This window comes from Leptidea sinapis, chromosome 42 (assembly GCF_905404315.1).
Source record: "Leptidea sinapis chromosome 42, ilLepSina1.1, whole genome shotgun sequence".
Classification (NCBI taxonomy): domain Eukaryota; kingdom Metazoa; phylum Arthropoda; class Insecta; order Lepidoptera; family Pieridae; genus Leptidea; species Leptidea sinapis.
In genome coordinates, this window is record NC_066306.1 from 2,767,613 (window position 1) to 2,839,701 (window position 72,089).

Below are 72,089 nucleotides of genomic sequence, written 5' to 3' on the forward strand. Positions count from 1 at the left end.
TGGAGTAAATGACGAAGATTGTGACATAGCACACGGTATTCAATCTGGTAGTGAACGTGCTTACGATGATGCAGAAGATGTTGAAGATAATGATGCCGATGCCTTTAGCAGATATAGAGCATGAAGGTAAAATGACACTGCGCAATCGTGACAATCTTAGACCTCCCAAATCGATACACAGATTTTGTGTGTAATATCTGTTATGCACAGTCCAAATCAGATCGGCCTATAATAGAACCGACCACATACAACCAAGCGATTGAAAGTGCTGATGCTGACAAATGGCGTAAAGCAATGGAAAGCGAAATCACACGTGGGATATTGTAGACTTACTCCAAGATAGGAAAGCGATCCCTTGTACTTACAAGGGTTTATTAGATCAAGACCAATCCTGATGGCTAGTTTGATAAATATAACGCACGTTTGGTAATAAAAGGTTACTCACAGAAGAAAGGACTGGATTATTATGAGACATTTAGTCGTGTAGCGAAGACGAGTACAATAAGAGCAGTTTTGAGTGTCGCTGCACAAGAAAATCTAGTTTTGTCACAATTCGACGTTTCGACCGCGTTTCTCTATGGAAAATTAAATGAAGAGATTTACATGAAGCCTCCTGAAGGCTATAATGATAAATCAGGTAAGGTATGCAAACTCAAAAGGAGTCTTTATGCTTTGAAGCAGGCTCCTCGGTGTTGGAACCATTGCATTACCGAATACATACTAAAGATAGGATTTAAAAAATGTGAGCGTGAACCATGCCTCTTCGTAAGAAACAAGGACAGCAAGGATAAGAAATTGATCCTGGCGTTGTACATAAACGATGGGTTGATCGCCTCAGCGAACCAGAAAGAGGCTGAGAGCTTTTTATATCAATTGAAGCAGCGAATTAAGATAACGACAAAATCTGGCTCATACTTTTTGGGGATAGAAATTGAAAGAAAACATGATGGATCAATTAAAATTGATGAAAAGAGTTATGCGAAGCGTCTCCTGGAGAGGTTTAACATGCAGAACTGTAAAGCTGCTGTGACACCGATAGTCAAAGACGCTACTTTACAAAAGAATGAGAAAGAAACAGCTCCATTCCCTTATAGAGAAGCAGTTGGGGCACTTTCTTATTTCGCTGTTGGGACAAGACATAGCTTACGCTGTTAGTGTTGTCTCAAGAAAATTAGACAAGCGGTTTTCAAGGAGCTTTCTTCCGCGTACTACAACGCTGTGGAATGAGCTTCCTTGTGCGGTGTTTCCGGGACGATACGACATGGGTACCTTCAAAAAAAGCGCGTACACCTTCCTTAAAGGCCGGCAACGCTCTTGTGATTCCTCTGGTGTTGCAAGAGAATGTGGGCGGCGGTGATCACTTAACACCAGGTGAACCGTATGCTCGTTTGTCCTCCTATTCCATAAAAAAAAGACAATCCTAATCCCGAAGATGTGGTGAGAGTGAAGAGGATCTTTCGCTACATAAAAGGGACCATTGATTATGGTATAACATACCAATATTCCACTGCAACAAATAGATGCATCAAAAGCTATAGTGATGCAGACCATGAAGGAGATCTTACCGCAGGGAAATCAACTTCTGGAATGGTCTGTATACATTCAAAAGGAGCAATCGCCTGGCAAAGCAAGCGGCAAACTATAGTTGCGATTTCCTCCACAGAGGCGGAGATAGTGGCAGCCAGCGAAACGGCCAGAGAGATCATATGGCTAAAGAGAATTCTGAAGTTTATGGTGACTGGGGATGTCTATGCAGAACTTCATCTAGACAGTGCGTCTGCGATATGTTTAGCCCATGACCCACCTTATGAAAGGCACCAGAGGACGAAGCACATTCAGATACGACATTTCTTTGTACGCGAGTGTGTGACTACAGGAAGTCTTAAGGTCCTTAAAGTAGATGCAGTGAAACAGCTCGCCGACTTCCTAACCAAGCCGCTATTCAAGACCCGGATAAAACAGCTAGGCACTCTTATAGCCTAGCCAAAAACACGATGGGATGTTAAGAAGGTAGTAAGCCTACGCACCTTCTAGTTAAACGAACGATATAATTGTCAAATGTTTTTATGTGTTGACATCTGTCTGAAAGAATTATGTTTCGATTCTGTATTTGTTTCATATTATAATTATATTATAAATATATTATACTCGTGTTTACTTCCACTCAGTTCTTTATTCGTTAATAGTGCCACCCTAATTTAAAGCATTTCGACGGACACTTCTTCATATACACAGATGTTTTCCTTACCTCTACCCTCCATAAGCGGCTGATATTCAGAGAGACGCTACCAAAACCACAGTTTAAAACATTGTACAGATTCGCGATCATCGACTCGCATGTTTGATCATCCTCCCTCTGGTGATACAACGGTTCCGACACCTGAGTTGAGATAAACGGCCAAGAAATGACCTCAAAAATCAAAGGGAAGACAAAACACTAACTAAGCGCCACACAACGGTTTTCAGTTATGATTTTTTATAGAATTACTATTAGATTTTTAGAATTTTTTTTATGTAATATAAATTGTAATTTTTGTGTACGATAGCGCAATAAATGTATATTGTATTTAACCTCATAAATGCCAGTACTTTTATACTGATAAATAAAGCAATCTGTGCTAAATTATTCCATTACCGCTCGAAAATATTCAAAAATGTAGGTACAACGTTAATGTTCAAGTTTTCACTTTTGCTGGCACACCCGGAGTGCAACCCGTATTTTATTATTCTTACAAAAGTAGATATCCTAAAGGTATCTACTTATATAATATATAGTTGACGCAGATTTTCTAAATTATATATAAGATCGATAGTAAATACTTCGTGTAGTTGTAGGACAAGGCCTGTAGGATACAGGAAACGACACCAAAATAAACTAAGTCGTTAGCTCATGAACTACTTCTATTTTTGATATAAACGTCTTTAATGTAACCGCGTGTGGGGTTGAAACTTAAAATAAAATCTCCTTGCTTTGAATGTGGATACCTCAAAGTCGAAACTTTAAATATTTGTATACGAGTGTAGGAAATGAAGTTGGGCACACTAAACCATATTTTAAATTCTAAGTTTAAATTTTATTTTCAGCAGTTTACATACTCAGCAGTATACCTATTTACAATTTGTGAGTTCTACGGATTATTTTAAAATCTAAATAGGTAAGTAAGTTACATGATGTTTGGTTAAAATTGTTATTACCACTATTTACAGATAGTATCAATTACTTAAAAATTACATTCAAAGGTTTATATGATTTTGTTTATCGTTTTTTTTATATGAGGCCAATATGCTATACTGATTCGGAAATATTGTAATGAAGATTTTTTCAGTGTGGACTGCTTGCAGTGATTTTGCATAGATATTTTTTTTTGGTAGTTTAGTTCGTCCATCTGGACAGGCAAAGGGGTCAAAAGCCCATACAGCCAAATTTGCATAGATAATTATCTATGCAAAAAAGTAATCTGCAAACTTTTCGCACTGACATTGACGTTTCTAAATAACTATTTGAGTTTGACATTTGAATTCAAAACAAATCAAATGTAAATTTTGTGTTTCTAACGAAATTAGAATACAAAGTTAAATTATTAATAATTAAGTTATTGGTTAAGGAATTGAAACAATAGTTGTTTGTTAAATTAAAAAACCTGTCATTACTTGTGTAAAAAATCCTACTATCGTTATAGATATTCATCGTTATGAAATAATGCCTGTTGGAAGAAAACGGTGGAATCTACATGGTAAGTTATTAAATCGATAATATGTTTTATTGAAGCAATCTAAGGAACTAAAGTGATATTTCGATATGTAATTATTACTAGTAAAAAACATCTTCCATTCATTCGCCATTTAAAAAAGAAATTGTTATCCACCCACACAAATAATTTTACATTAAGTATTTATTTAATCTGTATAGTGGTACCACTATTTATTAATTTTGCCTTCTACCGTGTTCAATCAAATAATAACTAAATTATATACTTTAGCCACGATACTACAATCTTAGAATTAGTACATATTTAGATAATTAACAATCTTTACCATCAAGAAATTGAACTTTTTTGAATTTACATAGGTTTTTCTAATGTCCTTAACATGATGTTAATACTTATTAATTAAGAAAGAGATGATTTCAAACATAATAATGATTATGATGATGATGAAATTGTAAGTACAGATTTGCTTTTAGAATTGGTACTTTATAAGAAGTGTTCATGGTGCAATTGTTAGAACCATTAACTCTTCACCATAGTGTCTGGTACTTAGAAGCTTGGTATGAAAAGATTTGTACCTTGTAATGTCACATCTGCCACTGTTATAGCACAGGCATTGAGATCATAGTTAGGAAAACAAACCCCAACCCAAAGATAGGTTGCTAGTATCTTTGATATCCCCAAGATCTTAGAACATAGAGTTATTAATTTATTGTAATATAAGTAAGCCCATTGTCCCTCAGAGGGCAATGGAGAGAGCTATGCTTGGAGTTTCCCTGCGAGATCAAATCAGAAATGAGGAGAAGGAGAATCAACATCACATAGCCCAGATAGTTTCAAAACTGTAGTGGCATTGGGCAGTGCACATAGCTCAACGGATAGATGGATCTTGGGGCAGTAAAGTCCTCAAATGGTGATCACATAATCAAATCCAATTAAAAATCAGTTTATTCAAGTAGGTTACGGAAATAACACTTATGAATGTCAAAAAATAATAAAATATTTTTCTTATTAAATCTACCACTACTTCGCAAAGGGTTGAGAGTTAATGAGAAGAAGTAGCAAGAAACTCATTGCCACTCTTTTATATCAAGAATACTGAAAGATGTAGTGTTGGTAGGCCGCCCACAGATGTACCGACAATCTGGTCAAGAGAGATACCCCAGAGTAGGTAGACTGATTGTAATAGCGACCTTGGAGGAGGCCTTTGTCCAGCAGTGGACATATTCCGGTTGAAATGATGATGATGATACACACTGTTTGTCATCAGAAATATTAAATGCACAGCAGGAAAACATGCTTGACAATAACACAATTATACAACTAGAAAACTATGAAAACCCCAGAAACTTCCACTGTTCTAGCTGTGGAGTTGACTTGACTGGATGATGATGGCTAATATTTTACACACAATAAACCATTTATTGTATCCAATTGCTAAAAATAAAACTCGTTAGCAATAATCTAACCTATTATCATAGCTTAAAATTGCATACTTTTTGCATTAACAATTAATTCAGATGGACCACAAGGATCACTGAAAAGGCTACGCAACCAACTGGCTGAAGATGGATGTGCCGAATCTCAGGTGGTTCTTGCTAAGCAGCTTTTAGAGGAAAAATGTGGTATGTTTTTCGCTTTATAACTTTGTAGTGTATAGTTTGAAATTGAAATTTCTTTATTGCTTGTATAGAAAAACAAACAACATCAGTGTTGAGGTCTCTTTTATAGGAGCTCTAGTCTTCAGAGCAAAAAAAAGACACATAATAAGTAAACTACTAGCCTCACAATCACACTCAAAATTTGTCTGAAGCAAAACTCTGCCTACGCGTCTCTTAGGCAGAGTTTTCGTTCAGTTGTGTTTCGACCGCGCTTTGAATACAATGCCACGCAATGGCAAAGTGTTCAGTGAAAAACTGCATTAAAACAGCATATCCTAAGTGTGGCATTTCAGGCAAGTGCCCTTTTAAATTAACAAAATTGTGTAATTAACTTGACATTTTCAATCCTTTTGCTAAATAATTTCATTTCAATTGCTAAAACAAAATGTTCTTCAATTGCTAAAACAAAATGTTCTTGTCTCGTGTTCGTGTCAGAATAGCGCGTGATTTAGGGTTTGGTATTTGTATTGGTAAAGGGCTCCTGTTTCCACAATTAGAACACTTAGTTGGGTCAATTTTGCGTGCAGTGTTAGCCAGTCATTCAAACCAGCCCAGCTCCTTCTTTAGAACACTCCTGGGGTGTTCGCAGTCTTCCTGAAGCGACCTTATATTTACTAAGGTTTTTGCCTGTTGGTTGGCCACCCCAGCACATTCCAGGATTACATGAGTGACCGTTTCATATACGTACGTATAACCGTGATTTAGGGTTACTATAATACTTCTAATGAAAAAAGACTTAGAACATTACTGACACGAAATAAGGTGTTAATTGGAATGAATGTTTTAATGTTATCTGTATAAGTTACATATACAACGCCACTAGGACATTTATTGACGAGCTTTTAATACGTGATTGGGAGTCTGGTTGTATCTAGTACATCAGTGAATCTAGATCATTTTGTGGCCATGCAAGTCCCATCATTAGGGAGAAATTGAAAAATTACTTTAAAAAGTGGATGCTACAACAAATTATTGCCAAACCAACCAATAATAGATGTATTTTTACAACTTTTTAGAATTGGAGGCAGACAAAATTTCTAATTTCAAACAAGCTTTAGAATGGTTGATCTGCGCTACTGAACAGGCACATCCAGAGGCGAGAAGGATGTTACGAAGGTAACTTCTTTAATTTTTTTAATAAATTGCATATTAATTCTGTTTATAACACACACACAGACAACTCGGCTTCACTCATTATGTTTATGGGAGTTGGCAAATGAAGATTTCCTTTTTTATCAGCAGTTGGATTGAAATATCTGCTACAACTAAAATTTTGCGCACCTTTAAGTTTTAAAGATAAGGTCTGTGTAGACAAAAGTTGTAAATTACTTTCTTACGGTCTTATTCGTTTCGGAGGTTTAAAACATCGTTAATAGACGCTTGTTTAAAAATGGTATTCATATAGAGATAAGATAATTCAGTTCAGTTCGTTCAGCGAACCCACCACACTTACCCTGATACAGGACCTCCGAATGGTCCGAAACTAATCGGTACCAAACCGATCAAACATGAATAAAGCCGTAATAATAAAAAATGCATATTAAGATATCTAATGCGAACGAGTAACCCCCGACATGCTCCATTTAAAAGACATTTTTTCTGAAATTCACCCCCGAGGTAACACTAGAGGAATCACAGGAACGTTGCCGTCCTTTTGGAAAACCTTAAAATTTTGACCAAAAAAAGAAGGTTGCCAGATCGAAAAACAAAAAAGTATGTTAGACCTCTGTTGTTCACAACAACTTTTCATTCTTCCGCCGCTGTCAGTTGCGTAAATCATGACAGCGTAATATTTTTTTTAAATATTTACATTTTAACACGAATCTATATTTAACAATTCCCAGTAATTTCGCCGCAGAGATGATATTATGAGGTTTGTAATATTGTTCATTGTAAAAATATTATCATTCCATTATTTGTAAACAGTAAACAGTACATTGTGAAAAGTGTGCTGTTTCGCAATGAATTTAGTAGAGTCGGTTGCTCATAATGTATGAGAGTTTTCAAGATTTTGTGCTTTGGCAGAAGAAGTGGGGTAGAGTTCAGTCGGAACTTCGGAGTAATATGTAAGTTTTGGGGAGTTGTAGTCAAATTTAAAGTCAAATAAACTTTATTCAATTAGGCTTAAACTAAGCGCTTTACAACGTCACTAAAAATATTTGTTTCTTCACCGATTTCGAAAAGGAGGAGGTTCTCAATTCGATTTGATTTTTTTTATGTATGTACACTGATTACGTTGATATTTATGACCCGATTTACATTATTCTTCTTTAGTTTGATGCGGAATGTTTGCCATTTGGTCACATAAGAGTTTGACATAGTTTGGCCCAGTAGTTTCATTTTATGAACATTTTTTATGAATATTTTTCTTTACGTGGATGATGTTACTATAGTTTGTGTTCTGCTTTTTTAGGAGTTTTCATTTAGTTTGATTATATATTATTATTATAAACCCGTTTGCCGATTCATAGCTAACAAACGTTCTTCACGATATTTCAGTGTCTCACAAGAACATGAAACATGGGATCTATATTGTTTAAGGCACGCGGAACCTTTCGTAGGCCTACCCATAGCTACTTAAGATACTATTTAATATATGACAATAAAAAGCAACAAAATCTTATTGTTTACTTGATTAATGACAGTAAAAAGTAAATTAAGTAAAATTACTAAATTATTTCGTAAAAAGTTGAGCTCGTGAGAAGAATATACAAGAAACTCAACGGCCACTCTTTTCAATCAAATAGAGTATTTTACAATGGTAATATATATATTTTATGTGTCGTGTATAAATAATATAAATTATTTCATAAAAGTTATGAAGAATTAACTCTATAAATTATCGTATATTGGATGCATCAACCTCTAGAGCTTATAATAGATGCTTTCTCCTAAATATGTTTGGAACATAAGTATCTTTTTTTTGACCTACCTATCTATAGAATTTGCATTCTTGCTCGTTGTTTCCAAGGCAATACAATATCTTACGTTCGATATTATAACCTAGGTCCTAAAGAATAATTCAGAGCAAAATTTAAATAAATTAACTTCTTGACTGTTGCATCTCAATATATTCTTGATAATGTAATGTATGTTCATAGGCACATAAGTGAATTTGCTAGAAACTGTCATAACCATAATGTTAACACCAGGAACAGACATTAACTTATAATGCCTACTACTCGGCTAAATCGAGTAATGAGTCTTTTTGTTGGGCGATATGTATGCTTTTACAACAAGATCTCAGATAATGTTCAAAACAAATGTATTACTTAATTCAAAAGAATTGATAAAAAAACGTTAGTGTAGTAAAGGTTACTGTAACATAAATTACTTTCTTAATTATACCACAAATTGGGAATGGAACGACCGCCCTCAGGCTATTAAATAATAAATTATATTGTACGATTTTACTTTGTAACCATATTTTTATAATAAAAAAAAGCCCGCTGAGTTTATTTATTCTTCTCAGGTCTGAGGCATTCTCTTATGAATGGGTGTTAGTTTTTGACTTTCAATAAGTGATTAAAAATATTTGGTTTTGATAAAACGTGTTCAACCACACAAAAGGCCGGAATCACTAGTGAGATTACCCTGAAATCTACTGACTGTATGGGTAGTGCTTTGCTCGATTGTCCTCCTTCGTCATCAAATGAAAATCATTTTATTCATCGAGGACAAGGAAATACTTATGAATGTCAAAAGTTTATTTTTTTACCCTTTAGATTAAGATTGGTCCTACAAGATACAGCACTACCTAAGAACAATAGCTTTTTTATTACGGCAACTATTAGATGTTTGTGTGCGTACCATCTTGACACTCAATGGCATCTTTCAAATTTTGTAACATATGCTTCGTGTTATTTTACATTGAAATTAATAAAATACAAAATACTTACACATAATATGTGATCCCAGTGTCTTTCTTATTTCTTGTTATATTATGTTTACAAAGTTTTACAACGCAACCCGGCATTTTAGTTTCAATTATTAGCAAAGTTTAACGCAACATGTGGCACGTCAACGTCACACATTGTTCGAGACTGGCTCGAGTACGTCCACTTGAGCATAGTGTTAGTAGCCGCACTTTGTAACTACGCCTGCGGTATCTAGATGGAGCGCAGCGGAGACCAAATCTTAACATAAGTTTTTACCATAATTATATATCACCACTTCGGATTACAGAAAAGGTTAAGCTTTGATGAAAGGAAAATGGCAAGAAACTTATTGGAACTGATGGTAATTGATACGCGCTGCTCATTACAATGCAGTGCCGCTACAAAAATACTCTGGCGTCAAATACTGAATGCCTCACACGAGTAAGTCAAAAAATTAATGTAAATACATGCACATATGAAAACGATACTGTTACAAGTTCATGAATCATTGATAATTTTCCCCTTGGATTCGATAAACGCAATAACTACTCTTATATCTAGAGAAATACACATGCAATCTTTGTTTTTAAATGAAAATAGTGTTCGCTTGTGTTTTTCTACGTACTACGTATTTTAGTACTGTAGTCTAAAGTGTAACATAGAAATATTCAAAGCCTTACAGCGTATCAATGGACTTTTTCTAGACCTTTCTGTTGAATGATAGACCATCTTTTTGTGTGGTATTCCACCTGTGACCCAGGACGGTGAGTATGTACCGCGATACAGTTATTTATTTTATTAGGCACACACAACATATAACTTACAGGTAAATACGAGATAGGCTGTAATTACACAAGGGTTTAGCAGAATTAAGTAAATATTCAAATGCATTAATAATAGCGATCTTAAAACTAGATATAGATAATGTTATATTATAAAAGAAAACGAGAGAGAAAATATATTATATGACTTGAGCTCATTTTGTGATTCGATACCAGTATTTTTTTATTAAAATAAAGGACGAGACGAGCAGGACGTTCAGTTGATGGTAATTGATACGCCCTGCCCATTACAATGCAATGCCGCTCAGGATTCTTGAAAAACCCCAAAAATACTGAGCGGCACTACAATTGATACGACATAAGATGTTATGTCTCATTTGCCCAGTAATTTCATTAGCTACAGCGCTCTTCAGACCGAAACACAATAATGCTTACACATTACTGCTTCTCGGCAGAAATAGGCGCCGTTGTGTTACACATAATCTAGCCGGCCTTCTGTGCAAAGGAGCCTGGACGGCGGGAGGACGTAATCCATCTTATTCTTATCAAATCGCGTCACTTACTTTACTATAAATGTAATCTAAAGGCATTTTCAAAAGAATCTCGCAAGAGGAACGGTATTGAACTGTTTGGATTTATTCAGGTGTATTCGAAGTGGCGTCATAGACGAGGACAGCGCGCCAATCGTCAGAGCCAAGTCCTGTCTGGCAGCGAGTAGCCAGGAGACTGTCGCCAGAAAAGCAGCTAGAGACCTATTTGCAAGGTAACTATAATACAACAATTGTGAACACTAATAGTGACACAAAAGTTTCAGTGATACCGAGCTCATTAGCAACCACCCTGTTAAGCCTCGCACTATGAGCACAAATGCTCAGTCTGAGACGGGACGTTATCGCGAACTACACTCACCCAGATGAAGGAATTCGAATGGTCCGAAACTAGTCGATACCCACACCGATGAAACGCGAATAAAGTCGTGCTAATTAAACAGAGTCACTATTTTTTTATGACAGTAAGGGACGAGAAAAGCAGGGCGTTCAGCTGATGGTAATTGATAAGCCCTGCCCATTAGAATGCATTGCCGCTCAGGATTCTTGAAAAACCCAAAAATTCTGAGCGACACTACAATTGCGCTCGTCACCTTGAGACATAATATGTTAAGTCTCATTTGCCCAGTATTTCAATAACCACGGCGCCCTTCAGACCGATACACAGTTATGCGTATACATGTCGCAATTAAGTTTTAATAAAATAATACTATTATTCATATTGCACATGATTACGGCTGGGTGGGTACAACACGCGGAAACAGTACCTATATTAGAGGTTTCAGACTATGAAGAGGATCAAATGATGGGAACTGATGAGGCAACCGTCTGGACCGCCTAAAAACCAGGGGTAAAGAGGTGAGCAGCCGGCCTTTTGAGTTAGGGAGTATTCTCTACGCTTGAAGGTCGACCCTAAGTTGTATCGGTTCGGAAAAACTGCAGGCAATAATTTATTCCACAAGTGTCTATGTGTAGCAAGAAGTTTCTCGCAAAGAAGTAATACTTCTTTGGCTCAACAAAGCAAAAATCCTTCAAATTATTTATTCCTCGTGCTATTCTACGTTTCTAGAAAGAACAATATTCTAAAAATCTTGTAAAGATGGCTTTGACAATTAATTATTAAACAACGAATACGGCTGTACGGCCTTGAACCCTTTGCCTATCCTAATAATGGTCGATGAAACCAAAAAAAAAATAAATAACGAATGTTGTAAACGTCAGAAAATTTTAGGAACCAACTTCACCCTGTTACTTTTATATTACAGTGATGCACGCACATCTTAAAATGTCACTCTCATAGTTTTTTCTAACGCGCCTATCGAAGTATAACTTAAAATACGAAAAGCGCAGTTTTAGAATAAGCGTCAACACGCGGGTGCAGGAGGAATTTCGCTTTTTGACGTAATGGAATTAAGCTGCTGGTTAGTTACCTGAACAACGGAACAACAATGTATGAGGTAGAAGATTTTGTTGCTGTGATTGTTGGTTGCGTAGAGTTGTGGGTTATCTCTGATAAAGAATCAAGCCGAAATCACGCGATGACAGGAAGACTTGTAATGCTTCGCTGCATTGAAGAGATATTTTTGTTGATTTACAGCTTATCAAACGGTGAGCAGTACATAACGACGGCTCAGCTAGAGAAGCGGATACGAGAATGTACGACTACCCTCAAAAAGTACCACGAGGATGACGCGCTGGATGATTCGCCAGGTATGATAACATATTTATTATGAATTAATTAAAATACATTTATTTTATTTAAGAACAAACAGGTCAAGCGTGCTACGTGGGTGGGTCGCACACGAAAGGTGTATCTACTTTTAAATAGTGCGATTTTGAAATACGCCATGTTAGTTTTGATTATTTATTGTTCTACCGTCAATAGCTACAAACTCTTGTAGGCAAATAGACAATCCGAATCAAATTTTCACACAACATTTGAATAACTAATATAATAATCTAAATAAAATAGAAAATGCAACTTGCAAGTGGAAGTTCCACGCAGGTATCTCGCGTGTGACATAATTATGCGGAGCTCCGCAACATTGGCTCAGTCGCGATTAGCTACTCTCTTTGATATGACGTGTCGATCGTAAGAAAAATTATTACAACCTAATGGTTGTTACCTACATGTATTGTTGTAATCAACAATACATGTAGCAATATTCGTATGAATGCAAGTGTTACAACACATTTAAATAAAATACTTTTTAAAAGATTTAAACGCGTGTAATTATAACTGTATTTTTTGTAATTTAAAAGACTTTTGCAGAGCACGTTTTCAGTGGCACTGCAGTTGACAAAAAGTCGGGATAGTATTCGTCATAGCTGTCATTGTGAAGTTTAGCTCTATTTGTTGCCTGGGAGGTGGTATTTGCTGTAGACAGATTGTGTGCGACTCAAATACTTAAAACCTACACAAACCAAAAAAGAAGAGGACACTGTCATTAAATTTTGCCAAAAAGTATTTTATTTCGATGTAGAACAGTTGCATGCGAATATATCATCTATTGTAATGTTGGCAATCTTAATTGGGATTATATGGTTACAGCGCCCTCTGGCACTGAAATGTCGAATTTGTATCGAATATGTATAAGAAATTGAATGTAAGATTAGCACATGTACATTTAATGTTGTTATTAGATACTAGCTGACCCGGCAAACGTTGTTTTGCCATATAAAGTATAATTCACGCGATAGTTTTATAAGTAATAAAATATTGCCTATATTATAGCCTGTACATCATTTTGTTCTATTGTCAATAGTTTTTGCAGCGCACGCAAAAATAGGTTTTCGATTTTACACCTTGTAAAATAGCAATTTTATTACGGATCCCTAATTTTGAAAAAAAAAAAAACATAGCCTATAGCCTTCCTCGATAAATGGACTACCCAACACTGAAAGAATCATTCAAATCGGACCAGTAGTACCAGAGATTAGCGCGTTCAAACAAACAAACAAACACTGCAGCTTTATAATATTATTAGTATAGATTATAGGGACGTAGTTAAGCAGAAAGGACTCAAACCACACGAAGGCACTTTTGAAGTTTCATATATGCTCTAAATAATATTTCGTATAAATCTTCTAATATATAAAATTCTCGTGTCGCGGTGTTTGTAGTTAAACTCCTCCGAAACGGCTTGACCGATTCTCATGAAATTTTGTGAGTATATTTACTATTTTTCATCCCCCTAAATATTAAGGGTAGTCCAACCTATTTTTTTTTTAATTTTTTATAATCTTTTTTTTATTTTTATTTTACTACAATTCAGCATTGACAAATACATACAAATTCAAATTTTCACCCTTCTACGATCTACAAGTATTTTTGTATCGCGATTTTATATTATTCTGTTCCATCCACAAAACCGATATAGGGTTACAAAATGGCAATCGAATACAATAATAATTGTAGTACGATATATTTGGTAGGTCTGAGAATCGGCTACATCTCTTTTTTATACCCCCAAAACTTTAATAATTGTTTTTTTTTAATATGTTATATGGCAATACGAGCTTTGCTGGGTCAGTTATCTAGTAGTAACCTATATAAATATCAAAAAAAAAAAACAGTTTCCGTGTACATTTTAAAAATTAATCACTACACGACTGATTCGACCTTCAGAAGTACGATGGCATACTTAACTATATTTTGTCCAAAGTGTGGTTCTGTCCTTTCTGCTTAACCGCGTCCAATTAGAATGTCCACAAATGTCAGAAAAAACAAGTTGGCGCGTAACCGAAAATCGTGACGACAAATCAATAATTTTACTTTTTATCTCTAAAACAATAATGACAGGTGAAGCTGACGCACTCGAAGATGCGGATGGGCAGGTGTTGGAGCAGGCAGGTGATCACCTACATACAAACGGCACCATTACAACTACACTCGACGCTGATGATGATGGTAGGTAAAAGCTTTGCAATCTTTCTACTTTATACAATTGGGAGTTGGACTCTTTTACCCTGTGCTTCCCCCGGGGCATACGAAGAACCTAGAAGAAGAATGACATTTACCAGTGGGAGGCTCCTTTGCACAGGATGCCGGCTAGATTATGGATACCACAACGGTGACTTTTTCTGCCCTGAAGCATTATTGTGTTTCGGTCTGAAGGGCGCCGTAGCTAGTGAGATGACTTGGTTAATGTGACTTAACATCTTATGTCTCAAGGTGACGAGCGCAATAATTGTAGTGCCGCTCAGAATTTTTGGGTTTTTTAAGAATCCTGAGCAGCACTGCATTGTAATGGACAGGGCGTATCAATTACTATCAGCTGATTGTCCTGCTCGTCTCGTCCTTTAGTGTCGTAAAAACAACGTCCACTAAGGGTTCCCTACGTTTTATTAGGTATCTACCCATATTATATATGAAAAAGGCAAAAGGTTTTTTCATTCTTCGTCATAAATCTAAAACATCATAAAAATAATTTAAATATGTTAAAGGTAGTGCCAATGAAGCCCTTTCATACGATACCCCACATGACACGATTGACGAAATATGTATAGTTTTCAGAAATTTCCTTTACTTCTAGTATAAGACGATATTACTCTCAAAATTTCATAGTTCTAAGTCAACGGAAAATACCCTATAAATTTTGATTCCCTTGAAGGTGTCGAATAAACGTCTTTGCATCATAAACGGCCGTATCTTTTTTTACGTTATCTTAGAAGTTTGATTATTTCACAGCTTCAAGAGACTCATCTCTCATCTCCACTCATTCCCGAGATAAAGCGTTTTGACAGACAGATGGACGTTACGGCGCGTACACATAGAACATCCGTTTTACAGGTCCGTTTAAACGTATATGTTATTAGCGTATGTAGTTGTATGAGCGAGTTCATACAGAATACAGTATTCCGGATCCAGTAAAAAATACTGATCCGACAAAATAAGCAGCAATCCGTTTTACAGGTCCGTTTAAACGTATATGTTATTAGCGTATGTAGTTGTATGAGCCAGTTCACACAGTATTCCGGATCCAGTAATACTATACTAATCCGTTTTATCGGATTGAAACCGCACGAGGCTTTGCACGGGGGTGCGCGGGGTGCGATGTGCTACACACAGCCGCCATTTGCCGGTTTCATTCCTAGAGTAGTGCACGTGTCCAGTGCTATCATAATCATGGCAAGCAAGGCGTTTGAAAAATATGTTGAGCAAGAAGTTTTGATAAATTGTGTTGAAAGTAGACCAGTTCTTTGGGACAAAACACTGGAGATTTATAAAGATAAAATTGCAAAAACCGCAGCTTGGCGCGAAATATGCGGTATTCTAAAGGAGGATTTTGAAGCTATGGAACAAAAAGAAAGACAAGAATTTGGTAAGTATTTATTTTATATTGTAATGGAGACATTGTTTTTTATTTTAAATAGCTTCATTCTGCCAAGAAACTGACCCAGATTCGGACACGAAATTGTTTTCGAATTCCGTTCGAACTGAATTTGCAGTTCGACCACCTCGTAGCGTTTCATGATCAGGTAGGCTATTGAAATGAAATGCTTCAGATTCGGATGTGTTGCCATCCTTTAAGCCCTCTTTTTCCCTTATAAAGTTGTGTAGAACGGTACATGCCTTAACTATCCATATAGCTGTTGTTTTGTTGACGTCTAGAGGCCGGTGGAATACTCTCCACTTATTAGCAAGAATACCAAATGCACATTCAACGTATCGTCTAGCTCTGGTCAAACGATAGTTATATATTCGCTTATTTACGTCTAAATGCGTCCCGCTAAATGGCCTCATTAAATTTTCGTGTAAACCGAAACCTTCATCGCCGATTATGACGTAGGGAACTCTCGTTTCTGAGCCTGTTATTAATGGGCAAGGTTCTGGTATTTGTAAACTGCCATCTAGCATCATTTTCCAAAATGTCGACTCCTTGAATATTGATGAATCGCATTCTTTTCCATACGACCCAATACTAACATATAGAAAACGATAGTCAGAGTCTACGATCGCTAATAATATAATGGAAAAAAAGTCTTTGTAATTTAGGTACATTGAGCCACTTTTTGCTGGTTTTCGAAGTCTGATGTGTTTACCGTCCACTGCTCCTAAACAGTGGGGAAAATTTGCTTTTGTGTCGAATCCATTTGATATATGCTCCCATTCACTCACTGTTGTAGGAAGTCGCATAAACTCGTCATTCAAGTTGTTCCATATGCATCGTGTAACTTCCTTAATAATGTTGCTTATAGTTGACACACCGACACGAAAGACGTAATGAAGTTCTTGAAATGTACACCCAGACGCTGCATACCTAAAAAAAATAAATTAATCAATCAATCAAATTAAACTGAACTGAACTAAATTATAAAATTACCTAATTAAAATAAATTGATTTAAACATTAGTAATATTTTTTTGCTTCCCATTATTTACTGACCGATTAGTTCTTGCACTGTCAATTTGACTTATCCACTGACCAATATGGTAATTAATTACTGACAAGTCTATTCTACCTTCTTATTCGCCTTTCACTTACTAAGCTATTGACAACCATCTTATATTATTATTTACTTGCTTCAGGAAAATATGTTATAAAAAAATGGAATTCGACTAGAGATGCCTGGATACGAACATTGAGTGAGAAAAAGAAATTGAAGAAATCTGGAGCTGCTGCCTCAAATACCAAGCCTTACAAATATCACAATCAAATGTTATTTTTGAAAAAAGTTGTCACCCCAGGTGATACACACGAGAACGTCCCTGCTAATGACAACATCACGGAAACAGTAGAAAGTAATAAAGACAACGAAGATGAACCTGATCAGATTACGGAACAAAGTGGTAGTGACAGACAAAAGGAAAGACAAAATTTAGCCCCGCCGCAACGCAAGGCAATCAAAAGAAATGTGAATGAAGTAGACGCCAAAATGATTGAATACATGAATGATCAGTTAAAAAAAAGTAAAAATGAGTTTGAAGATCCCAATTTATCGTTCTTCAAAGGTATTTTGCCGCAACTGGCTTCACTTAATGGCGATCAAATTTTAGAATTTCAGTCTGGAGTGATAAACCTTTTACAAAATATTAAAAGTAGAAGATATGGTCAGTCAAACTACGAGTGGCCTCCATATTCACAAAGTTCTAGCACTCCTCACTACCACACCCAAGGTTATTTTAGTAGGCCACATCATCTTGACTCTACACCATCAGTAGAAGGTTCGCCATCAGTAGAATCTACATTCAGCCAGGAGTCAGACTTGCCAGATCTGTCTATGTTTTGAAATAAATCTTCATTTTTGTAAACCTTTTTGACATTTTAAATTTTAATTGATAATAACAAAAATTAAAGTTCTTACCTTAAAAATATCGCTAGTTTTACTTCAGGGCACAAGCTTTTCCTCCAGTTTGTGTCTTTCTTTTTTAAATCCTTTTCTAATCGTTTAAGAAGGTCATCAAAAGTAGACGTCGTCATTCGGAAATAAGTAAAAAATTTAGATTCGTCTTCTTTCAGCTGACGCACAACAGCACCACGACAAAATCTTTGCCTTAATAGTGGATGTATCCAATAACGCCGGGGCTTCCTCCGCCGCAGACGACGATAGTACCAATACAACACGACAACGTCCATTCTCGTAGAAAGTAGGCGATACACTGAAGAACGAAAGTCCAGTAGCGTCGGATCTGTTAAAATCGGTCCTGTAAATGCTGTGTGAATATTACCTCCAGTAGCGTCGGATCTGTTAAAATCGGTCCTGTAAATGCTGTGTGAATATTACCTCCAGTAACGACGGATCAGTTAAAAAGGATCCTGTAAAACGGATGTTCTATGTGTACGCGCCCTTACAATTAATGCGCTCTTTTCTACAAGTCATGTTGAAATCACTCCACAAACTTCACTCCATTTACAACAGCTATGTTCATATCGTAACTGTTCGAACGCAAGCGCTTAATTAATAATTTCTTTAAACGAGCAATTCTTATTATCTCAATATTTATAATTTGAATCTCGAAAACGGCTCCAACGATTTTAAAGAAATTTAGTATACAGGTAGTTTAGGGGGCGAGAAATAGATCTAGGTAGGTTTCAATTTTAAAAATGTAGTTTTTTCCGTGTTTTAATCAGCAACAGCTACAATAACATTAGAAAACAAAGGTAAATTTCGCCACTTTATGCAAGACTATAGCTCAGATGTGACATAGGCTGATCTGGAAAGCAGAAGACCCCGGTTCGAATCCAGATGTCCTATTAGCTGTTTTTTTTTTTTTCAAGTTTTGTACATTTTTAAAAATCCGAACAAGGCTCGGTCGACCAGATATTCAATAATAATAATAATATATCATGCGATTAGAAAATATTATTCATTTAACTTTTATTTTTTTTTATATGAGAGGGGGCAAACGGGCAAGAGGCTCACGGGATGGGGAGAGGTGAGGCAACCGCCCATGGACATCCGCAACAACAGGTGTGTCAAGAAATGCGTTGCCGGCCTTTAAGGTGGGAATATGCTTTTTTCTTGAAGGTCCCTAAGTCGTATCTGTTCGGGAAGACCGCTGCCGGTAGTTGATTCCACAAAGTGGCTGTGCGAGGCAAGAAATTTCGAAGAAAACGCGCGGTTGTGAAAAACTATCAACAAAACATAGCATTCATTAATCCTATTATTATTATTTTTCAGAACAACCCGATAGGCGGAGTTCCAACGACGAAATTCGAAATTTAACCGTCGACAATTTAGTATCGGCCGCCGTCGACTACTGCCAAGGCGAATTGCCCCTTATCAGCTACGAATTAACACTCACAGATCCCAGCATCAAATCTCTAGACCACATACCCATTCTTCAACAGGCATTCCTACATCCCATAGTTTTTATCCAAGTGCTGTACCTCAAGTTGCTGTATTACTTCGGGGCCTTTTCCTTTCGGCTGTCGAATGTCGAATTATGCATTCTATTGCTTGCTTATCTCTCCGTTAGTACCGACAGCCTATACCATTTAGTTCCACTTGTCATTTATTACGTTAGTGTCGTGGTTATGGTTATTTGTACTTTTAAGATGCTCAACGCAAAACGGCAGTTCGTGGACTTTAGAAAATGGTCCGGTCTTTTCCTCAGATACAGCGATGGCAATCTTCAGGCCGACGAGTCGGAGAATCTTTTTGTTCGCAACAATCTGGGCCCGTTTCTTCAGTTTTTTTTGGCGCTGTTTATCAGTTTGTTCCTATATCCGTTCATTGCAACGCAATGGGTGCCGTTCTCTGAATTCTGCGTGCTGTCTTTCAGTCTTATGTTTCTAACTCTATTCTCGTTTGGAACAAATGGCCGGCCCTACCCGGATCTGCTTGCGTTGATTTCATTCGCAATTAACGTACTTGCTAAATACCCGTACGAGAAAGACACGGTCGTGCACCAAGGTTGGCGATTCCTGGACTTGCATATATCGAACTATCCTTCTTATATACTTGGGAATAGCATCGAGTTTTGCCTAAACTCTCGGGTGTTTTTCTCGCTGTTAATACCAGTTATATTGGTGCTGATGGCTCGGCGCAGTAATTGGCAGGGCTTCTTTAAGTACACCCTTCCACATTGCGTTACTTTGAGCTGGTTGCAGATGTTCATAACCTGTTCTCATGGTTGTACAACTTACGGCCTGATCAGAGGTACATTAGCATTGGTCTGTTCTTTTCTGTTCTTGCCTATAATTGGCATTGTTACTCTCACTTTGCCGGTTCTGGCTTTTTTGCAATTCATTACACTGTCTAGGCTGTTGTATACTGTGAGTGTCTTGTTGGGTTCAGCTATCGGATTGGGCACTACTTGCCTATTGGCCAAAACGGAGGCAACCAAGAAATTCGTCACGCCATTTCAGGTAAATATCTAAAAAATAATTGGAATTTGGATTTCATCCCCACCCACCCAAATTAGCTTCCTTGTGCGGTGTTTCCGGGACGATACGACATGGATATCTTTAAAAAAAGCCCCTTAGAGAAAGGGCCACTTAGCACCAGGTGACCCGTACGCTCGATTGTCCTCTCTTCCATATAAAGAATAACTACTTTTTTCTTGGACAATCATTGAGTGTAGAAGTTATTTGCTTTTCCAATAGTTTTTTAAGGATTGAAAATTTTCATAAATATACTAATTAAAAAATTAATCCTGCTTAAGACATATTTTAGGTTGAAATTAGGGCCCAAAAATTATATTATTATTATGCACTTAAATCCTAGAATCTATTGTGCCCCTTATATTATATATTATTTTTGGCAAATGATTTTTTTTGTCACCTATTCGAGTCTTTACTTTCTGTTGATTAAGCGATATTAATGTACACTTCAGAAAATTGCGTCTAAAGCTTTTAATTTGTGCTGTTTAAAATCCACCCTTATGTCTATCACTTAAAGAACATAATAGCACGAATACGGAGATATTTATCATGATTCGTTAGATGTATAATACAATTCTATCCTCACAATCACGCTCTAAAATTGTCTGAAGTAAAACTCTACCAATGCGCCAATTAGGCAGAGTTTTCGTTCAGTTTCTTCGACCGCGCTTTGAATACAACGCCGCGCAAGATATAGTTCAGTGAAAAACTGTCCAAATAACAGCTTAGCCAACCTTAAAAACGATTTAGTGTCGTATTTGGTAAGTGCCTCTTTTAATTGACAAAATTTTGTAACTTGACGTTTTTAAGAGTCGTCCGTCTCTTTCGCATATTTCGCACCAACATCGATGAGCTACTTATGGGCGTATATAATAGACTTTGAACATTACTGCCACGAAATAAGGTGTTAATTAAAATGAATGTTTTAATGTTTAAGTTTAAGGTACATATATACAACGTCCCTTGGACATTTTGACGACCTTTTAATAGGCGATTGGGAGTCTAGTTGTTATTAGTAATTTGTCAATGGTTAGATGCACTGACACACTGGTAAAGAGGGTAAATCGATGTATATAAAGTGATGGTGACATATGAAACAATATAAAAGGATCTCAAAAATCGTAACCATAATAAATATTTCATTGCTAACAGCTTACGAATTATACTTTTGTTTTATTTAAAACACGGCTTTATTTACGGTTTATCGACGTGATGATTCGTGGGGGAGCAACCCGCGCCCCCGCTCAATCCGCATTATGAGACGGGACGTTATCGCGAAACCGCTACACTCACCCTGATGAAGGACCTCCGAATGGTCCGAAACTAGTCGGTACCTTCGCCGATAAAACTCGAATAAAGTTGTGTTAAATAAATAAAGTTAGTAATTTAAGATTTTGGTTATTTTGTGTTTCAGCTGGCAATAGGCTTTGTAACTCTAATTTATTTGAGCAATCAATTAGTACTAGACATACAAGATGAAGGACTACCATCTGGCATCATAGACTTGATCAGCGATGATAAAACTCGACTTAAAAGCCTTCTTAAGAACGATTTCATGTCCGAGTACGAGGAGAACGTCCATTACGTGAATTGGGATGAGTATTACAACCAGTGCCACGCGCCATCTTGGTCGGAAAACAATATGGCCGCCACGCAAATTAAGTGCTCGGTTCTAGACGGTTCCAACGTCAATTGGGAGGGTTACGTTAAAGAAGTGAGAGTCAAGTTTGTGAAGAATCAATGGAATAACTTTGCGTCGTGGCTGCCGAGCGTTTTTAGGGAGTATTTCAAGTGTTACTACGGCGAGGAATATTCGACTCTATGTCGAAGTGAGGAAGGGTTGAGTTTGAGTGAATGCGAGTTCGCTCGCTCGGTGGCGAGACAAAGCGAGAAGAGTTGCCACTTGAATAAATTGAATGAGTAAGTATTTTTGTTTGAATTTTTTTTTAAACAAACATTTAAATATAATAACTAATATACTTATCCAAATGTTTTGAGTTTTATCTCTCTCTCTGGCAGGAGACTCCATGTCACGAGCCAGTGTTTGGCGAGTCAATATCACCTGCGGATACCTCGTGTAGAGGCGAAACACGTGTCGAGTTGTTTGAAGAATATTGGCGGAATTAACACTTAAAGAAAACTCAAAACATTTGGATAATTATGGATTTCCGCAAAGCAACGCTAAAAATTTCTGCTAATATACTTGCCAGTTTCAATAATGTACAGCCAATATGCAGTAAACTATTTAAAACCTTTAAAAGAAGCGCCTCTATAACCTCTTAAAAAATTATGTGATTCCACCAGGGGCGGATCTACTTAAAGGCTTTTTGGGCTGCAGCCCAGGGCCCCGTGGATACAGAGGGCCCCCATCCGAACTGAAAACAATAGACTAGAATTTAAAAAAATCCGATCATTAGGTTGGCAATACTACGATCGATCAATCCGTGTGCGCATCTATCAAACGGTACCCGTTCCGTTTGATATGAATTTGAATACCCCGTCGCTTGTTTTCGGTCGGTGTATTCCGTGTATTGTCTATTAATGGAGACTAGTGAAAAAAAATATACGTTTTCTTCTCTGATTCGACCCATATGTGGGAACTGTTAAGTTGTGAAACAAAACTAAAATTTACGTTAAAAAGTTTAAGCCAGACCAGATGGTCTTGTTTATATATGATCCTGTCAGAGCTTTAAAAAGTACTTATGATGGCATCCTGAAAATTCTCAATAGTTTCGGCGCAAATGACGATAAAAATGAATAATTTATGAAAAGAAACTCGTTGATGTATTCCCAAACTGCCATGCCATCTTAAAGATTTTTTTAACGATGCCGATCACTAGCTGTGAAGCGGAGCGCTCTTTCTTCAGGATGTCGTATATAGAAAACAAATGCAGGTCAACAATGTCGAACTATCGACTAAATCATTTATCAGCTCTCTCCATAAATTGCGATTTAACAAAGGACTTACAGTGCGATGGCCAAATAAAAGAATTTGCAGCACAAAAATGCAGAAAGGTTGCTTTATCTATATATATAAACGTAAAAGTCCTGACTGACTGACTCACTCACTTAAATCAACGCCCAGTCCAAACCATTGAACCTAGAAAGCTGATTTTTTCACAACAGGTAGTTTACATAACGCAAGTATCCACTAAGAAGACATTTTCGAAAATTCCACCCTTAAAGGGGTGAAAAGGGGGTTGAAAGTTTGTATGGTGATGGAGTAAAATTTTAAGTAAGAGACTTGAAATCTTTGCATATGTATTCCTTATTACAATACAAGAAAATTAATTTCAGCATTTTGAAAAAATTTACCCCTAAAGGGGTTAAAAAGGCGTGCAAAGTTTGTATGGGGATGGAGTAAAATTATAAGTAAGAGACTTGAATCTTTGCGTATGGACTCCTTATTACAATACAAGAAAATTGATTTCAGCATTTTGAAAAAACTCCCTCCTAAAGGGGTTAAAAAGGGGTGCAAAGTTTGTATGGGGATGGAGTAAAATTATAAGTAAGAGACTTCAATCTTTGTGTATGGAGTTATTCATGAATGAGGTGTTTAACAGATGCTTGATATTGATCGAAGATGTAGTTTTGGCACAAGCTGGAAAAAAATTGGATTGGTTTACCTAAACCAAAAAAATCCGCAGTAAACCTGGATAATCGCGAATATCTACGAGAGACAAATTATGACCCTTGCGCCCTGGGAGATGTAGTATCGCATCACGAAGAATTATTGACAGACGAACAGGCAAATATTTATCAACAAATTCTAGGCAGCATTGAAAGAGAGATTGGGGACATTTTTTTCTTAGATGCTTCTGGTGGCACTGGAAAAACGTTTCTTTTAAAAATAACCGGGGTATCGCTTTGGCTGTCGCATCATCAGGAATCGAACCCACACTACTGGAGGGAGGCAAAAATGCTCACACGGCTTTCAGGCTGCCTCTTGAATTACTTTCTTTACTTACAGACTTATTAAATCTTAATCAAACTGAAACTCCATTGTGCAATATCTCAAAACAAAGCAACGCAGCACAAGTGTTGCGCGATTGCAAAATTATAGATTGGGACGAAACCACTATGTCGCACAAGGGGGCCTTTGAAGCGTTAAATAGAACCCTAAAAGACATCCGAGGGAACAACTTCACGATGGAAGGGATCACAGTTTATTTAGCTGGAGACTTTCGTCAGACTCTGCCCGTAGTGCCGAGGGGAACTCGAGCTGTCGAAGTCAAAGCATGCATTAAGGCGTCAAAAATTTGGCCCTTAATTAAAAAACTAAACATTACAAAAAACATGCGAGTGCATCTTAAAGGCGACGTGTGCGCCGGGGAATTCTCCGATCTCTTGCTTAAAATAGGGAATGGAGAATATCCGATAACTGAGGGCAAAATTGTAATTCCACCAGAACTTGCGTCAGTTGGGCACACCGTTCAAGACCTAATAGTCCGAATTTACCCAGATGCCCAAAACCTGCCCAATAAATCCATGGAGTGGTTGTATGAACTTGCTATTCTGAGTCCTAAGAACGACCAAGCTTCTGTCATTAATGACACTTTATTGAAGGCGTTCGAAGGCGCAGAACTTCAATACAACTCTGTGGATTCTGTAGTAAAACGGATGACGCTGTTTAGTATCCTGTGGAATTCTTGCATGCAATCAACCCTCCTGGACTACCAACTCATAAACTTGTCCTTAAAGTGGGTGCTCCAGTAATGTTACTGCGTAATCTGAACCCTCCCAAGTTGTACAACGGGACCAGGTTGCGTATAAAAGCGTTACATAACAATGTGGTAGAGGCCACTGTCATTACTGGTTGCGTTAGAGGTGAATCCATGTACATACCACGCATACCTCTAATACCATCTGACTACCCGTTAGAATTTAAAAGGTTGCAGTTCCCCCTTAAGGTCTGTTTTGCAATGACCATTAATAAATCACAGGGTCAGTCGTTAAAAACGGAAGGGATTGACCTAAGGGGGGACTGCTTCTCACTTCTAGAGTAAGTTCGCCGAGCAGTTTGGTCATACTAGCACCTCAAGCTCAACCACTAATGTAGCGTATAAGGAAGTACTATAGCTAATGCAACAACGATAACAATATTGTTGTTTAAATAACAATAATATCATGCATTTACAATAATGCATTGTAATTTGTAACATTACTTTGTTGGTAAACTTCAGCACAATTCTACCAACATAGCGAAAGTAGCGAATGAACCTTATTCATTAACCTGCCTGCTGGAGTCTTTCAAGCGAGTCGTATCATCGATTGATAAGAGCTACGATATAAACGAGTTCCACGCAGACGAAGTCGCGGGCAGAAGCTAGTAAGTTATATAACATAACCATTCATAAACTGTCAATTTATTTTGCTATAAATAATGTTTTAATAAATAAATAAAATATCTTGTTTTTCCTATTTTCTTCCTGTACTTAACATATTATCTATACTAATATTATAAAGCTGCAGTGTTTGTTTGTTTGTTTGAACGCGCTAATCTCTGGTACTACTGGTCCGATTTGAATGATTCTTTCAGTGTTGGGTAGTCCATTTATCGAGGAAGGCTATAGGCTATGTTTTTTTTTTTCAAAATTAGGGATCCGTAATAAAATTGCTATTTTGTAACACAAGGTGTAAAATCGAAAACCTATTTTTGCGAGCGCTGCATAATCTATTGACAATAGAACAAAATGATGTACAGGCTATAATATAGGCAATATTTTATTACTTATAAAACTATCGCGTGAATTAAACTTTATATGGCAAAACAACGTTTGCCGGGTCAGCTAGTATAATATATACCTACATCACTACAGAAAACAGTTTTTTGACAAAATGGCAATTGGCTGAGTATTTAGGTAGGGCCCTAAGCAGTATTAGCCCAGGGCCCCACAAATTCAAGATCCGCCCCTGGATTCCACTGGGGTTGCAGGAGAAAGTGGTTGGCGACCCGAACACTTGTTTGTCGTACTTACCCGGGGACACTTAGGCTGATATCTATTGGGTGTACTTAGACTTTGCTCAGACTGTGCTTTCGTAAAACTTATCTGAGTGTGATATGACACGAAATTTAATTTTGCATTGGGTTGTGTTACCTTAAGCTCAGCATAATTTCAGCTGGCAATCAAATATGCTAAGCTTACAACGTCTAAGCAAACTACATTAAAGTTGTAAGTAAAGTCTGAACAAAGTCTAAGTACTCTGTATAGATCTCGGCCTTAGACCATGAAAATAATATAATTTGTCTCACCTACATACTCAAACCCGTCCATTTAGACAAGTTCTCAGACTAACACACGTCACACATACAGACACACACACACATTATGGAAATAATAATATTAATTATCGTTTATTACAATAAAATTGAAAAGTACAAAACATTATTGTTGGGGTCTCTTTTTATACATAAGTTGCTTGAAATAGAAGGCTCCGCTCTTCCATAGCAAAAACATATGATTTATATGCTGTATGTGTGCGTGCACTATATAAATTTCTAAGATAATTTTTACGTCTAGATAGTCTCTTGCTCTTAGGTTACCGATAAAAAGGCTTAATATAAAAAGGTTTAATATTTTAAGGTCCCTAATCGTTTATAATTTTGTTTTTCAAATTTAATTTATCTAATTAATAAAATAAATTTATTCTTACACACTCTTACATGAAAATATTTTTCTTATTTTATAGATACACATATGAAGTGAACATCGATATGGAAACTAGCGGAGGTATATTGAAGCGACACGCGGAAATAAATTTGATTTTCGATCATTATTTCACAAATTACACCAAATTACTGAGAATGGACGACAAGATTCGGTTCAAGGGCATACTTGTGAACGAACAAGGCGCATACAATATTGGATCTAAATACCTAGACATTAAAGGTTATGAAATAAATTGTCTCGATTGTAAAATGGCCAAGGGTATAATTAGTATTCCAACGCCATCTGTATCCAAAATGTCAGTACTAGTGCGGACTGTTGTGAACGATTGTATTGTCTCGACTAAATACGTTTTGAATTTTTTGTTGAACCCTGTTATTGTATTTAAATGATCTATATTATTATAAATGAACTGGTTAATGATATGGAAGTGTGTTTACAAGGAGAAAATTCTGATGAAATTGGAATTTTATTATTGCCATAAATACAATATAAAATGTGAAAATATTTTAATATGACATGATCTGGTGAAACTTTGAAAACTAATTGAATCAAAAAGTGCTACTTTCTTTTACTACGAATGATGTGCGTTTTGGATAAACGTTGAGATGAATTAATGATAGTTTTTGAATAGTATTTTCAAAATATCAATTTTAACGAGAAATGCGGGTAGGTGTGAAATTTTTGCTCGTTGTTGTTCCTTATCAGTTTATTTTTACAAGATGATAATTATATAGTGTACTAATGGCATTTGGAGACGTGGAATCAATATATTTATATTTGGATTAGTAATATATTATTAATTTAACACCATGACATATTAAGTGATTCGAGTTAAGTTAAATTTGTTTTTAATTTATTTTATCATAAATTTATTTAATTTGCTCTGGATAAATTCTTCATGCTCATGTTAATTCAACAGCTTATGTAGTTACTTTTCATTTAGTATGCACTTGAGGGCCATTTATAAATTACGTAACACAAATATTAACTTTTTTTATTAAATTATTAAGGGGTTTTTAACCCCTCTCCCCGTGCTTGTCATGAGTGTTCAGTTTTGTGGAACCCCTTCCCCTGCCTTGACGTTTTTTTTATATTTATTTTATTCTTAAAATTAATAAAATGAATATTCAAATTTTTTGATAGATCAGCGACTTAGACCTACAATAACGCTTATGAACGAAAATCGAGTTAGTAAGAGATACATGTTGTTACAGTTAGTAACCATTCAGATAAATAAAATAACGAGTTCTTACTTTTTGAAAACAAAATATTTTAAACTAATAAAGAAATATTGGAAGTCAATAATACACTGCATTCATTTGTCGACTTGTTTCTCTGTGGTAATGGAGGATTAACTTATCGTTTATGGTTTAGCGTAATTTTCAAACTTATATCAATCTTACTGAATTTCAGTAGCAGGCTCCTTTGCACAGGATGCACCCATTGCACCAATGAACATTTATGTGTTTCGGTCTGAAGAACGCCGTAGCTAGTGAAATTACTGGACAAATGAGACTTAACATCAGACTGTCTCAAGGTGACCAGAGCACTTGTAGTGCCGCTCAGAATTGTAGGGCTTTTCAAGAATCCTGAGCGGCACTGCAATGTAATGGGCAGGGCGTAGAAGTTTTACACTTTGGAACTGTCGTATCGATATTATAGATTTCGAGGTTTTAGCATACGACGTCACAAAACTTTTCATAGAATGTTCCCAACCTAAAGTGTGACTTAATTTATGTATCGCCCCTTGTTCTGTCATAGCTGCTTGTTTAATATAATAATTATTACAGTAGCACTCCAGAAAATAAATTTCAATGCTAAGATAATTCATACGTCTAGATAGGTCTCTTGCTGTTGGATAACCGATTAAAACAGGCAAGGAATAATACTTTAGTCTGAGTGACAAGCTACTAGCGATTTGTATGACACTGTGTGTTAGTGTGCGTGAATTGCTTAAAATATTGGTTAGTACTAAATTCAACGTTTTCACAGCTGTCATAGTATCTAGACGTATAAATGATGTAATTTTGGTACAATGGTAACAGTAGGACGGACGTATGTCTATCCCTGGCGCGGCCCCGTCGCAGTGCAATGAATAATAAGATCTAGTTTTGTTCCACCAATATACATATAAAACATAATTTGTTCCGGCGTTTTTTTATAGAATTAGGTCTTTTAAGTAAACTTTCAGCTAGCGGAGTACTTTTTAATCACTTAAACAGGAACTTCTAATTCAAATCAAATCAAAATCACTTTATTTATGTCACAGAAATGACACAATTTCCATTCATAACGTGTCTCTTCAATTCCACTCGACATTGGCGAAATAATTTGCTCCCGACTGGTGCAGCCACACGCCATATCACAAAAATTGAATGAATGAAGTTTATTTCTTATTGAATCTACCGCTACTTCGTAAAGAGTTGAACTAATGAGATGAAGTAGCAAGAAACTCATTGCCACTCTTTTAATTTGCCTAGATAATGAGGGCAACATTAGATTTATCTAAATGTGTTGTTACTTTCGATCTATTTATCTCTGTTTATGAATTATATCTCCTTAAAGGAAGCCTCCTTTTGCTCTAGCGGGTAAGTAATTAACCTTCCGAAATCGGCGGTGCCCTAGGGCACTAGATTTTTCAGATACACCAAAACTGAGAGTGCCGTACGGCACTACTCTCTCATCAAGTTCTGACCCTTATTTTGTTTATAAGATGGATTAATTTGCATGGTCTTATAACTTGTTTCAATAGTTTTCTGATAAATTATTCAAATCTACTAATAACAATTATAATCAATATATTGCAATACGTGAAATAATACGCATTTACAGAACGCTGCGCGAGCTACAAAATCACGCCGATCTGAGGCATACCGCGCGATCAGAGTTTCACGGAACGAAAAGTTGATAAAGTACTACGGTAGGTGAAGGTTTACTTAAAAGAACTAATTCTCGAAAAATACGGCGGAACAAAATATGTTTTATGTGTATATCGATGGAACAAATCTAGAGCTAATTACTCATTTTTGCCCCGCGACACTATCAGGACAGTCTGCCGATATGTGCTCGTTCGCTTGATTGAACGTCATGGCGATTGGAAGTCTTCCGAGCTCTGAATAAATAATAATTGTTTTTTACTGTTGGCTTTTTATTTATTTTGAGTGGTCACGAAAGACCTGTCAGCCCCATGATACTTGACCAATTTTGATTTGCCAATGTGTGCGTTATTGGTTTAAAATTCAAAATACTTAAATTAGCTAATGCCAAGCGTGGCTGACTGCTAACGACTTGGCAATCAAGATCGGTTACAATTACAGTTGAAATTGTTCACCAGTCCTACTGTAGTATAATATATCCTTAATCGGTGATTCATTTGCTTTACAAGCATGAATTATTACTATAACTTAGAAAATGCTTTAATTGTTATAGAATTAAAACCATAGAATTACAAAACTACCGTAATAGTTATTTATGCAACTGTTGTTTAATAAGGGGTATTAAAACACGGATGTGGGTTTGTTGATAATAGTATCACATGAGTGTTTTAATACCTAATTATCAACAGTTGCATACAACACTTTATCTACACCCATATTCGCTAACATGCCAACCTGCCACACCGCGTGTTGCTCGTCTCGCCTATCGTGTCAAGCGACGCCAAGGTCTCCGCATGACGCAACGGGCTCGAGTTACAACATAATTTATTGCTTTTGAAGTGTTTGTCGCTCCATCAAATGGTTGCGCAACCAAAATTTGTTATGTTTTTAAAGTGATATCCCTTCTAGGATTAATTACACAAATAAAATTTGAAAACAATATTTATGAACCACGCGGGAGTCGAACTCGCGACCTTTCGAGTTCCGTGAAAGCGCTTTTCCACTGCCATTTCCTAATATGCAGTTGAGAAGGTTATCAATTGTAAATAAGTTGCTGTAGATGATGCCACAACCTGAAAGTTGAACAAGACATATCACGATTTACGGACGTTACTTCACTCTAACGGTTGGCTCAGTGGAAGAGCGCTGGCATCGTTCATAAACTTTGTTTTCAAATTATATCTCTATAGAGCTGTATACATTTGTTGGTAGCGGCGACTGGCTGCGTCACCGTGGTGTCCTAGTGAAACATAGCCCTAAATTAAAAATGGCTATTATTTATTCGCTTTCCTTTTCTATCTTGCTGCAGTATCTCTGTTAGTAATGTTCTTCCATCTTGCACGCTTTGTTCGTCAGTACCATAAACTTATACTAGAGTAATAGACAAACACTCTCCTCATAGAGAGAGGCGATAGGCGAGACTAAATTTAAAATGTTCATGTGTGATAATTTTACAGATGTGTTAGTGAGTAGTGTGTGTAGTATTATGCTTTTGTTCAATCTCTTTTACAAATATTGATAAACGGCGTCATATTCACGTATCCAATATTTTATTTTCAAACGCATTTTTTATAAATTAATATAATCTTCGAAAAATAGTGTTTACTGCGTATATAAAATTTTAAACAAAATATTTTAGTGAATATGTTCTACGAAAATAAGCACTACGAAAGCAATATTGAAGAATCAGTATTTACCTGTGAAATGTTTTATACATATTTGGATTGTTACTGTAGATACCAACACAGTATAACACAGACCACGACACCACTATAATTTTAATATCCGTTAAAACACAAAACAATTACAATAAACTTGGTCCATTTTGACAGGAGACTAATGGACACTAAATAGTTTAAAAACGGTTTCACGGTCCATTTATACCGTCTCTTTCTCACAACTAGGTTTTTATGTAAGGATAGTTATCTCACTATCACACAGGGTTCCTCTATTACGCTAGTACACTAAGTTTATGGTATTTACGCTATTTATTAGACTTACTAATGATGGTCCTATGTCGAAATCAAATAAAAATCCACGACTGCCTAAAAACCTCCATGCTCGTAGCTCAAACTACGTGGTAATAGACCGTGTTTGTATCAACATAAAAATGGCAAACCCCATTTGAATTAAATTCTCTTGTTACTCGTACTTAGTAGAACCAATGTTACAGATAAGATGTTCAAAGAACTACGCAAAGAAGTGTTCTTTTTTGAAACTACAAATTTATTATTTTGTATGTATGTAAGGCCACGGCTATAAGGTAAGTTTTAATATGTAAATGATGCCATGTGCCATAGTGTGTATGTTATAAATTAACTTATTCATGTATTTTCGATGTTAGCATGTGTTGATCTGTGTGTTAATAATAATATATTTTCATGAAATTAATTGTTTTCTTTAATAATAATCCTAAAAAACAACGAAATATAAAAAAATATAATATTAAGACAATCCATATAGCCCAGTGGTTAGTGACCCTGCCTACTGAGCTCTAGCTCACGAGTTGCGGGTTCGAATCACGATAGGCGCAAATAATTATAATATGATGAGAGGTGCCAAGCTGCCACACCGCGCGTGGCGCACGAGCCAATCGTGTCTTACCGACGCCAAGGTGAACGGACTCGGGTTACAAAATAAAATTTATTGCTTTTGAAGTGTTTGGGCTTGTTTATAAAAACGAACGTCGATGCTTTTGTTTTTAAACAAGCTAGCGCTTTGTTAGATAACATATACAATAGAGACTGCGTAATTTAAACAAATTTCGTATAAAGTAGAGCTGTCATGCATTTTTCATGATTTTTTTAGATTTACTTACAGATTACTTTTCGATTATTACTAATGAATGTAGTAATTTTTTATAACTAAAATATACTTCAAAGTTACTAATTAGTAATAGAATAGTTACTAAAACATCATAGATAATACAAAAAAGAATTTTTAAATCGACTGCTACAGATATTTTTTACGGCTGACCGCATTTTGACGGCTTGTCGTATTTTACACAAATAAAGTTTTAAAATTAAAAAGATATCCTTTATAGTCTGTTGAATTACCTTTCTTGTGGTATATCGTGTAGCTTGTCTTACTCTGTGTATATTTAACGAAAAAATAACTGCGCGCCCCCCGCGAACAGACATAATATGTTTGCTTGGCACCTCAGGGGATTGGATGTTTGTTTCCAAGTCATGGATGTTTATCTGTATTTATGTATGTTTAATTAGCCTTGGCACTCTCTGCCTAGATTGGGGCAACATTATTTTGTTTTATAGTGGGGAAAATATTATTAATATCCTATATTTTAATTTGAATGAGACAAGTCAGTGAAATAGATAAGGTGTCCTTCCACCTGGCGACAACACCTTTTATAAAAAAGCGGCCAAGTGCGAGTCGGACTCGCCCATGTAGGGTTCCGTAGCAGCAAGCAACTTTATGACGTATTAAAAAAAACTACTTACTAGACTCGTTCAAACCAAGTGAAAAAACCATTTTTTTTTAGTTTTATCATTCTCTTATTTTAGAAGTTACACATTTTACCACTTTGGTCAAACTATTCAATTTAGAAAAAAATTATGTTAGAAACCTCAATATCTATTTTGAGGAGCTATCCTTAGATAACCCACACATATGGATTTGATGAAGAAAAATTTCGAGTTTCAGTTCTAAAATTGATTGTTTCTTTTTCTATTTTTGTGTGAAAATCTTAATGCGGTTCACAGAATACATCTATTTGTAATGTTCGGGTGGTCAGAGGGGTCTTGAAATGACAACAGCAGAGTTACGACGAAATAAAGAGTTTATTAAATAAGATTAAAATGCACTTACTTACTACTCTTACACTAACTCTCTAACTGAATTAACTTCAGTTACTAGAGCGTATCGAGCGCTACTCGAGGAACCATGAGCTATGGAGGACTGAGAGGAACTGACGATACGGCCGGGCGGAGGACCTTATATCTCAAAATAATGATGTCATTATTATGTCGTCGTAACTCTGCTGTTGTCATTTCAAGACCCCTCTGACCACCCGAACATTACACTATTACGTTTAAAAGAAACTACTGTTGCAGTTGTAAAACTCAAACATGTAACAACAGGATTTTCCAGATACCTTACATTTACCTACTTCTCTACTACTACTCCTACTCTTATGTTTAATTAATGTTATTAAATGTAATTTATAAATGGATATTAAATATAAATAATCAAATCAAATCAAAATCACTTTATTCATGTAGATCACGGAAAAGACTTATGAATGTCAAAAATTTTTTTCTTGTTGAATTTACCGCCACTTCGTAAAGGGTTTAGCTAATGAGAAGAAGTCGCAAGAAACTTATTGCCACTCCTTTAAATCAACATTTACATTTTCATCGTTTTTAAAAATGATTTCAATTACAATATATTATGTAAAGTGATGCAACAAAAATAATCAAACGTCAAATAGTCACGAGGCATAACAGGAGTGAGTCAAAAAAGAAAATCTAAATTATTACAAAACAAAAGCCATTGAGTACAGTAGCTGCGTCATTCACACACACCGTTAATAAGTAAAGGTATTTTGCGAGCATTTTATAAGCGATTATATACAGAAAAAAACTTGTAAGAATCTGAAGCAGAGTTTCCGGTAACAGGATCATCCTGGCATGACGCGTGGGCCAGCCATCGCCTCCCTCGACCATATTTTAGGGAAGGGAAGGACCCTTCCCACGTCGCCGCCACAAGCAGTCACATTTTAACAAGCATGATGTTAAAAAAAAATTTTCAGCCTATTCGCAAAATTTGCTCATAGGAATGCTTAGACTATTTTTTGTATTTATTTCAAATCCAATTTAATTCAGTATTTAATTTAATTCATTTTTTTATTGCGTGGGTAATGTTTCTTTAATCAATATTAAAGAAAAATTTAAAACAGAAATATGAAGGCAAGAAACACTTAAATATGATTAAATGAATAAATTTTGTAGTAGACGTAGTACCGCAACAATAGAAGCTTCTTATGAAAACTTATAGAGATGACAATTTACGAAATTCATCTCACTCGGAGGACGGAGCTCAGTGTCAGGTCAAGGGCAACACTGTTATACAATCTCTACATTGTGGAGCTTAACTTATTACAATAGATAGTATTTTGTCCATGGCTTCATCCACTCTTTTTATACATTTTTTGTCCCTCATTCTTAAAACTTAAATCGCTTAAAACTATTTCTTTGTTTATAATTTTGGAAGTTGTTTCCCTTATATATTACTTAGGACAACTTCAAGCTTAGAGCTTACTCCTTCCTTAAAGGCCGGCAACGCTAATCTTCTTGACCCCTGCTGTTGGATTGGACGGTTGCTCCAACAAGTTCCATCAGGTGCGCCTCTTGCCCCCTTTCATATAAAAAAGAACATTAGAAAATGCGTTCTTTCTCTTTCTGTCTCTCACTCATTCTCTCTCTCCACGTGCCTCTCCACTGCTGGACGTTAGCCGTCAGCTCAGTGAAGTTCATCCTCTCTTACGACAAAGCTACAATAACTTATACAGCTTAAGGCTAGGTTTTATCATATTAGCTGTTATAGTTAAGGTTTAAGTCAAATTTAACGTTAACCGTAACGCTGACTTAAACATAGACTGCGGATTGTGTTGCACTATCGTATTCCTTGGCATAGTTAAAGTTTAAAAGTGAAATATCAACTCAACAACGAATATTTATTTGAATGTCGCTATTTAACATTAAGAATAGCTAAAACCGGCGAAAATTGGGCGGTTACGGCTTACAGTTGAATTTATGTCATCATCTAGAAATTGTCAATTCGTGCAACTATGAATACAATAGCTTTCTTTGTTAATCATCGAAATGAACAACAATATATGGATTTTTTTATGAAAATAAGGGACGAGACGATTAAGACGTTCAGCTGATGGTAATTGGAGCGACCATCACAATGCAGTGCCGCCAGGTTTCTTGAAAAACCCAAAAATTCTGAGCGGCACTACAATTGCGCTCGTCACCTTGAGACATAAGATGTTAAGTCTCATTTACCAAGTAATTTCACTAGCTACGGCGCCCTTCAGACCGAAACACAGTAATGTTTACACATTACTGCTTGACGGCAGAAATAGGCGCCATTTTGGTACGCATAATCTAACCGGCTTCCTTGGCAAAGGAGCCTCCTACTGGTATGCAAATATACAATACATGGAATGTTATGTCACTGAGTCTCCGGATAGGATTGGATAGGTCAGAGGCGGAAATCAATGGCCAACTTAAACAAATTATTGTAGACAATCGTTTTATTTATCTTGTATACTTACAATTAACTTGTACAATTCAGTCAATATTGGGCATCAATATCATTAATTTGAACACACACAAAATGTCTACAATAGTCATCTAGCACCAAGGATCATAAGACACATAGGTTGTCGGATAGTAAGACCTGAAACAATAAACAAATGTTTATATATTTATTTGGGCAACTAACAAATTACACTATTTACATGCTTCAACTTAAAATATAATAATATGCATAAGAGTTAATTCACTTATAAGCTACCACAACATTCATAATTTTTACTACGTTTATAAGATAGTAATTTTAACAACAACAAAAACTTAAATCTAAAAATATTGTAATATATAATTTAAAATAAAAATGAAATATGAAAACAAGGTTTCTAAGTCATGTGTGTAAATTAAGTATTTTTTCTTTATATTGAGCAAACGGAATGAATAAAGCAATGTTCTGTTAAGTGTTGCCAGGCGATTTTTCCGTAACCATTACAGATATGACACCGTTATTTATGTTGTGTAATAAGGGGTATTAAAAGACGAATGTTTAGAAGAAGGTAATATATAAAATATGAGTGTTTTAATACCTAATCATCAACAGTTGCATATAAGACTTTATCTACACCCATAATATATATATATCTATAAAATTATCTGAAACAGTTAGCTTACTGCTAACATTAAAAAAAGCCAGTCCTAGTAACCTTAATATCATCAAAAGGAGTGTTATTATGAAAACAGATGATATTGTAGTATTTGCATATTATTAACTTTTGATATTTAAATATATTCACCATAGAGCCATTTGATGACGACTATGGGAAATCATTGTTTAGTTGGTCACCAAAGCGAAGTCCATGTTATTATTTATTTAGATTACTCTTATAGCTAAATGATGTTTATATTAAGTTATAAGTTATGGTTTATTTAGATTAACATTCCAGCTAAATGATGTTTAGATTATTTTGAGATATAAGGTCCTCCGCCCGGCCGTATCGTCAGTTCCTCTCAGTCCTCCATAGCTCATGGTTCCTCGAGTAGCGCTCGATACGCTCTAGTAACTGAAGTTAATTCAATAAGTTATTGAGAGTTAGTGTAAGAGTAGTGAGTAAGTGCATTTTAATCTTATTTAATAAACTGTTTATTTCGTCGTAAAGTCTGCTGTTGTCATTTCAAGATCCCTCTGACCACCCGAACATTACAATATAATGTTGTACTGAATTTTATTACAACACTGGTTTGGATGATGTAATGGTTATTAGGACATTGGGTGTGTTAATGTTGGCAATAAGCTGTTTTAGAATCTTTAATAGAGGATTTAAAACATGGGTTTAGATAAAGTATAAATCGAACGTACGTTACCTACTCAATAAAATGACATCAATAACTTTGTAAAAATAAAACGACAAGTATCCAAAATTTTGATATTAAACACTCCAATACATTTAGTATGAGCTTAGTAGTAAGATGAGGTAAACTCCCAGAATACAGAACAAACATATATAAGTTTATTCTGTATTCTAAGGGTAATCTATACCAATGACGCTGCACCACAGTGTGTAAAGACGAAGGTTTTCAACCAGTGTGTGTTGCCAGTGATGACGGTACGCAGACGTTGTCGCTAACTATGGGACTGATGAGAAAGCTCATGGTGCTCAGAGAGCAATGGAGAGTGGAGTGAGAATTATGAGTTATGCGCGGAGTTTCGCTGCGAGATCGAATAAGAAATGAGGAGATCCGTAGAAGAACCACAATCACCGACATAGTCCAAATAATTGCAAAACTGAAGTGGCAGTGGGCAGTAAAGTCCTCGAATGGTGACCACGTACTGGAAGACGCAGTGTTGGTAAGGCCCCCACGAGATGGACCGACGATCTGGTCAAGATCGCTGGAATACGTTGGATGAGGGCAGCGCAGGACGAATCGTCGTGGAGATCTTTGGAGGAGGCCTTTCTCCAGCAGTTGAAGTCTTCCAGCTGATGATGATGATGAAGACGCAGCGTGTTTTGGAGAAGGTTAGTACATGATATGTTAGTGATTACTTATCCGGAACCTATATTTTTTTGACTTAGAAAATACCTATATGTATATTCGCAATATGAATGGTTGTTTAATAAAGAATTAAACTTATGACAATGTTGATCTGTGACACTAACTATGGCATCTCCAAGGGGACGTTTTGACTGTGATAATATGCTCAGTCCAATTTTTTTCCATGTTACACTATAAAATAACAAGGAGGTAATACTTTTTCAGGTTGGGTCTATGTACAATATACCGTAAGTAGCTATAAATGGATTTTACTAAAAATAAAATAAGTGAGTCATATACAAATGTAATGAGAAGTTTTATTTATTATTGAAGCGAATATTTCCACAGGCACAATCAACTCAGCGGCCTTCAAAAACAGGAGGAGGTTCTCAATTTGACTGTATTTTAATTGTATGTTTATTATCTTACATCTCCGCCATTTGTGGTATTAATTTTTTTACTACTACCTAATTGATCGCATTGTTACAAAATCAAATGTGAAGGTAATTTTTTTATGGAAGGGGAGGACAAAAGAGGGTACGGGCGTCTGGAGCGCTTTTATGTGAGCAATTAACTAAGAAAAGAACATTTGGTGAATTGGAACTGATGATCAACACCCAAAATGGCCGCCTAAACTTTCAAAGGTAAGTAATTCACATATGGTGATAAAATAGCAAAGCGATAACCAAACAAAATCAAAGGGAATGAATATATTACAAGGAATCTGTGATGAAGTGGTGCACCAGGAACAGACATAAACTTATGATGCCTACTACTCGGCTAAGCCGAGTAAGTAAGTCTCCCAGAAAATGATCAAAACAAAAGTTTTACTATATTAAAAAGAATTGTTAAAAACGTTTGTGTGGTAAAGGTTACAATAACCTAACTGACTTTCTTAATGATGACACAGATTGCGTATGGTGCGAACGCCCTCACTATTAAATAATAAGTTTATTTATACTATATTACTTTGTAACCATGTTATGAAAAAAAAATCCCGCGTGTCCTATTTTGAATATACATATTTGAATGTGATTTTGCATCAGAACTGAACGTAGTGTTTAAATTCTCTTGGATAAGAATTTTAATTGGATTTTAGCCGTTTTAGGGTTAATTAGTAATGTCTTGAAATGTACTACGATTGTAACGTTTGTTGGTAATTAAGATGCCGTGTGTTTTTGCAAGACTGTGTTTTTCTTTCCGTCATGATCGACGCTTACAACAATGACAAATGCCCAGACCATGAGAATCCTGACCATGTGACCGGGCTTACCCCGTCAGACATAAATATCCTTTGTTACATTGTAACGGTATTGTCCTTCGTAACAATTACTTAATACTTCATCGCGCTACTCATAGTATACTCAACAAAACTCTCAAACTCAGCAAAAAAGTGTAGGTATGTCTGACTTGGGATCTGACGTAATAACGAAACAGACTTTATGTAACGTTTTGTCATTTAAAACAAGTCACATTTTAGAAAATACCATTAAACAGTACAATGTACACTATTTCATCCAGTTGCTTGAATCTATACTTGGTTAGTAAACAATAAATCTTTTACTGTTGCTTTAGGCATCGTATACTTCATATCTTTGATCTGATAGGTTATCCTATAACAGAACTATGTATTTGTCCGAAATAACCTTATGTTGTTGATTCCACAAGTTTTATTTTTATAATAAACATTATATTTTTGTTGTATCGTATCTGAAATACAACTCCAGATAAATTGTCGCTACAACAGAGCTTAAAATGAAGAAGATATTATGATTTTAATATTGTATGTATGCGCCATTAACAACGAGAATGGAGGTCAAGGTTGTGACAATAATGTGTGTGTCACACTGGGAGCAGTGACGCCTGACGATCGCATGTATAGTACAAGAACTATAGGACAATTCTCTTCTATAGAAGGGTATACCCTATATAAATTGTAATGTTTAATTCCATTCATATATTTTGACGTGGTTCGGGCTCGAAAATTCATAGCCCTTTGTGCTACATGGTATCTTTTCAATATGTAGTTATTGTTGAAAACAGGCCCAGGGCTCTTTTGGTTTGGTATTATAAGCACTACTGTTGGCCCGTTGATTGTGTGACTGGCAGCCAGCCATATTTCATTACGAAATTAAGACGTAACAGCAAGACGTTCATCTACTATTAAGTAATACGGCCTGCCCATTACATTGCAGTGCCTCTCAAGATTCTTAAAACACCTTAAATTGTGAGTATCACCATGATTGCCAATTATTTCACTAGCCACGGCGCGCTTCAAACCAAGACACAAATAGTGCTTGCACACTACCCATCAGTTACTCTGCATCATCTCATACGAAGCAACTGGTGAAACACCATCAATTTTAAATGGTTAGTATAATCATATTTATAAATCTTACTACTACTGCTTTAGCAACCTAATGGCGAATTCATAAATTAAAAAGGAACTTTTACAAATGCATTTAAAAGTATACATTTTTTAAGTACTTTTTTTTATGGAACAGGAGGACAAACGAGCGTACGGGTCACCTGGTGTTAAGTGATCACCGCCGCCCACATTCTCTTGCAACACCAAACGAATCACAAGAGCGTTGCCGGCCTTTAAGGAAGGTGTACGCACTTTTTTTTGAAGATACCCATGTCGTATCGGCCCGGAAACACCGCACAAGGAAGCTCATTCCACAGCGTTGTAGTACGAGGAAGATAGCTTCTTGAAAACCGCACTGTGGAGGACCGCCACATATCCAAATAGTGGGGATGATATCCTAACTTGTGGCGTGTCGTGCGAAGGTGGAAGTACTATTTTACTTTACCGAATTTTGACCCTCATGAATTTTCATTTGAATAGAAGAAGACGAGGAGAGGACCGTATAAGTAATAGCTTCATTATTAAATTTAATAATTTTATCTTCCAATTAGGATCAGTGTCGGAGGGGCATTATGTAGAACACTCGCCAATGAATTATTTTTTTGTAATTCATACGCTTATTCGATGTTTAATAGGTCGGCCACGGTCTTGTAATTCCTCTGCTGTTATAAAAGAGTATGAACCATGATGAACAAATACCATCAGGCATCAGGTGGCCCGTATGTCTGCTCGTTTATCCTTCACTTCCATATTTTTTTTTTTTTATTATTCAAATAAATAAAGCATATGCTTTCATTGTTGATTTTGTTGTTTTTTTTTCACAAGAATTGTTAATAGACATTGGTGTGGTAAAGATTTCTACTTCTTAATTATACCAAAGATTGGGAATGGAAAGACTGTCTCGGGTTTTTCAATAATAATTTTTATTATAACAGAATTTTATAAAAAAAAATTAAGACCAAGCCCGCTGAGATACTTGCACCCGTTTTTCTCAGGTCTATACATTTTCGAATAGTTGATAGTTTTTGACGTCCAACATGTGATTTAAAATCCAGAAAATTTAAAAAGTTGTTTATCTTGCTCAAAATAACATTTGACGGTACGTTTCATCCACCGCTTATAAATGTAATTAATTTTATATATTCAACCAACCCGGATAGTGCTATTAATACCATAAGGTATTTAAAAACCTTCTGGCAAAACTTAATGACATAAAGGAGCATAAATATTTATAACGTTATTCACAGTCCGCGTGATAAATTTTAAAACAAGTCCCATTACTTTGAATATTTATTGAATATTATCGATTTTAATTTTATTTCTTTTATACAACATATTACCTTCATTAAGATGATTCCTTATATCGATCATTGTCTTTTTGTACAGTAAAGGCAGAAAACACGAGTATTATTGAGGTTTTTAAGGTTCGGTTGTGAGCAAGGAACCTTTAGGACCTTTATCTGTAGAGCGTACTTACACTTTGCTCAGACTTTTAATTTATTTATTTATGAAAGCCTAGTACAATATTAAAACTATTACTTATTTGTTTACAATATTTTATACATCATCCCACTGCTGGGCAAAGGCCAACCCCTTCTACTTCTATTCGTTCTTATTGTGTGTTGTGCGGGACCACATCACTCCTTCGTTATTGACTGGATCATATCTCCATCTAGTACCAGGTCTACCTCTTCTTCTTTTGGCGTCTAATGGTTACCAGTTTATTGCTATACAGCTCCATCTTTCGTTACTGGCCCTTGATATGTGGCCTGCTAAATTCCATTTTGCAGTTATTGTGATTCTTATTATGTGCTCAGCTATGCCCAGACTTTACTTACGTAAAACTTAGCTGAGTGTAAGCTTAGCATAATCTATACTAATATTATAAAGCTGCAGTGTTTGTTTGTTTGTTTGAACGCGCTAATCTCTGGTACTACTGGTCCGATTTGAATGATTCTTTCAGTGTTGGGTAGTCCATTTATGGAGGAAGGCTAGGTTTTTTTTTTTCAAAATTAGGGATCCGTAATAAAATTGCTATTTTGTAACACAAGGTGTAAAATCGAAAACCTATTTTTGCGTGCGCTGCAAAAACTATTAGGCCAATATAAAAGTCAAGTTCGCGTTTTATCACACACAGCAAAGTTTTACGTAAGTGAAGTCTGAGCAAAGTCTAAGTCAGCTCTAGATATCTCAGTCTAAGCCTCGTCATGTTCATCCTTGTGACCGTCCGAATATCTTTGGCCCTAATATTAAGAGTAGAAATTATTTGGTGAATCATTCGTCGGTCGAAAATACCTTAAAAAATATTTTTTCGTTCTATATACACTGGCTTACGGAAGCTATTTGTATATTGCTTATAATTCAACTTAAACGTTCATAGTGTCAAATGAAAATCCCTGCGATGAACTACAGAATTCTACACTTTGTGTGATCTGACACGTCTTGCTGTTTTTTATATAGCACAAAAATAGCCTACAGAAGTAGTGATCGGTCAATCCATTACTGATTAATGTCATATATATTTCTATATCTCTAGACGATAGATATGTTAGCATATGTGTTAACCAGGTCTTAGGCGGTTTATTTATTAGGGTAATAGTCTAAACCCAAGTAAGGGCTTGATAAATTGTTTGAAAGTGCTCAATTATTCTCATTCTCTGTTAGGTTGCCTTTGAGGGTTACTCGATTAATGCTATCCCACAAACAATAGAGATACACCAGGAACTTTTTATATGATATGTGACTAAGTTGCCTCAAAAATCTGATAGATCTGTTCTTTTATGACTATTGTCATCCCGAATACGGGACGAGACGTTTGAGTTGTCAACGACATTAATAATAACCTTTAAGCATGCATTTACTATCTACAAAATTGTTTATTTTGTAGTCATTCTTCACAACTAAAATGTTATATTTAAAATTGTATTCTGAAATCACTTTTTGAACGACAAAATGTATCATCCATTCGAAAAGATTTATATCCCTCAAAATAAACTCATTATGAATATTTAAAAAAATTACATCACAATTTAATGAATCTCTTCAATTTCGTAACATAGTATTATGTATTTTTTACATTTTCTGGGTTTCTATTGTAAAAGACAGCCGCTTTGTTTATTTTATAAATTACATTCCTTGTATCAACATTATCATAATCACATCCTAGAAAAAACGCTAATATGCCTATTTCCATCATCATCAACATCATTTCGGCCGGAAGTCATCCACTGCTTGTCAAAGGCCTCCCCCAAAGATCGCCATGACGAACGGTCCTATGCTGCCCTCATTCAACCTATTCCGGTGATCTTGACCAGATCATCGGCCCCTCTTGTGGGAGCCCTACCAGCACTGTGTGCGTCTTCCGGTACGTGGTGTCCATTCGAGCACTATACTACGCCAACGATGGCCAACAACCTATTATCTACATGTACCATCAAGAATTTATTGACGGGCTACAGTCAGTATATTAATTTCTTTAAATTTTTCTCTTAACGATTCTCCAAGATTTGAGTTATAAATAGCGTAAATGCTTCTTTTGCAGCAAAACATCTGATAAATTAAAAATGTATAAGTACCTGTATCCACCGTAACCCCCATATCCTCCGTAACCATAGGGGCTGTGGCCGTAACCATAGAGGCTTCGTCCGTAACCGTAATCACCATAGCCGCCGCCATAGCCTCCATAGCCGCCACCATAGCCGCCGCCGTATCCGTAACCTCCGCCGTAACCGTAACCGCCGTAACTCCTTCCGCTGTGAAGTGCGCCGGAAGCCAAAGCTCCACCAACGAATCCTGCCTTAGCGCCGATCACACCAGCACCAAGACCCACAGCACCTGCAGCGAGTCCAGCTCCAAGTAGACCACCTCCTGGAAGAAGAACATAATGTCCACGTTACAACAAGCAGTAAAACTAATTGTATTATGCCGTGTTCGTCCAGTCCAGGACAGTATAGTCACTACAGCTTTTTATAGTACGGTGTGCTTGTTACGTTGCGGTTTGTCTGTACGAAAGCGAAATATTCTACATAATGTGAACGAGGGACGAGTGAAAGAGGGAACGAGTCTTTATTTGCGTTCACTTTTTCTGAACTTGCACTTCGCCCGTCTGCCGCTGTTCCTCTTGTGGGCGGCGGTACCTTCAACGCGTCACACCGCACCGAACACTAAGTCTTTTCTATCTTCTTCTTCTTGGAACACTTTCACTTTTCACTACTTCTTCTTTTCTTCTTCTCCTTTTTCTTCTTTACATTTTCGAGTCAGAACTAGAACTGCCGTAGGCCACGCTTAGTACGGCTTATATACCCCCGGATCTGTTCTATTTTCAAAATGATTCTCTCATTCCATCTTTAAGTAAATTGTACTAGAAAATTCTTTTAACTATTTCTATCCCGCTTACACATTTTCCATCCCTTTTTTCTGTTCGATTTGATCCTGAACTTACTAAGAAATTTCCATTAACTTTACAAAACCCAAAAAATTCTATACACTGGTAGGTGTATCGAACCCGGTTCTACAGCGTCTAAAGTTAACACTTTTCCGCTGAGCTACGAGTATTGCTGACGGAGCTGTTGAAATTAACAATGTCTTGAACTCTCGTCATATACTTAGAAGGGTTGCTACGCAACAATACCATAACATTATTTACACCCATTGTTACATGTTTTCTGGCAAAATAAAGGATTTATGAACAAAAAAAGATCATGTTTTTTTTTAAATATTCATTAATGTAACTACGTTAGTTAATTCCATTTTAACTACAAATATTAATTTACTTAGCAAATATTTAGAGAAGTAAACTATGCATCACGTATCTCGTTATGATCGTATTTGCTCTTCAAATTACTTCACATCTGTACATACTCGTACCAATTAAATATAGGGAAATCCATGTTGGCTGTATGTGCTATGATCGAATACTATGTTAACTCCTGTTGTGATAAAATGTTATATTTTTAATCCATTTATTATGTTTATCCATTTTACTGCTAATAAGATGAAGATACTTCATGTGAAGGTCCCTCCTAATTTAATCCAGCGTGTTTGGAGATAACCGGAATAAACAGACACACAAACATCCACATATATATATATATATAGAAATTTTAGGGTTCTGCGAAAAATCGTCAGTATCTAGATCAACTGAACATCTATATTGAATGGACCAGCAGAATGTTGGTAACTTGTTAACTAGGCTAGTCCTAGTGGCTTTAAAGTTAAGGTAATTTTTAGCAATATCTTGAAAATTTCATATTATTGACACATAAGTCTTTTGCAATTTTTGTATTGTACAATGGTAAAATACATTTTTATTACTAATCAAAACGTAATCTATGCAGAAAACTATGTAACATGAGAGCTAAAACCTTAAGATATAAAGAAATCGTATTTACAAGATGTGCATGTTGTACTTTGAAATTAGTGAAAAGAAAAATGAGACCGTTGCGAAACTTTAACTTAAGAACATTTAAATATAAAGTCAATTTTTCAATCAGTTTCCAACTAACAGTCTTATATTTACATGTACAAAATAATGAAAAAAAAACAAACAAGGAATATCCGTTACTTAACAACAGTGACCTTTCAAGCCGTGTTGTCAAGCTACAAAGTACCTACTTCTCCAAAAATTAAGCTTACCTAATAAGAATCTCTTTTGCCTGTTGTTAGCTGGTCCAGATTCTACTAATACCACATCCTTTGGTGCCGGCTGCAGAGCACCAATTATTGGTCCATTTTCAAGAGCTAGTGACATGGTACATGCCACCAGTACTCCAAAAGCAATCAGGCAGAGTTTCATTTTCACCTAAAATTATAATAACATCATTTAATATATATACATCTTTATATATATAATTCTTGTGTGCGTGTGTATGTCACTGAACTCCTCCTAGACGGCTGGACCGATTCTAATGAAACTTTCTGTGTGTATTCAGGTGGATTCGAGAATGGTTTAGATTCACAATTGAACTACCTCCTAAACGGCTGGACCGATTTTGATGATATTTTTGTGTGTTCCAGTGAATTTGAGATTGGTGTGTGTCTTCAGGTGGATTCGAAAATGGTTTAGATTCACAATTAAACTACCTCCTAAACGGCTGGACTGATTTTGATGACTTTTTTGTTTGTTTCAGTGAATTTGAGATTGGTTTAGATTCTCAATTCCGCCCATATAATATAATTCTCCTGCTCGTGTGTATGTTAGTGAACTGCTCCTAACGGCTGGACCGATTTTTCAAATTTAAAACATGTGTACAGGACAACGTCTGTTGGGTCCACTAGTATTATATAAGAGAGGGCAGACGGGCAAAAGGCTCACGTGATGGGAAGAGGTGAGGCAACCGCCCATCGACATTCGCAACATCAGGTGTCAGGAGATGCGTTCCCGGCCTTTAATATGGGAGTATGCTCTTTTCTTGAAGATCCCTAAGTCGTATTGGTTCGGGAAAACCGCAGCCGGTAATTGATTCCACAAAGTGGCTATGCTAGGCAAGAAATTTCTTGTAAAACGCGCGGTTGTGGAATGCCAGAACGTCAACGCGATGCGGCTGACTTAGGCAAATATAAATATATAATACAATCTACATAATCTCTAATCTAATACTTCCTGAGTGTTCTACAAGCAATATCCAATCCTTAGACAATATATGCGTCTAGATAGAGGTTCTTGTTGCTAGACAACCGGTGAAAACAGGCCAGGTTTATTACTTTAGGCTGAGTGACAAGCTACGTCTTACACTAGGTATGCCACTTTGTGTTAGTGTGCGTGCATTGCTCAAAACAGAGGTTAACTGTCAACCAGATTTTTTTCGACTTTTTTACAGCTGTCACATAAATCATAAATTATCTAAGACGGAATCTAAAAAAGTACTTTATATAATTTTGGTATGTATGTCGAATCGTAGAATAGGTTTATATAATATTAACGAGAGGTCGGAGCAACATAATATAGATTTTTTTTTAAATGAAAATAAGGGACGAGACAGGCAGGAGGTTCAACTGATGCAGTGCCGCTCAGGATTATCGAAAAACCCAAATATTTTAAGCGGCACTACGATTGCGCTCGTCACCTTGAGACGTAAGATGTTGAGTCTCATTTGCCCAGTAATTTCACTAGCTACGTCGCCCTTCAAACCGAAACGAAACCCTTCAAAACTTCACGGCAGAAATAGGCGCCAATTATTGGTGCCACCCATAATCTAGCCGGCATCCTGTGCAAACGAGCCTGCCACTAGTTAACTAACTAACTGAGAATAACTATTATCACTTTGCTGGTTTATATCGTCCACGTGGACAAAATGCGGTATAGCATCTAGTTTCACTAATATAACATCTCAAATTAAAATAGGTTTAAAGAAGAGAATCAATAGACCGACGACAAGTTAATATTCGAGTGTCGTTAAGTTCCATCCCAGAGTAGTTACATCTTCATTTATTACCATAAATAAAATGAATTAAAAATACGTAAGAATGCGCATAATCCAAGCCATAATCCACCATCACCGTAACCCCAAGCTCATTCAAGATAAAATTAATTTAATTTAATTAATTGACATTAAAAATATCTCACAGAATTAAACTCACAACAAAATGCTTACACGTAATTTTACTAATGTCCTATAATTATTATTAAAGTTAATATTTTATTAGATTAACGGTGAGGGTACAAAAAACAAACTACACCACATTATAATTATTCAAACTAAGTTAAATTCTGAAATATAACTGAATAAATGAACGGCCACGAATTGCTCCCATTGATTGTTTTAAATTAAATTCTAAAATGCACAATATATAATTCAAGGCGTAAGTTATAACGTACCTTATAATTTAATATAAAATACACAACGACAAACCGGCACTTGAAAATATACTGTCGTCCGCGATCCCGCTGTCGTCTTTTATAGGTCGACATATATACAACATACATATATATGTATGCGATATATGACACGAGGATTTTATGTCAATGATCCATGCCCATTTCTTGTGCCACACCTTGAGATTTTAACGATAAAATTAAATTAAAACTCCGATGGTCCTTAGCGTGTTATGTAATCGTTGAAAAATGGCGTCTTGCACGTTATTACGGTAATTTTTGATAATGAACAGTGAAAGAATCGGTTACTAATTGTTTACAACTTAATAATGAATATGCTTGTGAATATATATTAATATAGAATCATATATTTTTTGGTAAAACAAATACAACTAATTTTAAGAATACTTTGAATAATAGTAAAAATTTAATGTTCAAATAGTTGACTTTAAAGTTATTACTATGTGAAAACGATGTACAAATGATTAAAATATGTAAGTTTATATGATTACAAAATATTGTCTACGATACTAATATCCTCGGAAGTATACAAGAGATTTATAGACACTTATTTAAAAAATAATTTCAATTCTAGACCAAAATAATTCTAACCAATTTTACCGACAGTTCGAATTTCGAATATCCCAGCTATTTTGTTGCTTGTACGGAGTATACGGCTTTGATTGTTTCATTCTGATGAAGTGGTCCGAAGAGTTCCATATAATACTAGTACTAATCTAATAAATTTGTTAATTCTACTGTGATATATATGAATATATCATCGACATAGCCCAAATGATGGCGAAACTGAAGTGGCAGTGGGCAGGGCACCTAGTTCGACGGACAGATGGCTGTTGCGGTAGTAAGTCCTCGAACGGTAGCCACGTACTGGAAGACACAGTGTTGGTAGGCCCCCCACAAGTTGGACCGACGATTTCGTCAAGATCGTCCGAATACGTTGGATGAGGGCAGTGCAGGACCGATTATCGTGGAAATCTTTGGGGGAGGCCTTTGTCCAGCAGTGGACGTCTTCCGGGTGATGATGACTGTGTTATACCTATAATTGTTTGTAAACCGAGGATTAGTGGTTCAAATTTTAACATAATATGAATTCTGAACGGGCAGCGAAGTGTTGCTGACGTTTAGGACAGCCTTTCAGCGCATCATTTGTATCCGAAACAGTGTTAGTGATTGAAATGACCTCGAACAGATCTCATAACCCATCTATGCAGCAAAACAATGCAAGTTAAAGTTAAGCTAAAGGTTTCCATCACATTTAAAATAAATAAAATAATGGCAAGTTCAAAGACATTTTAAGTCGTACATACAAGTCAAATTTAATATGACCAGTATTATTCTTAATATAAAATTTTCATTGATTACTTATTATAATGTCTACATTGATAAAACCTTAAACGAGAGCTCGTTAGTATATAAAGATATTATCAACATTAACCCTACATTGCAATTACTGTCAGGGTACTTATAACAATAAAGAGTAGGAAGTCATAAAATGGCCTGAGGCTACTACGGGTTCCGCAGCGCGACGCGTCAGGGGAGACATAGCTCTGCGAGCATAGTTTACGTGACCTTTGCCTTCAAAAAGGCATAAAAGGCATTTATTTTGTCACAATTGATTCCTTTAGAATTCTTTTTGATGTTATTTATAATATACTATAATTACTAGATACTACTACCACTTCGGAGAAGAAGCGGCGCAAGAAACCCTCCCAGCATTCTTTTTTTGCGCTCTTTTTAATATAAATCATCAACGGAATCAACTACCGGCGGTCTTCGAGAACAGATACGACTTAGGGACCTTCAAGAAAAAAGCATTTACCTTAAAGGCCGGCAACGCATTTCTTGACACACCTGTTGTGGCGGTTGTCCATGGGCGATTGCCTCACCTCTCCCCATCCCGTGAGCCTCTTGCCCGTTTGCCCCCTCTCATATAAAAAAATAAATACATTATTGTACTGTCATTGCTATTGCTATAAAATAATCATAATCTAGTCCCAGGCTGTCCGATCACTTAGATATTCAGTTGTGGAGTAGTAGGATTTACGATTATAGATAATGCCTGAACAGTGGCTGGGACTTTATTATATAAGGGGAAACAAGTGGGATTCATATGCCAAACGGAATACCGAGCTGAGGGTCATTCTAAAAAAGGAAGTTAAAGTTAATTTTTGATCAGTTATTTTTAATTTAGTTTACTTCTTATTATATGTAACATTCATTTATTCTAGTTTCAGAAATAAAAAGTTTTTTAATTTTAATTAATTTAATATTTTTAGTGCAAACATATGGTATCTAAAGCAACGCTACCGAGGGTAGCGAATTTCTTTCATAAAACCAAGTGTCCTTGGATTTTGAATTTTAGAATTTTGATAAAACGCACTCCTTCTACAAATTCCCTTTCTTTCGATTCTTACTCCATCCAGTTTAAAAAAAAAACTGCCTGCAAACATATTGAAACGTATTAAAATGGATATTGTTTAGAAAAATTGGAATTGTTGTCATTACTACAGGACTTTATCAAATGTTGTAGAGAGTATTTTATTTTTAAACGTTAGTTTTCTTATTCATATTTAAAGCTAGTTTTATTTTATAAAAAAAAATATTCCATGATATTATATCGCATTATTTAAAGTGTTTGTTTTTTGTTAATTTTACAGAACGAAACTTCTGGATGACTAAACGACCTAAAAGCATTTTTTGTAACGAACAGGCACCCGCGACTTTTCCCACAAAGATTTATTCTTTGACGTAGAAATCTGACAATTTATGTTGATTTTGTTCACAATTTTAAGGTTTAAACTTTTTGCACGGGTCTCTTCGACCTTTTTTTACAATCACAAATCACAAAGTTTGGAGTAAAAAGAAAGATTTAAAAAATAAACTAGAAAATAAAAAACCTAGTTCTGGAATTAAGCTTCCAAAAACTAACAAAAGTATCGAAAATCTTAACCGGATCGAGTTTATCGAATACCGCGTATTATTACAATTAGTTTAACTTTTTTATGAGCCTATTAAAATGCAACAAATTCAAACTATAACGGGGTGCTTGTCCTGTAGCTTGTCGCAATACATTACCGTGAACTGCATTGAAATCGGTTAAGCCGTTTCTAATATTAGCACAAACGCACACACAAACCAACAAACAAACAAAATTCATAAAAAAATATTTTGGTATTAAAATAATAAGTATACAACGTGATACTTTTTATTACTTATTAGTTATAAGATACAAAATAATACTTTTTTCTGTTTATATAGTAGAAAAAAATATCAGTAACTAATTATTTGTATATATCTTGAAATCATTAACAACAGGTTAAAAATTAATTATTTGGCCTGCTCGTACACTCAGGTTAAAAAATATCAAAGCAAAGCAAATTACTTTCGTTCACTTTAATTTAATACTAACTAGCTGACCCGACAGACGTTGTTCTGTAGATAATAAAAAAAAAAATGTGAATTTGTCACTGACGTTCTATACATAAGAACGTCATTGGATTTCATCAAGAATTATTTCCAATTACTATGTGTAGAACGTCAACGATTATTTCGATATTTTATTTTATTTTATTTTATTTGGGACACAAAACAATTACACACTAGATGATTACATTAGAGGAAGAAATAACATAAATAGTACTGAGTGCATAACCAACGACAATTAAATAACATTAATTAAGTTGATGCTGTTTCAATGTGCTATTAATTGCTGATTTGAATTGTCGTTCCGATATACCTAATATGTCAATATCTGAAAAGATTTCATTGTATGTGCTAAATAGGCGTTGCAGAGGCGCGCGTTTGCCGGAGTTGGTTCGAATTGGGCTAACTGCAAAAAGGGGACGCTTACGTACACTGCGCTGACATACAACTCTTGGGACCTGGAAGTTTAGATTGTGTACTAAATCACTGCAGTCATATTTGTTGTTACATAATCCATATAATGTTTTAGCCCCAAGAAGTTTCCTTCTGGTCTTTAGGGTCTGTAAATTATATATAAGATATGCTCCCTGTTGTTGTAATGAAATTGTTTCACAGCAGAACTGTCAAACCGTGCGTCAATAAATTCTCTCATAGAAATTATGTATGGACACATCAAAGGAAAAACGAATTTGTTGTTTTTATTTAATTTAGCAGAATTTTCCTATTTAATCACCTTTTAAACCTTCTCAGAACTTCCACAATTAATTCAAGAAAATAGAAAATATGTCCATACAAAAGAAATATTGGAAATAAAACTAAATATTAAAACTATCCTATCTCTCAAGTTACTAAACTATGTACTCCATGAAGTAAGCCGCATTAAAATCCGTTCATTGATTTAGAAGTTCACTGGAAACAAACATCAGGACCCTGGATTTATATATATAAAGATATAAAACAGTAATCAATAGTCCCTTGGTTGTCTTGCCATATTAGGGATGTAATATTATTTATGTACGAAAAAATGTGTCAAGTGTGGCGCCACCTGAAGGTCTGACTAAATATATTCTTGCAATAAAAAAGAAATGTCTAGATAATTACGCAGGACAATTCATAAAACTTATTAATTAGTCATTTTTAGCTCAAAATAAGTTTTTTTATAATACCAATGTAGTTGTTACTTTCCTTGTCTTTAATCCATCTTCACCAGAGGGAGGCTCCTTTGCACAGGACGCTGGCTAGATTATGGGTACCACAACGGTGCCTATTACTGCCGTGAAGCAGTAATGTATAAACATTACTGTGTTTCGGTCTGAAGGGCGCCAGATAGTGAAATTACTTGGCAAATGTAACTTAACATCTTATGTCTCGAGGTGACGAGCGTAATTGTGGTGCCGTTCAGAATTTTTGGGTTTTTCAAAAATAGTTATGAGCAGGGCGTATCAATTACCATCAGCTGAACGTCCTGCTTGCCTCGTCCCCTATTATCATAAAAAAATCTTGTTTAGCCAGTTTGGGTCAAATCTTGCAAATGAATTTAATAATCTACAACCGATCGAGCTAAAATATTGCAGACATATACCATATGCGACTGGATTCAAAATGTAATGAATCCCAAAAATGTGAGACGGGTTACTTTGTGTACACTCACATGACATGGGAAGACAATAACAGTGTTATTAAAAAAAAACTTTTTGTAACATATTAAAGGGGACATAATATTTCAAACTCTTACAGAGCAATATTTTAGTTTCTCTCATATTTATTTGCGTTATTTTCAATAAAGACACCTTCAAGGCCGAATTTGGTTTATATTAAATCTTATTTATAAATATCGAGAACTAAACATTATTAGTAAATAGTAGAATTAATAATACAATTTTGGACATCTATAAAAAACAATAGTCCCGAATAGTATTAACTCATTCAACATTCTTTTCAAGGCATTGGACTCAAATAAAAAACAAGGTGACAGTATGCCATTGGTTTTCACCAAAAAAGCCGGTTTTCGTGCTTCACACATAAGCCTCCATCATGGCTGTTTGCTTGACGAAATAAATCTTGTTGTCAAGATAGTTCATTCACTTTTAATCGTGATAGTCCGAAATTAGCTTCTCATGCGTAAATGTACTGAATCTAATATCAATTTGCACGTATACACATAGGAGTAACCAAATTATCTATACTAATATTATAAAGCTGAAGTGTTTGTTTGTTTGTTTGTTTGTTTGAACGCGCTAATCTCTGGTACTACTGGTCCGATTTGAATGATTCTTTCAGTGTTGGGTAGTCCATTTATCGAGGAAGGCTATAGGCTATGTTTTTTTCAAAATGAGAGATCCGTAATAAAATTGCTATTTTGTAACACAAGGTGTAAAATCGAAAACCTATTTTTGCGTGCGCTGCAAAAACTATTGACAATAGAACAAAATGATGTACAGGCTATAATATAGGCTATATTTTATTACTTAAAAAACTATCGCGTGAATTATACTTTATATGGCAAAACAACGTTTGCCGGGTCAGCTAGTTGCATAATAAAAATGTATAGCTTCAGAAACACCTTCTTTTTACCAGTGGGAGGCTCCTTTGCACAGGATACTGCCTAGATTATGGGTACCACAACGGCGCCTATTTCTGCCGAGAAGCAGTAATGTGTAAATTACTGTGTTTCGGTCTGAAGGGCGCGGTAGCTAATGAAATTAAAGGGCAAATGAGACTTAACATCTTATGTCTCAAGGTGACCAGCGCATTGTAGCGCCGCTCAGAATTTTTGGGTTTTTCAAGAATCCTGAGCGACACTGCATTGTAATGGGCAGGACGTTCGTCTGATGGTAATTGATACGCGCAGGGCGTATCAATTACCATCAGCCGAACGTCCTGCCCATCTCGCCCCTTATTTTAATGAAAAAAAAAACCTTGAAAAGTTTGTTGACCGATATCATTTATAAAAAGGGAAAGATGTACCGCATAATGGGTTTCAATTAATCCTATATGGATACATCATAACCATTAAGAGTTTCAAGCAATTGAATACACTCTGAAGTGGCTTGAATGCGGAAGTGAATTGTAATAACTTGTATATTGAATAAAATTATATCATTAAGTTTAACAATCTTGTTAATTTATGATGAATAGGGGATTTAAGGAATTTCAGATTCATAAAACTAAAGAAAAAGGTGCGTGTATGTACGCACGAAGTTAAAGAATTTTTATACAATTCTTGATACATTTTTTTTGAAGTAGGCAAGTTTGAGTTTTTTAAGACATATCTCATGATTCACGAGTTTGGCGAGTCCGAAGAACTCAGAACATCTCCTGAGGATGCTTCGTGTAGAGGCGAAACACGTGTCGAATTGTTTAAAGACAAATATTGCCGGAATTAACACTAAAGAAAACTCAAAATATTTGAATATTCTTGATACGTTTGAATCACAAGGATAATCAAGTTTTAAAAGTGATAACTTCTATAGCGGTGTTGAGCACTTTTCTTGAGATGGGTATAAAATGTTAAACTCGCGTCAGGACACGTGGCCTGATCGAAAATTCGTTAGACAGTCGTTGAAATTATGGATGAAAGTTTTCTACTTCTAACTAATTATACTTCGGCTATTTCAATTTAATGATCATACGGTTATTGGACCAGTGGTTGAATCATTGTGATTGCGAAGCCGAAACACCGCGAGGTAGACGGATCGAATCTCAGCCGTGAAATATTATTACAGTTTATTATGTATGGAAGTGAATTTTAAAACTTATTACATAATATGTGATAGTTCTGAAGTGTTAATTTTTTTACGTACCTAATATAAATTGTCATTTTTGTGTACGATAGCACAATTAATATATATTGTACTTAACCACATAAATGCTACTTTTATGCTAATAAATGAAGCAATTCATGCGAAATAGTTATTCCCTAACCATTCCAAAATATTCAAAAATGCACAACGTTAATGTTCAAGTTTTATTTCTGCCGGCACTCCCGGAGTGCAACCCGTATTTTATTTTATTTTATTACAGTTACTTACTTGCCATTGCACGCTATGGTAAATAATTACTACCGCTTACGTATTTCTACAGTTGCAGACTACCATGGATAATAATAAATCTTACCTGTTATTTCATAGGTTATTAATTACCTGGAACCGATATTTTTAAGTAATTGGATTTATTCGCAATCTTAATTCACTTTACACACTGACGTCTGTCTAGAAGTTTTAAAGTGAAAATTACTTTATGCGCTCTTTAATTGATGATACTTATAATTTATTTATTTATTTATTGACACACCAGTAGCATTACATACAAAACATTAAAAATAATTATGGTCTTATAGGTTTATAATCTGGTATGAATGCCAGTTACTGGTGCATACACCACTCTCATTGTAAGATATTAATTTAAATACAAAATACAGTTCGACCTACAAATTTAACAAGGATTTTAAGCAGATTACTAACAATAATAGATACAATATAAGGAAGAAATAGTTTGTATGAATATCAACTAATATATTATTATTATTTACAGACAGAAATGTGCGGTTAGTTTTTTTTTCAGAATTGTCACTGTGTCATGAAAATATCAAAATCTTTTATGGACGCGGAAAATCGATTGTACTCAGAACACATTCTTGATAATGGAGAATGTTTAAGGGCATTTGTCCTACTTACTGGTTCCACAAGTATGTTAGTAATCGGATTTCGTGGATATCTGTGCGGGATTTTGAAATTTATTTTATCCAACAATTCACTGCACGCTGTCTGTCCTGATAACAGCTTTTTGAGGAATGTTAGATCCAGTATTATGCGGCGATTGTAGAGTGACAACATTTTAAAGTGTTTCAGCCGCTGGTCGTAGGTGGCCTTATGAAAGATGCCGGAACTATGATATGCCAAGTATCTAGTAAAGGATCTTTGTAGTCTCTCTAAACGTTGAGAAGGTGATAATAATGTTAATAATGATGTAAATCGTGAAATTGCAAATATTCTGTATGTATAATTAATATTAATATAGTGCTCTGTGAACGGCTGGATCACTTGGCGATGCGTAGAGACATCGCTTCATTGTGTGTCTTCAACCGCAGTTATCACGGGGATTTCTGAAGAGCTGTTTCACCTGAATCCTGCACCCGAATTCCACCTTCGCACGACACGCCTCAAGTTAGGATATCATCTTCACCCTCTGGATGTGTGGCGGTTCTCCACAGTGCAGTTTTCAAGGAGCTTTCTTGGAAGAAAGTTTCCACAGTTTTTTAGTACGTGGACGTACTAAAAAACTGTGGAATGAGCTTCTTTGTGAGGTGTTTCTAGGACGATACGACATGGGTACCTTCAAAAGAAACTCGTACACATTCCTTAAAGGCCGTCAGCAAGAGAATATGGGCGGCGGTGATCACTTAAACCATATGACCCGTACGCTCGTTTGTCCTCCTTTTCCATAAAAAAAAATAAATACGAATTTTTAAATTTTTAGTAAGTATATAAAATAGTTTATTTAATAAATAAACCATTGTAGCCGATTATACGAGTACATCAACTGTGTTATTAATAAACGCGAAGTACAGTTATTCCAAATTTAAAACTTTTTATTTTTATCTTCTATCTGACCTTATAGCACAGTGCCTATAGCCGTTCTAACAGAAAATGATAAAAAGTGAAAAAAAAGAAATAGTAAGATGAAATCTGTTGGAAAAGGAAGAGAATATAACGAAAATGAAAGGAAAACTAAATTACGGGCGATCTGAGGTCGGGAAGTGGAAAACGGACGGGGGGTGTTTAAGGGTAAAAAAGGGGTTGATTTGCGGCGAAACTAAGGGCAAAGTTGTAGGTACTAAAAATATTTACAACTTTTGTTTTTACACTCTTTTCACAACACATCAAAATTAATGTAAAAAATTTAAATAATCAAGTATTTGGTTTTCTTTTATTATCTTTATAAAAATATTTTAACTTTTTTCCACTTCCCTACCTCAGATCACCCGTCATTTATTTTTCCTTTCATTTCTCTTCCTTTTCCAATGGGTTTTAATCCTACTATTATTTTCTTTGGTTTCAAAAATTATCGACCCTGGTCTACTAAGCCAGTTGCTGTCTTATTAATAAACGCAGTGTAAAGTTACTCCAAGTTTAAAATTACTTCTCCCTGTCGTGTAGGTGTCGTGTCTAATGACAAACGGTGTTATTACAAAAAAATACTTTAAACATGGCTTTCAACATAAACGTCAATGACCTAACAATAACGACATCTAAAATAGAGTTTGTCTTTTTCTATTATAAAACAGTGTTTAACTAAAATGTCGTTAATCACAACATAAACTGAAATGTACAGGAACAATTAAAGGAACTGAAATCAATTTTTGACAGCTGTCATCATGTAATCTAAGTCTTCCTTAAACGATCTATCCCGTCAGACACACCTTAGACAAGCTTCGACTCGTGTTGAAATATAAACAATTGTTGAACGCTTAATAACAGAACTCACAAATTTTTAATAGAACTTTTTTAAAACAAGTGTTCAACACATTTTTAACTTTTTTGTAAGAACACAGATAACCTTTTAAATTTGGAATAACTTTACGTCGCCTTACGTTTACGTTTTTTCGCAAGGGTAAAAAGCACCGTCTGATGTCATGGGCGCCATATTGGATCCTTAGCGGAGCGAAACGAGGGAGTAGAGCCATGAGTAGAACAGGGGATTAAAGCCGCTCAAGGTCAAGACTAAGATTTTATTCCAGAATAATCTACTATTCACAACTTATGGGCGAGGCAATAGAAACAAAGGGTTTGTTAAGTAAGTTATTAATTTGAACTTAAATATTAGTGATGATGACTGTATCAATATTGAAAATATTTTGTGTTTAAAATAAATTGATTGACTTGGTCATCGCATTAAACAATCAATTTTTTTATGAAAATAAGGGACGAGACGAGCAGGACGTTCAGCTGATGGTAATTGATACCCCCTCCTCATTACAATGCAGTGCTGCTCAGGATTATTGAAAAACCCAAAAATTCTGAGTGGCACTACAACTGCGCTCGTCACCTTGAGACGTAAGATGTCAAGTCTCATTTACCCAGTAATTTCACTAGCTACGGCGCCCTTCAGATCGAAACACAGTAATGCTTACACATTACTGCTTCACGGCAGAAATAGGCGCCTACCCATAATCTAGCCTGCATCTAGCCTGCAAAGGACCCTCCCACAAATAATATTATATGTATTACGTGTTAGATACATTGTGTATTTAATAAAAAAAAGATACACAGTATTTTCATGCGATGGCCAAGTTAATTTATTTATTTAAAACACAAAAGATTTTTTAATATTGAATGGTCACTGTAAGATGATGTTAGGTTAACGAAGACAGAAGGATCCTTTAAGTAGGCACTAAATAAATTGAATGACTGGGATGGATGGATGGATGGATCTTGATCGTGGATCTCACAATTTTTGTACGGTAGAGGAACTGGGTTGCGTTACTTGGATTTTTTTACAAGTTTTATTATTAATGAATTAATAATAGCACCATTGATGGCCTATTAAGGAAGGCCTTTGACTTTTTTTGTTGTTCTTCATTGATCAAAATACACAGGTTGCCGGCTAGATTATGGGTACCACAACGGCTCCTATTTCTGCCGTGAAGCACTAATGTGTAAACATTATTGTGTTTCGGTCTGAAGGCTGCTCTGAAGGTAGTTATTGAAATTACTGAGTACATGAAACTTCACATCTTATGTCTCATGGTGACGAGCTCAATTGTAGTGCCGCTCAGTATTGTATTGGGCAGGATGTATCAATTACCATCAACAGATCGTCCTGCTCGTCTCGTCCCTTATTTTCATTAAAAAAAAATCATCATAAACTTTCAGGCTGTTAGCTAATTATTAATAATCACTAAGCGCCAATTAATAAATTAACAAAGAAGTCAATTATAGCTTGACGACTTTTTCGTCAGCATTTTTCAACTCAACAAGTGATTTAGAGAAATGGAAAGCTTTCAATAAAAGAAATTCTTTACAATGTGGGATTCATTCTTTTTGATCTGTTCATTTTTGAATAAAATCTTTTTACAATTATTATCCAAATCTTTTGAGTTTTTCTTGAGTGTTAATTACGCTAAGTTTTTTCTTTCACCAATTCGACACGTGTTTCGCCTCTACATGAGGCTTCTTCAGGACCTTTTGACTGATTGTATGAGCCTAAAACCGCTATTTTATTTACCCTTTATCACTCGAGAACATCTTATAACATTTGAATAATTATCGTTTTCCGCAAAATAACACTCAATTCCAAAAAAATCTTTTGACGATATCCATATACTCCGAGTTTTCATAGAAATTTGAATGATCCAAATTCAAATAATTTTACTCCTTTGAGAACTTCTCCAATATTATACCCCGTTTTGTGTTTTGAAATTAAATAATATCCTATTGTGTTTGACATTTCGTGGCGTAATATAAAGTGCCGAAAACCAAACTGAAATTAATTTGAAAATCTTAAAACCTTTAGTGCAGACTCCTCATGGACTTTAAAACAATCGGGCCCGAATTGGCTGTAGTAAAAAAATATTATTAAGAAATTTAATAACTGCCTATATCATTGTAACCCGTGATGAACAATAAATTTATTAGAACAGGCAGGAAATATGAACAAACTGTATTTAGGTGAACGTGGATGTGTGTACAATAAATATGATTGCGGTTGTTTTCAATGTGTTTCAAAATATATAGAAAAATTGACCAAGAACTCACATTTTTTAGAAACATAAAAATTTGCACTGAGACCAAGATATGTGAGTATAGAATAGGAATATATTTATTTACGTTACGAAGTGATAATAACGTAACAAATCGTAACAATACTTGGTAAGCGATATCAAGCTACATCAGTATTCAGTTCGTAGTAGACAGGTGGAGAAGCCAGTGAGCCAGAGAGCCAACCAGTCATCTTAATATATTTCTCAAATTTTGTGCTCATTGAGTCTTAGTATACTGTCTGGTATTAAATTGTAAAATTGAATACCAAGACCTATGAAGGAACCCTTAACTATAGTTAACTTATTAAATGGCACGTACAGTTTATTCTGTCTTCCCGCAATGAATTCAAAATTCTGATTCAACTGATTCACTTGTAATAATAGGAATGCCACAGAGCTCTAGTTCATTTCTGTGTCTTATAAACTAATTTCATTAGTGAAGAAATGCTAAAACATTTAAAAGGTTGATCCCAATAAGAGTGCAGGTCCAGATGGAATATCTCCATATTTTATCGCATCTAGTGCTTCAGCTCTAGCTGTACCATTATGTACTATTTATAATAAATCACTGGTCTGTGGCACTTTTCCGGATAAATGGAAATTAGCTATGTTGGTACCTGTACATAAATCAGGTAGTACTAATTTGATCTGTCTGTAATGAGACCCATCTTAATTTTGTCTACATTGGCTAAGGTTTTTGAATGCGCTGTTTATCCTTTGATTCAGAAACATATGAAGAATTGTCTCTCCTCCGATCAATATGGATTTTCCTGTTCTAGATCTACATGTACGTATCTTGTATCTTTTACTGAAACTATAATAATCGCAATATATAAAAGTAAGGAGGTAGATGTAATTCATACATACCGATTTTAGTAAGGCATTCGATACTGTCTTACATGATATTCTCTTATTTAAAATACGAGCATATGGATTTACTGTATGTCTCCTTACCTGGTTGAAATCATATTTACAGGCTCGCTCGTTCTTTGTTGCTAATGGTTTTCAATGTAATGTATGTCAAATTTTAATAACATCTGGCGTACCTCAGGGCTCATATTTAGGTCCCGTATTTTTTATTATTTTTATTAATGATATTATCAATTGTATTTAATATCTTTTATGTTCATATATGCTGATGATTTAAAATTCGCATAGACTATGGATTCCCTGAGTGATTGTAGTCTTCTTCAGGATAACTTAGACAGACTTATGCAATGGTGTGAAATTAATGGTGTAAGCTTAAATAAGGAAAAATGTTATCAAGTAAAATTTACTCGAAAATCGAGCTGTGTTACGTACAAATACTATATAAAAGAACATACTTCAGAGACTTTGGAAGTTATTAATGATCTTGGTGTGACTCTCGATAAAAAAATTACCTTACTTACCCATTTAGGAAACATAGTAAATCGTGCTTCTAAAATGCTCGACTTTGTTATACGTAACACTAACATTTTAAAAGCTTAAAAATAAAAAAAACTCCTTTATCTTAGTCTGGTTAGGAGTATCTTGGAGTAGGGTTCAGTTGTCTGGCGTCCGCACTATGATACGCATATCCTAAGACTGGAACGGATTCAGAAACGATTTCTGTCGCATGTGGCTTTTAGTGCCGGTTAAGCCAAGAAAATTTCTTCTTACAAAGAAAGGCTGGCTTTCTTCAAAATGACCACATTGGATGAACGTAGGGAACTTCTGGATCTTCTGTTTACTCATAAACTACTGAACGGCTTTATCGAATGCCCCAAATTGCTAAACAAATTTAGCCTAAGAGTACCATTAAGTATTCCACGTAAGCCTATTAATCCACTTTGCCTTCCACTTCGTCGAACAATCCTAGGTACCAATTCCCCAGCCCCACGGTTATGTAAAATTTTAAATTCTTATAGCGTAGCTGATATTGACATATTTGCTGATTCCTTAGCCAAATTCCGCAAGACCATCTGCACCAACATTGTTAATCTTGACTAATGTTATAATTGGTAAATTAATGTAACTGTGTATAAATACGTAACCAACTCATTTATTAATTAACCTATTCTATAAAATACTTTACTAATTATTTCTGTGCATGCTGTGTTTATTTGTAAGTACATTTAATTCCTAGTTTGTTAGTTCTACTTTTTATATTCGTGTGTATTATTGTAAGTGATTGTAAATAAACCTTATAAATAAATAAATTTAATATATCAACGATCAATCTTACCTTGTGGTAAATAATAATGAAATAGCACTGTTGCAGATGACACTTTTTTAGTATTTACAGTGAAACGTAGACAAGTATTTGTTGTCTATGAAATCCATGCCAAAGCTGTCGACTGGTTTAGTTCCAACAATTTATTACTTAATGCAAAAAAAACTTAATTTGTAAGGTTTGTTATGCCGAATGTGAAAGAGGCAAAAAGTCTTTCTGGGACCATTAGACTTAAAACTTTAATAGGGACTTAACTTATGCAAGTTGTCGAACAGACTTAGTTCTGCGACATATGCTGTGATTAAAAATTCGTCATGTAACAGACGTGAAAATCGCACGTCTCACTTACTTTATTTCCTATCATAGAATCATGTCATAATATGGTGTGTTAATGTTATTTACACACCATATTCTCCCACATTATAGTAAATTTAGCGCTAATAACCTATTGTTAAATAACAAGAAAACGAAATACATAAAATTTACCGTACCAAATGTCAAAAAATGTCGATGCAAGTGTTTTGTTAAACGGAGAGGTGATAAAATCGGTGGAATCTGCTTAATTTCTTGGCATTACTCTGGATTCCAAATTACAATGGGGCCAAATTGCAATCCCATATTGAAGGATTGGCGAACCGACTTAGTTCTGAAGCATATGCGGTTAAAAAGATTAGACAATTAACTGACATAGATACGGCGCGACTTGTATACTTTAGTTACTTCCATAGTATTATGTCCTATGGTATATTGCTGTGGGGCAGCGCTGCCGATATTTATACAATATTTGTGCTGCAGAAGAGGGCTATTCGCGCTATTTATAACCTAGGCCCTAAGGAATCAATGAGAGCAAAATTCAAAGAAATTAACATCTTGACTGTTGCTTTTCAATATATTCTTATGTAATTATATTAATGTATGTTCATAGGCACATAAGTGAATTTGCCAGAAACTGTCATAACCATAATGTTAACACCAGGAACAGACATAAACTTATGATGCCTACTACTCGGCTAAGTCGAGTTAGTAAGTCTTTTGTGGGGCGTTGTATATGCTTTTACAACAAGATCCCAGAAAATGTTCAAAACAAAAGTATTACGTTATTCGAATTGTTAAGAAACGTTTGTGTGGTAAAGGTTACTATAACATAAATGACTTTGTTGACATGATATCACAGGTTGGGAATGGAGTGACCGCCCTCAGGCTATTAAATAATAAGTTTAATTGTACAATATTACTTTGTAAACATATTTATTCGTTTAAAAAAAAAGCCCGCTGAGTCACCCATTCTTCTCAGGTCTGGGGCATTCATTTCAGCACAGTACTTTCAAATCAAGAAGATACGACAAAGGGAGAACTTTTAGCAGTGAACGCACAACTTTGAATATAGCGCATACGAGTAACACCTCGTTGAGAATTAATAATACTCGTGCCGTTCCTCTGGTATTCGACGGGAGCACAAAGGTGGTACCGCCTGATTAGCCCCAAACTTTTACACAAATAAAATTTGACTACTAAATTTTATGAACGATGCGGGACTCGAACCCGAAAGTTGGGAGAGCTCTCGCACGGAACGCGAGAGGTCGTGGGTTCGAGTCCCGCATCGTTCATAAAATTTTGTTAAAATTTTATTTTTTATTAATCCCAGAAGTGAGGGTTATCACTTCAAACACATAACAATTTGTCCCAATCTTTTACTTTTTTTGTGTAAATCATGGAACGAACAAAACCCACCGAATGAACTGTCAGTAACAACGACATTATGATCAAGTCGTAGATAACGCAACACTAAACGTCGTAAAGCGAAGCGTACTGTAAAACGACGTTGCACTGCATCCTATCTTTTTGTAAGCCTGGAAGACCCTCCTATTACTAATAAAAAGATTGTTTTTTATGAAAATAAGGAACGAGACGAGCAGGATGTTCAGCTGATGGTAATTGATACGCCCTACCCATTACAATGCAGTGCCGCTCAGGATTCTTGAAAACCCAAAAATTCTGAGCGGCACTACAATTGCGCTCGTCACCTTGAGACATAAGATATTAAGTCTCATTTGCCTAGCTTTATTTCACTAGCTACTGCGCCCTTCAGACCGAAACACAGTAATGTTAACACATTACTGCTTCATGGCAGAAATAGGCACCGTTGTGGTACCCATAATCTAGCCGGCTTCCTATGCAAAGCCTGGTTATAATAATGATAATCCTAAAAAGACTTTTTAAATAAAAAAGTTTTCAATATAAAATTTTTATTTAAAACAAACAGTACTCTAACATAAACATGAGTTTCTATTTGTCATAAATATTATAACAAACCAGTAAAAATTATCTTCATATACAAATACATCATAAAATAGCATCATAACTCATATTGCATTAAAAGTGAATTTTACATAATGTATTAAAAGAATCGGTGATCTGTTGTTATGGCAATATTTACATTGGTTTTAGTTCAATGCATTACAAATACTAGAATACTTAAGCTAAGTAATACTAGTTCAACTAAAACAAAACTTAAAATATCTCTTGGTTTAAAGCCTTAAACTTACACTTCTTCGGTAAAACATTTCACTTTCTGTAGCACTTTGGCGCTATTTAAGAATAATCGAAATGCAGCTTAACCCGACCAGCTGGGAACAAATAAAACAATAAGTATTATTACACAGTTATTATGCTTTAACAGAATGTTTTGGATAACAAAATAATACGCTTAGTTCGTCTGATGGCAATTATTGTCAGCCACTTCTTCAAATCAAAACAAACCCACTTTATTAATGTAGGTCAAGGAAATGACACGTAAGAATGTCAAAAGTTTTCTTTCTTTTTACATTAACCACTACTTCGGAAAAGGTAGAACTTTTATGAGAAGAAATAGCAAGAAACTCATTGCCACTCTTTTAAAATAACATTTATAGCTTCATCGTTTTACAATATGTGTAAAGTGACGCAACAAAAGAACTTCTGTATCAAAGACTGATAGGACTAAATAGTCGTATTTCGCTTTCCAATGATCCTTTACAAAGGACAATGGCTTCAAGAAATACGCCATATCAACGTATTTCTTATGCTACGGCCACACTACCTTAGCGTCACCCTGTTACCGCATCGGAAGTTATGTGATAACACTAGGGTTATTTAACATACAACAGAAGACCGCTGGAGTTGTTCCTTATGTCATACTAGCTGACCCGACAGATGTTGTTCTGTTCATAATAAAAAAACTCTTGCGGATGGAATTTTGGAAAATCCGTTCTTAGCTGACCTCTACTTGGTGAAAAGAATATTCTTACAAAATTTCAAGTCTTTAGCTCTAATGGTTCCAGAGATATTGTGATGAGTGACTATATACGTGGAAATCTCTTATATATATATAGATTGATTGGCACTGCTAATTCACTAGCATAATTCGGTAGTGTGTCCGTAGCGTTAGCTATCAACATTCAATGCTCGCAAATTTAAAGGGATCCGCATTCTTAAAATAGACATCAAGACTGGTTTTACCTAATGGCTCTGATTAAAAATCAACAACATTTACGAGACTATTTAGATGTTAAATAAATGTTTTAAGAAGAGCGTAACCAAAAATTAATGATAAATAATGGATCCGGTTGCTTTCTAGCAATTTTATAAAAATTTTCGGCCTTACAATTAAAATTGACATAAAGTTATAACTAAGCATAAACAAAGAATATGTAAAATGTTATAAATAGACATTTTGCTGACGAATGGCGTATTCGGACGTATAACGTTTCCCTCGTTTATTTGCATGGCAGTTTGTCATTTGGAAAACTTCAGAACTGAAGAGAAAATGAAAACTCTATTGTAACACGAACAGGCCTGCATTGTAGCAATTTAAAAATTTTGTAGTCTTGTAATAATCGAATACATAAATTCACCATTCCCTTAAGGAAAAGCCGGTAAGAATAAATAAGGGATAAATTCCTATGAAATTTTATAACAATAATCGATTATTCCAAAGAAAGTATATTTTACCTCAAGTTAACTTAAGGCGGCACTAAACGCCAGCGACCTTGAGCGATATGAGCTCACGGCTGTCGGCCCGCCATCATGTATCAAAGCCTATATTTTCGAAATTATTGCGTGGAAACGTAAACTAACAGGCGCAAACAGTTTATATGCTTACAATTCTCACTATTAATTACTAATCTAAATAAATGTACCTACACAAAAAAAGCACAAGCTATAAGAATAACTTTTCTGAGAGTCGTACTAAACAAATGCGTCTTGCCGAGAAAAAACTTGTTTAACTGCAAAGAAAAGTGGTAGATTAAAATAGCTGTGGAGTGTTAACTATAATCAACAGCAAACATTAGCAAACTACAAATAAGACTTAAGGGTACGTGTAACATGATAAAGTAGTGTTCATAGCTCCAAATGCTATATTTTCACCACAAAACTTGTCTAACAACACCTTGTTTGCGTGTTTTCTGCTTACCCTTCGCCTTAATAGATACAATTATTTTACAGACTTAGCAAAATTTTAATTTCTTTATAAATATTAAATTATAAAGAATACATTCAATAATATAACTTTAATTGTTAGAAATTACACAATAAATTCGTATAACCCTCAGCCGAATAACAAATATTGTTTCATAATCATTTAAAACGGCCAAAGGTGATAAATAATACTATTTATATGTTAATTTATTACATTAACGGTGATATCTTGTTACCCTGGAACTAAAAGACATATAATATGTTTAGCATAGAGGACCTACCAGACTTCGACCCATAGACTTGTATTAAAAATAAAGTTTTATTGGTTCATTTAGTTGAAAGAAATTGTATTTTTGTTTCTACTAATAAAATATCACTTAAAACGTTTAAATAAAACACTTTGAAAGGATTAAAACGCGTGTAATTGTACCTGTCTTACATTAGATTTTTAAGCGTTTTTACGAATTAAGCGTAAAAATCCCCCAGTCCCCCTGAAAACGAGATCTGGAAAGTTCTTGAAACGTCGGGATAACTCAAATAAAAATATAACTTTTACGCTAAAATCACACAGTTACAATTACACGCGTTTTAATCCTTTATAAGCGTTTTATTTAAATGTGTAACACTCGCGTAAATCAAAGAAAATACTACTAAAAAAGTTAAAATATAACGCCTTCCGCTGTTTCTATAGCAAAGGTTTGTGTACCTATATAGTTTGTTGCTGTGTAACTAATAAACGAAGTAAAGTTATTCCGAATTTAAAACTTTTTTCTTTGTCTTACCTTCGTCACTACAGAATTACATGACAGGGAGAAGTAATTTTAAACTTGGAGTAACTTTATCTTTACATTGAGTTTATTAATAAGACATGTTGCAGATTATTGACAGCTTATTACTGACAGTAGAAGGTAGTAATTTATCTCTATCTGTGTTTAGTACATTGGGAACGGCCGTTAATCTTAAACTTTTTTTAGACTGCCTAATGAAATATGAAATAAGTAAATTTATACTCAATATATCTCTTTTAAAGCTCTTATTACTGAAAATAATATTGTGATAAGTAAATTTTTTATTAGTAAAATTATGTTTCTAAGGCCACCTTAATACATAATTTGACAAACTTTATTTTCGGCGCCTATTTCTGCCGTGAACAAGTAATGCGTTTCGGTCTGAAGGACGCCGTGGCTAGTGAAGTTACTGGGCAAATGATACTTAACATCTTATGTCTCAAGGAGACCAGTGCAAGAATAGTGCCACTCAGAATTTTTGGGTTTTTCAAGAATCCTGAGCGGCACTGCATTGTAATGGGCTGGGCGTATCAATTACCATCAGCTGAACGTCCTGTTCGCCTCAACGCCTTTAAAACTATGATCATAACTAATAATTTTTTCCCTCTGTTTCCTAACTGCCTCGTTAAAGACCTACTAGTGGCTGCCCGTGCCGTCACTATTTGGGATTCGATATTGTTTGTAGTACACATAGCAATTATTCTTTTAAAATAATATTAAATATAACCTATATTTTTTAGTTTGTTACACAGTTGTTTACAGTTTTTAGTTTGTTACGATTTTATTATATGTATAGATTTGTAGAATGATATTTGAAAAGCGAATTGAAATATGAAATTAGTAAAAAGTGGGCGTGACCAATTCAGAAGTACGATAATATATGAAGCAAGGAAAGCATAAATATAATATAATATCAAATAATTTATAAATAAAGCAGCGAGAAGCAACTTACCTGCGAACTTTGACGATCGGCACGACCGGGCCGTGAGGGCTGGGGGTAAAGCCAATTAAATATAAATATATAAGCGAACACTATAATCATTAATAAATAAATAAATAAATATTAAAATAAATAATACAAAATACTAAATACATTTAATAAAATAAATAGAATCGATATGAAAACGTAACTAAGGCCCGCATTAGTTTCGCCCAAATAGTTTCTGGTGAAATCATTTGTTTCAAAGTTATTATTCAAAATAACATGCATCAGAATGCATCAACTCGCTTTATAATTTATGGAAGAGCAGATTTTACAAACGAGCATACAGACATTAAGGTGTGTGTATGTAATTATCACAGCCCAACCTCTCATATAACACCGGTGTTGACCTTGTAAATGTACAACTGAATTGAAAAACTGAGAATCACATATATGTTCGTGACGGTCTAGTAACGAGCCGTGGGCACTGTAGTAAGTCAACGGTGCTATAATCTTGTGTGTCAAATTGTCTCTTTTATTTTACAGACAGCGACAGTTAGGCTGCATTTAGTACTCGACCGACGGTTAGGCTGACGTCGACCGTGCGTAGCGCGTATCGGTACGCACTACGCGCTGACCATGTTGCGTTTACGTTTAGTGCTCAGCTGACAGCAAACATGATTGCGCGTGTACAATGCAGAATATTATCGCCATAGCGCGTAAGCGAACCGACGTACGCCGCACCGACGGGTCTTGTTAAACCGGCGTAGCAATTCAACAGCGCTCGACTGTACACGTTTTTATGTTTTGATTGTTATAGCTACGCTTGACCGATGCGGCGGTGATCGCAGACCGTGCGTCGGTCAAGCTCTAAATGCAGCCTTGTAGTAGATTCTAGAACACGGGCCTTTGTTCAATGAATGATGATAATGTAGTTAGTATTGTTAATACCCATAGTACGGATGAACTTCGTGAATGACGGGAGGTCTATACGCTGGTACTGACTTTTTCTTGAGCGCTAGGACGCCGGCGACTCCAGCTCCAAGAGCTCCAATCTTCGCTGCCTTCAATCCAAGAGCACCTGGGTTTGAACAATTAAACGATTAACTGATAACCTTTGATATTTTGTATCAAACAAATTAGGATATCATCCCCACATCCCCCATCCTGACATATATTTGTGGATGTATGGCAGACGATATTAACAGAGTGTTTACGTTGTTTTAAGAGCGATGGATCACCGGTATTCGGGTACTTATGAATAGTTTACTAATGTTTGAGTATAAATTAATGTTGTTTGTTATTAGTTTATTACTAGCTTTAATATTGTGGCTCACGCTGTTTTACAAAAGTATAAATAAACAATTTCGTCTAAGTATATGTGATCTGTTGAGATACAGAGTCTGGTTCGCATTTAGATTACTATTTAATATAATTAATAATCAAGCCAATAAAAATCTCCGCGGTCAATGACCATGGACCACACATGCGAACTGTTTATTAAACTACACAAACAAAAACTAAATTATCAATCAATCGAAAATATGACGAGCATTTTCAAAGGAATGTATAATGTCTATTCCTATTAAATATTTGACTAACCGCTAGTTGCACAAAGCATCCTTAAACTTAATGTTTCATTAAATATAATAACGTCACTTTCTATTTCATTTTGACAGTCAATGCATGTGATATAATGAAACATTAACATTAAGAATATTTTCTGCAACTAGCGGTAAGCTTAATAATTTTAATTTTTTAGGACTTACTGACACAACTAACGACCAGAAGACCCACTTGAAGTGACGTGGCATCATCTGGCGATAACGACGACAATTGTAACGCATCACAGATCATTAATAAATAGTAGTTAAAAAAACAGAAAACACGCTTTATGTAGGAAACCGAACAAAAAAAAATTAAAAAGAGAGAGAAGTTAAAGCTTTCGACGGCGAGTGATTATGTTCGGCGTTGCTCTTTGTGTATGGATAAGACCTCATTTATAGCGCTTCGTTGTTAATCAATACAAACATCTTTGTAAACAGTATGTTCAACAGACGGCCAAGCATCGGCCTCAATTGACGCTACATGATCATTAATGATTTGCTAACAATATATTTTATTATAACTTCAAGCACTAGGGACTTAGGACTGCATTTATCAACTAAATTTGTGAAAGGTGATCCCATACACCGATAAATGTCCAACCACTGGCTCGATTGGCAGACACCAATCCGCTCAATCGATTTAATTATTTAATAATTATTCATAGCCTTTCGATCTTAGAATCCATTACTCATTCACAGTAGGTCGTATTGACCGATCGGTTGCAAAATCGGATTTGGTCACCGACTGGTGTAAACGGCTTTTCGGTAAGCCGTTACCGACCACAGGCCGTATTCGTTCACCGACTAGCTAAAACAGTTTCTCGGTTCATCGTATTCGGCCGTAGACTGCATTTAAAATTCCTTTTCGGGAAAAAATATCAACACGAGTGCACACAGTTCGGTTGAGTGCATACGCCGAATCCGATAAGCCGACCCACATAGCAACCGACTCATTTACACTAGGTCATATCACCGCCGAATTCGGTGCAACGACCCAATTCGGTTAGCCGATCCGTATCAACCGAAATCGGGTGCCGTTTACGGTGGCCGAACTATTGTAAATGAGCCATAATTCCGAGGCCCTTCTATGGTTCGAACAGTCGAGGTTTGATCCGATACGATCGGTGTTAATCGAAAAATCTCACAATAATGTCTTTGACCGCTTTAAAAGTTTCTTAACAATACATAAATATTTGCATACAATTGCTCTTGCCCATAATTAAAATCAGCTGAAAATTTACATGTTTAGTCATCCACATAATATAAACATTTATAAGACGCGACTTGCGTCGACACTCTGGCTCCTTCTCATGTCCAAGTTACGTCAGTTGGTGCTGGGGCTGCTGCTTCGACTGCCGAAGACAGCAAGCGTCGCAAATATGTCGGTCTCCGTGAGTCACACATCTTTGTGCCGTTTGGACACTTCGATAAACTTGGCCCGTGGAGCCCAGAGGCACGGAGAATGTACAAAGGACT

General features: G+C 35.5%; 2 protein-coding genes and 2 long non-coding RNA genes across 5 annotated transcripts; 3 read left to right on the forward strand and 1 right to left on the reverse strand.

Moving 5' to 3' along the window:
- Positions 1-3,530: 3,530 nt before the first annotated feature.
- On the forward strand, positions 3,531-32,339 carry LOC126976753 (wolframin). 2 transcript variants are annotated; one of them, XM_050825316.1, is made up of 9 exons: positions 3,531-3,734; positions 5,228-5,332; positions 6,385-6,484; positions 10,672-10,791; positions 12,174-12,286; positions 14,379-14,486; positions 19,201-20,390; positions 21,820-22,325; positions 27,096-32,339. In XM_050825316.1, exons 1-9 carry the CDS (start codon positions 3,701-3,703, stop codon positions 27,463-27,465), a joined length of 2,646 nt encoding a protein of 881 aa, XP_050681273.1. In that variant the 5' UTR covers positions 3,531-3,700; the 3' UTR covers positions 27,466-32,339. The 2 variants fall into 2 exon arrangements, with proteins under 2 accessions (XP_050681273.1, XP_050681274.1); XM_050825317.1 differs by lacking the exons at positions 3,531-3,734; positions 5,228-5,332; positions 6,385-6,484 and adding an exon at positions 7,134-7,241.
- On the forward strand, positions 15,340-17,831 carry LOC126976820 (uncharacterized). Its single transcript, XM_050825437.1, has 2 exons — positions 15,340-15,900; positions 17,108-17,831. The coding sequence occupies exons 1-2, from the start codon at positions 15,531-15,533 to the stop codon at positions 17,806-17,808; spliced, it is 1,071 nt and encodes a 356-aa protein (XP_050681394.1). The 5' UTR covers positions 15,340-15,530; the 3' UTR covers positions 17,809-17,831.
- A 3,872-nt stretch (positions 32,340-36,211) lies between the features above and the next one.
- Positions 36,212-48,593, reverse strand: LOC126976851 (uncharacterized). The gene is made up of 4 exons (XR_007731986.1): positions 48,443-48,593; positions 46,261-46,426; positions 44,202-44,493; positions 36,212-36,375 (listed from the first exon to the last, which is right to left on the reverse strand). It is a non-coding gene; the product is annotated as an uncharacterized LOC126976851 (long non-coding RNA).
- On the forward strand, positions 39,326-41,368 carry LOC126976860 (uncharacterized). The gene is made up of 3 exons (XR_007731998.1): positions 39,326-39,798; positions 40,521-40,628; positions 41,262-41,368. It is a non-coding gene; the product is annotated as an uncharacterized LOC126976860 (long non-coding RNA).
- Positions 48,594-72,089: the final 23,496 nt, after the last annotated feature.

Coding starts and splice junctions, on each gene's coding strand:
- LOC126976753 (XM_050825316.1), top strand. CDS start 3,701: ATGCCTGTTGGAAGAAAACGGTGGAATCTACATG. Junction 3,735..5,227: donor AAAACGGTGGAATCTACATG/GTAAGTTATTAA, acceptor CAATTAATTCAG/ATGGACCACAAGGATCACTG. Junction 6,485..10,671: donor GCGAGAAGGATGTTACGAAG/GTAACTTCTTTA, acceptor GGATTTATTCAG/GTGTATTCGAAGTGGCGTCA.
- LOC126976820 (XM_050825437.1), top strand. CDS start 15,531: ATGAGCCAGTTCACACAGTATTCCGGATCCAGTAATACTATACTAATC. Junction 15,901..17,107: donor AAAAGAAAGACAAGAATTTG/GTAAGTATTTAT, acceptor TACTTGCTTCAG/GAAAATATGTTATAAAAAAA.